A 72,089-nucleotide genomic window follows, 5' to 3' on the forward strand; every position below is an offset into this window, starting at 1 on the left:
CTACTTTGCTGATCATTTGCCTCGATAGCTCAGACATTCACTAGCTTCTCGAGCTAAATAAAAAAAATTATAACCATCAAATCATTTATCAACTAAAATTTAACATGCATGCATGAATTGGTTGTATACCACCCATAATCAAGAAGTTTCCTTCTTTATGAACCAGTTCTAAAAATCTATGCATGCAGCACTACAAAAACGTAAATCCCCTCGATAACAACCTAAGGGTTTTCCAGAAATTACTAGTAAGCTGATACTTAACAATAGAGTCTTGACTAGCTATTGGAAACCTTCCTCGTCTTTCCTAATGAAGAACCTTAAAATTTCCCATAAACTTAGAGAAGAACATGGGGAAAAACAAAGGTGAAAACATGCTAACTATCAGCATCCTTATATAACACAAACAGCGAGAACAAAGCTTAGTGGGAGGGTAAGAAAATCCCACTATCGCCCTTGAAACTCGAGAATAAACTTGCCTAAAATTTGAAGTCTAATCATCTACAATACCCTAGTTTAATTCCAACTAGGTCTCAACTAAACTTTAACAATATTCACCGAGCCATCATTTTCAATCTAAAACACGGAAAACAAGTCTATCGATCTACGAACTAACAAATTCGTCTAAAGTATCTGAGGTTGGTAGATTGTCTCACAAAAGAGTCTGCCAAATGGTGAATTCTAGTGAGGCATTCCGAATTTGGGTGTATTGTCAAATCTACGCAATACGCCACCCATCATTTAATAGATAATTCACTAATCTATCCCTTTTTCTACCCTTGGCTTAATCAACTATACAACAAACAACATATTGATATGGTCTACGTCAGGAAAGCTGTTACATACATAGTTGGTATAATTAATTCGACATCAAGTTACTTTACTACAAAACAAGTTGGTGTGGTTTGATTGGGAGTGTAGTTGGATGACGCCATAAGATTAAGTGATCTAGTATAAATGATCTGCATGGTTGAGATCGTTAATTAGAATCGAGTTCTTCTAGTTTGCAAGGCTGCCAACAAATTAATCATGGAAGCTACTTTCAATGTTATTCATTTGGTAAGGGTTAATCACCGGGTGGTTCTCGCAGTTAATTTACGGTTAAGGAAGAATTGCTGGTTGAGGCATACTTGATCTCTATAATTGGCTTACCAATGAGTTAGAAGACATTCATAGCCTGTGACCAGAAAATGAAGTTGACATTGTACCCAAGGCTGGAACATTCATCAATTTGGTTTATTTATTTAATTTTGGAATCAAATTTTATTTAATATTTTTCAATTTTTGTTTATTTAATTTCATAATATTTTAATCCCCTTTTATTTATTTTACATAGGACTGCAAGAGTCGTGGGCACGAAACTATCCACAAAGGGCCTTAGTTGAGAGAAATTCGAGCACTATCAGACCAATCCCTGTGAGATCGACCTTACTCCCTATATTACGAATTTTATATTATGTTCTTAGGCGTAGGATTTATTTTTGGTGGATTCAACATCCATCAAATGTTGGCGTCGTTGTCAGGGATTGGTGCCTACTAATATTTTTTTTCTCTTTATGAGCAGGTCTAAAAGTTCGAGCATCTTTAAGTGTGATCTAGAAATCGAAAAAACCACGTGCGTTGAGGAAAGAGGCAAAACTGAAAAATGCATTTATCCAACTTCAAATTGGTTTTTAATCTTAAATGATTAGTATAATTGCCTTATTTATTCATTTATCCAACTTCAAGTTGGATTAAAGTTATAGAAATGAAATAGTTAAAATTATATTAATGAGAATGAGTTGTGGCCATAACCGATGCCAATTATTTCCTTGAAAAAGGAAACAATTTAAAAAAGCATGTTATAAAATAGACATTTGGTTAAGTTAGCCTATGAATTGATTATATATTATAGATTTAATCTCTAATTTATGATAATGAACGTTAGAAAATAATTTTCTTTGTTTAGTAGTACTACAATTAGAATGAGTTTCAACCATATTATTTGACACCAATAATGAAAGCCCAACTTGTAATTAGTAACCTCTAATTTTAAAGTTCAATGGGTAAAAACAAGTTATCTTTATGCATCTGTGATGCACTAGTAAAACTCATTCTAAAAAAAAAGTTTAATGGAAACTAGTGCGGTCCATTACATATAGAGGATGAGTTTAAATATTATTAATGGAGTCAACTTCTTATTGTTTAAATTTCTAAAGCAATAGAGATGTTACAGGAACTCTGCCTATATAAACACAAAAAGTCGTGTCACTTCAACAAGTAGAGATAGGGTCTATTGTAACGCCCCAAAGTTTAAACTTTTTCTTGTTAATTCTATGAATAGTTGAGTGTCTACTTCAGTGGTTTAGAGCCTAAATTGTATGTTTGAGTTTAGGGGTTCAACTCCCATTTCTAGAAAAAAAATTCAATTGTTTTGAATCAACCATTACTCTGAGCTTTAGACTTAAGTTAAACTCTGTGTAATTCTGTGTCAAGAATGAGCCTGTTGGTTCAATGGTTAAGCTTTTGCATACCCTTTAGTCTTGTGTTCGTCTCTGCGTAAGCGAAGTGGAGATATGTTTTTACTATTCTGTAGAGTTAGTTATTTGTTTTTTTTAAATTAATTAAATTGTTTTTTTCTTTCTTTTCTCCTTTTACGTTCCTCTCTTTTTTTTCTTTTTCCTTCTATTTTTTTCTTCTTTCTGCTTTTCTTTTTTTATCTCTGAAGTCTGTCGTTAATTTTTTTGCTATTATGTGTTTATGGAAGTTGCACATTTTGTTACCTTTCGACTGAAAGGTAATTATGTGAGTTTTATTTTAGAATTTTTGTTAAACATTTGCTCTTGTTCGTTTTTGTTGAAATTGAGTTTTTTACTTGATTTACTCAAATTCTCTGTTTAAATGCTTGATTGGCTTTCTTTTTAGGAAAAGATACTAAAGGTAACGTTCCTCCAACGCGCTAGTTCCATAAATTGTTGTTACGCGTAAGGTGAGTGTGTGAATTTTCGGGTTGTGGGTTTTGTGTCAAAACTTTTCGACACAAATTTGGTATGGTAAGATAATTCTTGCGATTCGTTTGAGAATAATTATTTAATTGGTCATCTAATTTTTTTTTTAGGTTTCAGATTCACCTCTGTTGCTTCTATGTCAAACTCGTACCAGGTGTGGGGCAAAATTCCTGAATTCTGCGATCGAAGAAAGCCAAAAACTATAGTTATCAATGCCACACGGCCGTGTGTCAAGCTGTGTGGTAGGTCGTGTAACTCACTATTTTGGAATTAGAGTCATATGGGCCAGAGACACGGGCGTGTGTCCAGGCCATATAACTCACTATTTTGGAATCAAAATCATACGGGCCAAAGACACGGGCGTGTGTCTAAGCCATGTTAGAGGATTTTTTGGTCTTGAGCCATACGAATGTGTGCTTGGCCATGTGCTAGGCCTGTGATAGGCCGTGTAGACCACACGGGCTAGCCATCCAGGCTGTGTGAATCCACACGGGCGTGCGAGCTAAAGATCAAGATTTTTTCCTAGGGCCAAAATGTCGTTCTAATCAAATGTGGGCCTATTGTAAAGTCCGTGGGATCTAAATTAGGCTTTATAACTTTTCATATGATGATCTAATGATGAATAAACTATAATATGTGCTTACATTTATTGAGATATCTGTTAATTGAGTATGATTTGTTTAATTCAAATATGATTTGAATCTAAATAACGGCATGTGCATTTCTAATTTCTGATAATTTTGTAACTGCATTGGGTTTTGATTTGTGATAAAGGAGGAAGTGTGAGCAGTTATTTATCTATTGATTATAGTGGCTAAGCCACATATAAATTCGATTCTAGCAAAATATCATACTCTGGTCTGGCAGCTAGTGCGCAGACACTCTAATTCGTGACATACAATCATTATACAGTGTGCAGGGATAGATAGGTACTTGATACCCTATTTGGTGTATAGGGATAGATTGGGATAGTGTGTAACAGATGGGGGTAGGAAATATACATCGATATCTAATGTGATCTACAGTTTGTAACTGATATATTCTATTATTGTATCCAAATCTGATAATTGACGGTAATTGTTGATCTGAAGACATATTTGTTATACTTCCACTTACTTTAAAAATATAATTTATACACTGAGTTGTAAGCCCATTTAGTTTGTTTGTTTATTTGGATTTCAGGAAACCCACAGACTTAGGTGGGTCGGTGTAGTTGGAGCTCGGTTATCTCTGTTTTAATTATTTTACCATTTTTAATTGAATTTATACTATCGCATATTTTATTTTGTGTTGTTGTTATAAGTTTAGATTTCTCTATTTGGTTTAATCGTTTAAAAGATTTCTGATTGTTGAATTTTAAATAATTTAAATTTTATTTTTTGAAGATGATTGTTGTAACTAGACCGGGTTTGGGGTGTTACATATTTCTTGTATATGTTTATTATAAACATGATAAGCACATGGCCATATTAGTGCTAAAAGTGAACAACCTCTGCCAAAAATATAAATGAATATTATGTGCGGTGTATTTCAACTTCTAATACAAAAAGTTGTGGTTCAATCTTCAGACACCAACAACTTCATTAGAACTCTGAAATACATCCACTAATTGACGGTTCAAATTGAGAGATATCATATTGTATTCATAGTATTTGTTTGTGTGAAAGACTATAAAGTATGGTACAACATTTTAAACTAAGGGGAAATTGTTAGTTGTTTGTTATATTGGTAGTAAAAATATTTTATTATGTAGAAAAGTCTAATAAATTAGAATTATTGATCAAATAGTAATGTTGTAAAAACATAACTTTTGTACATAAAGCTTTCTTATAAAGATATAATTTTATGTAAAGTTGCATTGTAAAAAAAACACAATCATATGAATGTATCGTATTAAAAGATACATCTGTATGAAAGGCTATCTTATGAAAAGATACATCTATTGGATATATAAAGGACTTTTCCGTTAGTCATTTTACTATTATATCTCGAGTGTTGGCTTTGTTGTATCTTGGAGGAAATTTCGGACAAATTAGTACAACAATTAAATGAATGATATTCTAGGATCTTTAGCTATATTAGTGCGATTAAAGTAATGATATTCTAGGATTTTAGCTATATTAGTAGATGTATTTTTGGTAGTTACTCTGTATAGGAAATCTTGATTTGTACATATATAGAAGTTTATTTCTAGTAGGAATCTTGGATCTGTATATATATGTTTGAGGTCAATGAGAATAATGGACATCTTTTTTATCCTAATATTTTTTTCTTCATGGTGTTAGAACCATGGCTCCCAAAGATAAAGAGATTTCTAGTTCTGATAAGAAAACTCCTAGTCCTTACACTCTGAACCCCAACAACAATCTAGGCAACATAATTACTCAAGTGCAGTTGTAGGGAGAAAATTATAAAGAGTGGGAACGGGTAGTGCAGACAGCATTGAGGGTGAAAAAGAAGCATGGTTTCATTGATGGAATTGTGAAACAACCGAAAAATGATTCGTCGAAAATTGAAAACTAGTGGATAGTCAATTCCATGCTTGTTACATAGGTATTTAACACTATTGAACCCTCTTTACGTTCAACTATTTCTCTTGTGGAGAATGTAAGAGATCTTTGGGACAATATAAGACAACATTTCTCTAATAGGAATGGACTGATAGTGTAGTAATTGAGGTCGGATTTGACGAATTATAAGCTGGATGGACAGACCATAGTCAATTACTATGGACAACTTAGAACTATATGGGGCGAACTAAATAATTATGACAAAATACCATTGTGTAGTTGTGGTGGATGCATATGCAATCTCACTGCTGAGTTGGAAAAGACAAAAGAGGAAGAAAGAGTTCATCTATTTCTGATAGGCTTGGATGAAGAACACTATGGTACTGTGCACACTAATATATTGAGTACAGACTCATTATCCAATCTGAATAGGGTATATGCAATGGTTGTTCAATAAGAACGAGTAAGGGCAATGTCATGAACAGAAGAAGAGAAAGGCAACCCGATGAGCTTTGCGGTTCAAGCTACCGGAAAAAATTTAGTGGGGATAAAACTGCTGTTTGCTCGCATTGTAATCATGAGGGACATGACTCTGGTACTTGCTTTCAGTTGATAGGGTATCCAGATTGGTGGGGAAATAGACCTCCCTCTAGTGCTATAGGACGTGGGCGTAAGCGCAATAGTAGTGGAGGACGTAACAAGGGTGGTGTACCACGAGCAAATGTCACTCAAACATTTGCAACATAGAGTAGCCACAGAGGCATTATAGAATCTGACAAGAAAGCGCTTAGTGGTTTGAATGATGAAAACTGAAGCACTTTGCTGGGAATTTTGAGTTCAAAGAAGATTGTATCTAATAAAAGGTTGATTGGTAAGCAATGAATTTTGTCTTGGATAATAGATTCAAGAGCTTCCCATCATATGATTGGCACAAGGGGTTATTTGAGAGATATGTCTAACATTGTCCCATGTTCATTCGAATTGCCAAATCATGAAGCAATTGTAACACTAAAAGAAGGAGCAATACATCTTGGAGGAGGATTGAAGTTGAAACATATTCTTTTTGTGTCTAATTTAAAATAAATTTTGATTTCTATTTCACAATTTCTTAATGACTCAAATCTAGCGTTGCAAACGACTAACAAAATATGTGTTATACAGGACCAAAATACGATGAGGTTGATTGGAGCGAGTGAATAATGTATGGGGTTGTATTTTCTTAAGGAGGTGGTTTCAACAAATGCTTGTAAAGCTTTTAGAGTTGCAAACTTCGATCTTTGGCATAGGAGAATAGGTCATCCATCGAATAAGGTGCTAGAGCTGATTTCTGCAGTAAATAAATCTTGTAAAAGTAGTGATAACTTAAGTTGTGATGTTTGTTTTAGAGCAAAGCAAACTAGAGAGATGTTTTATTCTAATGACAATAAGGCTAAAGATTATTTCAATTTAATGTATTATGATTTATGGGGACCTTATAGAGTTTTAGCTTCTTATGGAGTTAATTATTTTTTTACTATTGTTGATGATTGTTCTCGTGCTGTGTGGATTTATTTGCTGAAAGGAAAACATGAAGTTGCTTACGTTCTTAAGAATTTCATTGTTATGATTAAAAAACTGTTTGAAAAGGATGTGAAAACTATTATGAGTGATAATGGCAACGAATTTGTGTGTCTGAGAGAATATTTTGGTGATCATGACATATTGCACCAAACTTCTTGTGTAGGAACTCCTCAACAGAATGGACATGTCAAGAGAAAGCATCGTCACATACTTAATATGGAGAGAGCTTTGATATTTCAGGCACACTTGCCAATTGATTTTTGGGGTGAATGCATTCTTACCACTGAATACTTAATCAATCGAATGCCATTTGCAATTTTAAAGGGAAAACCTCCTTATGAAATTCTCTTTGGACAGCCCCCTTCCTATAATTATATTAGGACTTTCGGGTGTCTTTGTTATGTGCATAAACAACTTAGAGATAAGGTAAATTTGCCAGTAGAAATCATAAATGTGTTTTTGTGGGGTACCCTTTCGACAAGAAAGGATGGAAAATATATGATTTAGAAACTTCTAAGTATCTAGTCTCAAGGGATGTGTTGTTTGTCAAAACAAATTTTTCATATGCTACACAAGTGTTTGCAAGTGGTAATTCCACTAGAATTATAAATGGGCCTAACATTCATAAGGATTGGGAAACTGTCGAAGCAGAGCGGGAGGATTAGACAACGAGAAACCTCTTGAAGATAGTCTTACTACTAAGGTAAATTCTAGAGTCATAGCTGTCTAAAATAGGGAAAAAAATTAAAATGAGAAGGTGTGATTGTAGAACACTAGCTGGGTCGAAGACATAAGATTAAATAGTCATACACTCGTTTAAAGGATTATGTGAAATAATGTGAGATTCAATTCCTCACAGAGTTCATCTCTCTAATCGCCTTCCTTAGGTATGTCTTATCCCATAGCCAATTTTGTCAATTATGATAAGTTTTCTTCGTAGCATTGATCCTTCATGGAAAGCATCACTGCAGGTTCAGAACCAACTTCTAATAATGAAGTAATGAGAGGCAAACTATAACAACCCAATTTTAGTGGTACCAAAAATAGTGGTTTCGAAACCACGACTCCGATAAGTGAGTTATTATTTTAATATTTATTTAATGCCTATAAGGTTAATTCAAGGTAGTATTAAATTTTCGTTAAGAAACTTTGAGGTTTAAATAGCTAATTAGGTAAAAATGACTAAATTAAAAAAAGTGCAAAAGTTGAGTTCTATTAGTTAAGTGGACTAAATAGCTTTAAAAAGGTAAATCTATGGGCTTGGGTAGCAATTATGCCATAATTGAGTTAGTGGATGATATTGGATTGGTTTTGGTGTAATTAAGTGATTTTTAAAAGGTTAATTAAGTAAATAAATTAAGACAAAAATTTAAACAAAAGAAAATTAAAGTGGCCATCTTCAACCTTTATTTTTCTTGTTTCAACCGAAAACCATAGCAAAGGAGGAGCTAGGTTCGGCCAAGCTAAATTACTAGTGATGGTATGTATTCAAGCCCCATTTTTAGTGATTTTTATATTTTTGAGCTCGTTTTAGCTTAAACTACTTAGCTCGGGGTTAATTTGTAAAACTATTAAAGGTTGAGGGCTATGATAGGAATGAAATTGATGAATTTGTGATGTTAATTGATAGATTGAACTTGGTTATTAAATAAACTTGTTTTGTTAAGTGATTTTTTTATGAATTTAGGGTTAAGGATTAAATTGTTGAAAGTGTAAAAACCCCTTAGTTTTAATGTGAAATGATGGTAATTATGGGTTGTTCAAGACCCTTAGTAAAATTGCCTAACATGTTTTAGTTAGAAAAATGGTGAAATTGCAAGTTAAGAATTTAGGGACTAAATTGTAAAAAAGTTAAAGTATTGAGGGTAAATTTGCAATTTGGTGATGAAGGGTTTAATTGCATAAAACTACTTATTTGAATGCTGGAATTATAATAATTGAGTAAAATTATTATTTATATCAAGAAAGGAACCAACCGGACTTAAATCGAGGAAAGGCAAAAGCTTTGGATTAGTCTCCAACTCTACTTTGATGATTATGGTTATCGAGGTAAGTTCGTATAGAGATTAACATTGTCATGTGATGTTTTAAATGAGTCATTATAAATAATTATGTGAAATTAATCTTTATTTGTAGTTCATTTGGTAATTGATATAATGAATTAAATTGTATCATTGGTATATTTTACGTTGGTACTTGAGAAATGTATATTTCATGAAACATGTGTGGAATGGTACAATATAATGATATTAAAGGATTCAAATATATGCAAAGGTCCCGTTTGAACCTTAAGAATTCTTAGGATACAAATGACATGTCATTAGGGATTTCATGTTTCGGGTGTTGGTCTTGAATGTCCTACCGATGGCTGAGGTCTTGCATTTGTAGTGGATTCTCCATAGCTAGTGTGAGCAGCATCGTGCAGCTAAACTTCTGACCCACAGCTCGTGTAAGCAGGCCCATTTCACAGCTTGTGTGAGCACTATTGAAAAGGAAAGGTTATGGTTATATGGAAAGGCACACTATGTGTGAGCATTCCTGAGTATCCAATGTAATTCTAGATGGTTCAACGAGTAAGCAAAGGTTAATGGAAAGTTATGTATACAATTGGATAATGGTTCATAATCTTATGAAAAGGTTAATGTGATAAATTATGTGTACATGAAAATCTACTTCTGATATAGTTGAACTTTTATGTATCATGTATGAACTTACTAACTTGTGAGTTTGGTGATGCTTATATAGGATTTTACTAAGCTTATGAACATGGTAATGATATGAATAATTTATAAATTGAGCTTAAGAATGGTAAGTTATGTTTGAGTTATACGAGCTTACTAAGCACTAGTTGCTTACGTAGTTATTTTCCTTTGTTTCATAGATTATCGAAAGCTCAATCGATTGGAAGCTTGTCAGAGATCTATCACACTATCCAGCAAATCATTACGATAGTTTTTAAGTTAGTTTGGCCAATGTTATAAATGGAATGTATAGGACTTTATATAATGGTAGTTCGAATGTGTTAATGATCAATTTGGTATGAATATGCTTTTAGAGTATATATTTTGTTTGATAGACTTATAATGTTTTGGCAAGTTAATAGCCTTTAGTCATTTTTAAGTACTTTGTATATATGGTCCTTTTTGGTATGCTTATTATGAAAATTGAATGGTTATAATTTGTGTCATTAAGTACCTAAATTGATTAGGTTTTGTGCTTGAGATGTGGCATTATAGCCTTGTTTTGAGTAAAGTTGTTTTGGTATAAATGTGGTGCCTATTAATGGCATATTGGTTAGGTGAAATAGCTTGATTGAATTGGTATGTTTATGTGTGTTTGAAAGGTATTTTGGTCTATTGAATTTATGCTTAAATGGAGTGGATGATTGGGTAAGATTTGGTCTTAAAATGGCATGTTTTTAAGCTCAAATTATGGAGCACACGACTTGGGACACGGGTTGTCACACGGCCACACATGGCCGTGTGTCACTTATTATTTTAACTCAGTGAGTTACAAGGTCTAGCACACGGCCTGTGACACAACCATGTGTAACAAGTCAGAGAGTTACACGGTCTGGCATACGGTCGTGTGTCACAAGTCATAGAGTTACACAGTCTGTGACACGGCCATGTGACCTAACTCAGTGAGTTGCACGGTTTAAGATACGAGCTGAGACACGGCCATGTGTACCTTTGTTCGAACACCACACGGTCTGGGCTATGTCACGCGACTGTGTGACCCCTGTTTCCAAAGTTTTCAACTTTTTCCTAAATTTTCTGAATTGTTTTCGAACTGTTTTTAGGGCCTCGAAAGCTCGATTTAATGCCCAAAATTATATGTTTGCTAAGTTTATAATGAGTTTTATGTAATTATCATTAAATGACATTATTGTTCTAATTGTACGATAATGCTTTGTAACCCTAATTCGACAATAGAGACGTGTTAGGGGTTTTACACGAACAATGGCGAGAAGCTATGAGAAAATATATTCAAGCTTTGGAAGAGAATGAGACTTGGACGGTGGAAGACTTGCCCATTGGGAAGAAGGCTATTGCCAGTAAGTAGGTGTAAAAAATAAAACATAATTTAGATGGAAGCGTTGAATGGTGCAAGGGCTCGATTGATAATTCTTGGCAATAATCAAAAAGAGGGTATCGACTTCCATGAAACTTTTTCTCCCACTGCAAAGATGGCCACTATACGTACTTTTATTGCAATGATTACTGCAAATAACTGGGAATTGCATCAAATGGATATGCATAATGCTTTCTTGCACGAAGATTTGAATGAGAAAGTTTACATGAAAATGCCCCCAGGTTTTTCCTCTGAAAGTCCTAGAAAAGTGTGTAGACTTCGCAAGTCTTTGTATGGCTTGTGCCATGCACCACCTGTTGGTTTGCCAAGCTAGTAGATTCTTTAAAAGAGTATGCTTTTCATCAATCTTGTCTGTATGGATGATCTCATTATTTCAGGTAATAATTTCAAGGTTGTGCAACAATTTAAGGATTGTTTGAGCAGTTGTTTCCATATGAATGATTTGGGATGGTTGAAATATTTTTTGGTCATAGAGGTGGTGAGAAATGCTGAAAGGTTCTCTTTCAATGAAAGTATGCCTTCGATATCATCTCTGAGGTTGGTTTACTGGGAGCTAAGCCAACAAAAACTCCACTTAGTTAGAATCATAAACTTGCTCTTGTAAAAGGGGAGGATGCTCATGACCCCGCTCAATATCGTCGGCTTGTAGGAGATTGATCTATTTAACTATTACATGACTTGAATTGAGTTACTGTATCCATATTCTTGCTCAATATATGCAACAACCAAAGAAGGCTCACTGGGAAGAAGCATTACAAGTAGTAGAATATTTGAAGGATAATCTTGGACAAGGAATTCTGTAACACCACTAACCCGTCCCCGTAACTGGATTAGGGTTACGAAGCATTATCGATCAATCAAAAATCATTTAACATCTTAACAGTAAATAGATTAACCTTATTAAAAACCAACCAATCATATGTATTTTGTCACTAAATCGAGCCTTCGAAGCCCTAAAAATAGCTTAGAAGTAATTTGGGACTAATTTGAAACAAATCAAAAAATTTTAGGAAAATAAGAAAAAATTCAAAAATAGGGGACACACGGCCATGTGGCCAAGCCGTGTGGAATTCCCCAGGCCATGTAACTTTCAAAATTGGGACACACGGCCGTGTCCCAGCCTGTGTAACTCACTGAGTTGGGCCACATGGTCGTGTCGCAGGCCGTATGCTAGACCGTGTAACACTCTGACTAGTGACACACGACCATGTCGTAGGTCGTGTGCTAGGTCGTGTAACACACTGACTTAATACACACGGCCATGTCGCAAGCCATCTTTGGCACATGGCCAAGCGGCACAGGCGTGTCCCAGGCCGTGTGCACCTATATGAACCTTAAATGACAAGTTTACCATTTCAAGATTTCTTGGACACTAAGTAACCCATTTACTAGCCATTAGACCTATTCAAAATGACATTAAACAAGCTCAAATCATGCTATTTCAACCATCTTAAGTGCCTAACCAATGTACCCTCATTGGTACCACAATTATACACACTTATACAACAATATAAATCATCAACCAAAACATGTCAATACACAAAACTTAACTTCTAACCAATATGCCTATCATAGGCACCTCAAATCACAATAATTCTAGATAACATATTAATCTAATATATGCTATAAACTTGAACCAAAAACATCTTCCTTCATTCACATATATCACAATAAGTTGTCTACTTGCACTTAGGCTCATTCTTTATAGATTTACACATCAAAACAAAATTAATGACAAAACAAGCCTATTACATGCCATATAATCCAAAATAAAAGTTCATAATCTACCAAAATTAGATGGATAGTGTGACTTGAGTGCTGATCCGGTCGTCCAACCTTTAAAAGTATCTACAAGAAACATAAATTTACACAAGTAAGCTCATTGAAGCTTAGTAAGTTCGATGTACAAAAACAATAAATCTTACCGAAGTAAATATAAAATTTCAGTCAACAATAATTCAACAAAAAGTGTTTCCTGCCATCCATAATGTCAAACTGGTGAATTGAATAATTCAAGTCAAAGCTCAAATGGAAATTTTCTGGGAAAACATATATATCCATAATAGAGTCAAGTCAGGATATCAAGTACATGTCATGCCATTCAAGTCATTAAACATGTTATAGTATAATAATTTACGACCTGATGAACAACTTACAAATACGAGTATACAAGTAATACAACCGAAACACGCCAAACGCTCATAAGAGTTAATCCAACTGATAACATGCCAAACACTCATAATAGCTAATCCCACTGATAACACGCCACGACACTAAGTGCCTATCCCGCAGGCTATACATCCGCCCCCATAACACGCCAACTCAAGGTAGTATAAAATGAGAGTTCGCAACAAATGTTGAACTTCTGTATACTCAGCAAAAATATATAAATCTCTCTACATCAATCTCCATTCCAAATTCGTATAATACTCCATCATTAGGTTATACTCTATCTTGCGTTCATCCGGCCCAATCATTGATATCAATAACATTTTCAAAACAACTTACATCATCAATCGTATAATTTATACTCACTATTTCATGTCAAATAATCATAAAATTCATATAAATATTAAATTACAATCCATACAAACTTACCTGGACTAAGTTGTAATAGTTGCAAAAGTTCAGAGACTATTCTGTAAATTTTTTTCCACAAAATCACCAGGATCTTGATCTAAAATGTAAAATTTCTCAATTATTAGCTTACAATTCATATTCCAATTTATTCTACATTTTATACCCTTTCATTTTTTAAATTTATACAACTGCCCCAAACTTTTACAATTTATGCAATTTAGTCCCTTAACACGAAAATCATCAAATTGAGCATTTTATAGAAATCACATTACAGTCAAATACTTAGGCCCTTACATAGTCCACAAAACACCTCTTATTCACCAATAAACCATGTAATTTTAACATTTTAACAATTTAATCATTTAACCAAAAACTAACTAAAATCACTTTACAAAACAACCAAAAATCACAATCAAAACTTCAAACACATAATTATCATCACAAACAACCAAGATTCATCAATGGTAACTTCCCAAAATTTTTAACAAATTCAAAAATGAAGGTACGGGCTAGCTGGACCTAGTTGCAACAATCACAAAAACATAAAAATTACAAGAAACGAGCATCAATTTCACTTACATGAAATGAAAACCACACAACCAAAGCTTCTTCTCCCTAGCTATGGCGTTTGGCCACTTGAAGAAGAAATTGTTTTATTCTTCCTTTAATTTTGTTTAGATTTTGATTTAAATATAAAATTGCCATTTAACATAATTTTCTTTAAATTTTCACTCCAAAAACGTCCACTATCAAACAAGAAGGTTTAATTTCCTTATTGGCCCTCCCACATTTATTAGTTAAGCCATTAAATCATCTAAATGTAATAATTAACAAGTTTTGCACCTTTTACAATTTAGTCCTTTTTATTTAATTAGCTATATAAACGTTAAAATTTCTTAATCAAATTTTAATACAACCCTAATGACTCTATAAATATTCTATAAATAATATTTATAGGTTGACACGACAGAAATTTTTGGTCCCGAAACCACTATTCTATCACCACTGAAAAACGAGTTGTTACAAATTCTTTTGCGAGCAAATTCTAATCTTAATCTGTATGCTTATTGTGACTCAGGTTGGGCGAGTGGTCCCTAGACAAGACACTTCTTAATAGGTTATTTTATTAGTTTGGGAAAATATTTTGTTTCATGGAAAACCAAGAAATAACAGTCAGTTTCTCGCTCCTCTACCAAAGTAGAATATCGGTCAATAACTATTGCAGCTTGTGAACTTAAATGGTTGAAGGGTTTGTTGCTATTTCTTGGTGTCGTTCATTCTGGTTCCATACATTTGTACTATGGCAATCAAACTGCTTTACATATTACAGCAAATCCTTTATATCATAAGCGTACAGAACACATCGAAGTTGATTGCCATTTTATTCGTAAGGAGATATAAAACGATAATATTGAAACAACTCACGTGCATTCTTCTCTCCAACTTGCTGATATTTTCACTAAATCTTTGTGTAACACCCCAAACTCGGCCTAGACGTTATGACCGAATCCAGTAATGTTACAATAGAGGGTTTTGAAAACAGTGCGAATTCATTGAAGCTTTGTAACCCATTTTCGTTATTACAACTTTTATTGAAAACGTTATTTAATTAATTTAGTTGCCAAATCATAATTTACAGCGAAAGTCTTAAAATCATTATATTTTGGAAATCCAGCTCGTATTTTTAGAAAAATATTTGTTTTCGTAAAACTGAGATTTGTAGTCAGATATCGTAAACACAGAATAAAAAATGCATCCAAAACCAAATTAAAAACCAACAGTCCGATGAGTCCAATAAATACAAAACTCCTAGAAATAGTCCTTAATTTAATTAAAACCAATATTTAAGGTCAGTTTACGATGTCGTGGTCACCGTGAGACTCCGTCGCACTAATCCGCCTAAGTTTGTGGATTAACTGTACAGAACAGACAAACAGACGTGAGTTTTCGTAAACTTAGTGTGTAACCCAACAAAAATAGACATGCATTATAAACAGATATCACATACACAATCAGATTCAGATTCAGACTTGGACTAAAGTCATTTACAGATACAGATACAGATAACAGATAAATAGAAAAGATGCAGTGAGTCCTACCCCCATCCTCTACACACCATCTCCGTCCATCCCATCACACCATGTGGGGTTAAAAATACCCACCACCCTTACACACCATATAGTATCGATGCGACACATTACAGATAATAAGCAGTCGAGCTGACAGAATATAGGTGAAATGTCGCCAATACAGACCACTTCCTCCACATATTCAAATCCCACCCCAAATACAGATACAGAATACAGGTACAGAATACAGATACAGAAATTATAGACTTAACGTGCTTGCTTAAACAGTACAGTCAGACATACTATCCTACTCAAATCAATCTATCAAAATATCATAGCACAACAAATAGGGTTTGGTTAGCCCTTACCGACCCAACAGTAAGCCCACAGTCGATCAGAATGACTCGTGCGGCCCTAGAAAAAATTTCAGAATTATGGGCACACACAGCCAACTTGGCCTAGCCCGTGTGGCCTACACAACCACACTCACACCACCATACGACGGTGTCTTGCGCACCCTTATGCCTTTGTCAATCACATGGCCGTGTCTCGCACACGGCCAACCACACGGCCAAGCACACGCCCATGTGGCATCAACAGAATACACTTTCGACTTTTGTCGAAGCTCAATTTTTCATGTTTCGGGTACACATCTGGTACGTTTTCGACACGAAACCACTTTCGATACCACCAACACCTAAAAACAGAGTACCCAAAACCTTCAGCAACCAATTTACGAGTCTAACACGATTAACCAAAAACACAAAAACTGACTCACCGCTAACAAAAATAATCACGACCTCAAATTAAGCCGCTGCAGTGCAACCTTCCACCTCACAACCTTCACCTAAACATAAAAATTATTGATTAAACACCAAATAAAGGTTGACAAAACACCGCTATCATCTCAGAACCAACTGAAGCGATAAATAGAGTTCTACTTACCGAATCAGAAGGAGAACCCGATAATTCCGACAACACGATTGAACAACAGATTGACGAATCGAAACGAAGAAGAACAAAACAAATGTTTGCAGAGGAGAAAAGAAAATATTAGAAACGGGAAAAACAGAAGAAATTAACGTCAGTTTTTTTTAGAGAGAGAAAAACAAATTTTGAAAAAATAAAAATACAAACAAACCCTGATAACTCCCAATATCCTAACTCCCCACTATCCTCTCATCCTCAACCACCCCCACTCACACAAACTCTCAATCCCATCCAAACTTTCTCACTCAATCGAGGCAAAAATTAACCTCCACACTTGTACAAAGAATCGAACATAAGACCCCCAACACACTAACTTCTTACCACTCAAACCAACAGGCTCATTCTAATATAAATTAACAGACAATTTTATACAAGCCCGCTTAACAAGGGTAAGGCTAGGATTAGAAAAAAATAACAAAATTTTCCAAAGGTGAGACTTGAACCCAAAACCTCACACATACACCCAAAACACTTAACCACTAAAGTAGATTCACATTTGTGTTAAATATTTATAGAAACAAAAATAAATTATTTAGGGCGTTACACTTAAGGCACAGACCAATTTCAGTTTCTTCTTGGCAAGTTGGGCATTTCAAATCTTCATGCTCCAACTTGAGGGGGTGTTGAAGAAATTTTAGACAAACCAGTGCAACAATTAAAGGAATGATAATCTAGGATCTATGGCTTTATCAGCGTGATTAAAGGAATGGTATTCTATGATCTTTAGCTGTATTAGTGAATGTATTTTTGGTAGTTACTCTGTATAGGAAATCTTGTTTTGTACAGATATAGAAGTTTATTTCTAGTAGGAATCTCGGATCCATATATACATGTTTGAGGTCAATGAGAATAATGAACATCTTTTTTATCCTAATATTTTTTTCTTCATACACGCCTCAAAGCCATTATATTTTAATAAAATTATTTTATTTTTTTGTTTCAGTTTTCCTATTTAATATTTCTAATAGGGTTATTATGCTTTACCTTCTTGGTGATTCTCAGTAATTGTGCTTTATCCTCCAGCAAGAGATTCGATTACTGATTGCTTATATTTTTTCCCTCTTACATTTTTTAGTCTAAATTCAATATCCAAAAAAGCTTTTAAACTTTTGGGATGAGAATTGAAACATGAAACAGATCTTATGGACCTATACTATGTTCTAACTTTGGTCTTTCAACTTTTCAATGATCCAAGAACCCATTACTGGAAATACACTCAACAGTGTCGATGTTATTACAAATATAATTATTTGGTTATTGCTTTGTTGATGCATCAATGTTTATTTTTCCCTAAGCTTCTAAAAAAATATGAGTAATGAGCAAAGGACAATAAAATTCAATCCATTTCACGAATTTTGCCTACATTTGTTTTGAATTTCTTTTAAATGTGGATGTAGATAGTTTTGATAAATACTTAATCTATCTTAAACAATTCTATTTATGATAAAAATTATATTATAAATTATATAATACTAAATTTAAAATAACTAAGAATTGTTTTTATGAATAAACTACCTTATAAATTTTTTAATATTAAATTAAGAATAAATAATGCAAAATGAGATAAAGCTTCATAGAGTTGTGTACGGTGATTAAAAATAAAATCAACATCTAAGGAAATGTATGTTTTCAACATCTATAGAAGATGTAACACCCCAAATCCGGTCTAAACGTTATGACCGAATCTGGTGATGTCACATTGTAACACTCCTTACCCGTATTCGACGCCGGAATAGGGTACGAGGCATTACCAGAACACATACACTTATAAACATGTTAAACTGAGTTATAAATTTTCATTCAAATTTAAACTCTTCAAATTTTTAACATGCTTTTATAAATCTTCACGTTATAACTTCAAAATACTATATTTGTAATAAATAGGGCTTCTGAGACCCAATACATACTCATGCAATTCAATACTTCATTTCCATTTCATTTAATTCACGATTCTCATTTTCACGATTCAATTCAATTTCTCAATCCAATATACATTTCAATACCACAATAATTCATTTAATTCAAATCATATCATTTGCAATTTCCATTTAATTCACGTACAATTTAATTTCATTAAGTTCAATACTAATACATATTTATCATTTAACTTAACGTCCCCCTTTTGCATCATTTTACACTTCAAGCATGAACCTAGTATTTCATTTCATTTCCACTCTCGCTTCCTATGCATATCACACAAGATATAAACATTACACTAAACCGTAGTCGCAAGCTAGCCTTTTTGAAGACTAACCACATGATAAACCATTTTAATAAAGATTACAAACTTTAAACCTTACCACCCTTTTATGATCACAAGCATATTTTTATCTAGACATTTACCATCTCAATGCATAATTTTATAAATTTAATGTGGCGTAATTCAGCCACAACTTGGCCAAAGCCTAAGCATACACACCAAACATGCTAGCCAAATAAACATATAGTATATGCATTATAAGCATGGATAAGCACCACATTTATTTATGTATCAAACTTATCAACATGAGTTAATTCATAAACCATTTTTGGCATTGCTACATACCAAATTATATACCAAGTATACCACATACACATACTATGAAACTTTATTTTCTCACATGAACTTTAACTATAACTAATAATGCACAATTATAAACATCATTTCTTTTTAATCGTTTATCGATTATAATCGAGCATATGGCCAATTATACACAAATCATTCATATGTTCTTCCAATTTTCCTCCTCCTCCTCTCCATTCCACATCCTTAATGTGTATAACACACTTAAACAACATTAACTGCAATTTCACTATTCACTCACATGTATATTCAAAGCTGTCTATTCGAGTTAGAGTCACTAAATTATTTTTAACTGGAGATACAGAACTCCAAATTAAGATCCGTTAATTTTACCTAAAACTAGATTCACATATCCTCTTACCATAAAATTTTTAGAATTTTTTGTTTATCCAAATAGTACATTTTATTCTTTAAAGTTCCCCTATTTCACTGCTCGATAGTTCTGACCTCTCTTCACTAAAAATTAATTATCTCATTGTACAGAATTCGGATATTGTTTTTGTTTCTTTGTCTTGAAAATAGATTCACTGATGACTTTAAAAATATAAAATTTATCCCATAATTATTTTTTACAATTTTTACAATTTTCCAAAGTCGAATAGGGATTTCGAACTCATTCGACTCTTTCTAACTAAACTTCAAATATCTCAAAATATATAACTCTTTTGCTTTATTTGTTTTTTTATGTGAAAATAGACTCATTCAGCTTCAATTTCATATATTATTCAGCCTCTAATTCAATCTCTACCATTTTTTTATGATTTTTTAAAGTCACACAACTGTTGCTGTCTAAATTGTTTTATTGCTAAATGTACTCTTTCATAATTTCACATTTTCACTTTCAATCACAATTCAATTCAAAATTCACTTTTGCATTTCTAAGTCGATATTCAATTCAATTCCACACCTATATTCATTATTCAATTACACTTAGTCAATTTCCCGATGAACACTTCGGAATAATAATAGATACTCGGTGGATTCAGCACATAGCAACCACCTTATTAATCAATGATGTCCGGTGGAATCAGCACATAGCAACCACCTTACTAATCAATAATGTTCATTTCACATAGTAGCCTGCGCATAGTACTGCACATGTGACCATTACCATCCGATACACGTAGTAGCCTGCACATAGTACTACACACGTGATCGAAACTATCCGGTACACATAGTAGCCTGCACATACTACTACACATGCGACCTATCATTCCGGTACACGTAGTAGCCTGCACATAGTACTACACACGTGACCATCACTTTCACTTTTACATAGTGGCCTACACACAATCCGTGCCACACATGTGATTATTTCTGTCACTTTATTCGTATCCCTTTTTATTCCAAAGGTTCATTCGGGAATTTTTCACTTTTTCTCACTTTTCTTTTTATCGATTAATTTCAATTTCTCGTCTTTCTTGATTTATAACAATGCATTTAACTTAAATAACCGTCACACTATTCATTCCAGTCCAAAAATCATACTTGGGAAAAATTACGTTTTTGCCCTTAAAGTTTCACAAAATTATGATTTTGCCCCTAGGCTCGTAAAATAATTTTTATTCAATTTCCTTGCATTTTAGGCCTAGCTAAACTATTTTCATAACTATAGCAGTCCACAATACTCACTTATTCACACACTTGTGACATATTTTATAACTTTTACAAATTAATCCTTTTAGGCATTTTCATCGAAAATTACTTAGAACAAATCGTTTATCACACTCCAAACATTCATATTCTTCCATAAAACATCAAAATACAAGCATATCATTCATGGGTAAAATTTTAAACACAAACCCTAGTTCAAAATAATGGTAAAAATAGGTAAATCTTGTTACGAGGATTTCAAAAATGTAAAAATCATTAAAAACGCGGATAGAACGGACTTACAATCGAGCTTGGAAGCTTGAAAAATCCTATCCATGGTTTCTCCATGTAATTTTTGGCCTAGGGGTTGAATATGGACAAAATTTGGCTTTTAATTATGTTTTTAATTCATTTTAATAACTAAATGACCAAAATGCCCTTAATGAAAAACTTTGGAAACATGCCTAACCATACCCATTTTTGTCCACTAACTTAACCAATGGTCTAATTACCATATAAAGACCTCCAATTTAGAATTTCATAACAATTGGACACCTCTAATGTATAGAACTTAACTTTTTCACTTTTTACAATTTAGTTCTTTTGACTAAATTGAGTGCCCAAACGTCAAAATTTTCGAACGAAATTTTCAAAAAATCATTTTGTGAAATTGTAGACCATAAAAATATAATTAAAATAATTTTTTTTCTCATCGAATTTGTGATCCTGAAACCACTATTTCGGCTAGCCCCAAATTCGGGTTGTTACAGAAGAACCACGAAATAATTAGTTCTAGTAACTCTTGCTTTTTTTATCCAATATTTCTAATGGAGTTAAGTAATAATGTATCTACTTTGTATCAAATAATTATTCATTTACAAATATGAGTATAGAAGTGGCTTTTAATACATTGATTGTGGATTAAGTTCATAAATAATGTCAAGTCTTGTTTGAAGTAATGGTTAAATTTTTTTTCTAACTTCTAGATGTTACAGGTTCAAATCATATCATCCTTCTTTCACCAATATTGTAATAATGGAAAAAAATCATAAATAACGTTAATGTTAGGCGTGAAAATACCAAAGGGGTGAATTGGTATTTTTAAAATCTTTACAAATTATTCCAAATTAAAAGAGAAAAGGAGAAATGCTTGGACAAATCAATTTATAGTAGTTTGACTCCAATTGCCTACATTCACTACCTTGGTAACCAATGATTTCTCAATCCACTATAAGAATTGATATCTTTCAAGGAGAAGGTATAACATTTACAATTCTATATTTTTCTCAAAGCTTAGATAGAACATTTCCCCTAACTTTTATGGCTAAACTAGAACCCTCTTTAGTTTTTATGACTTAACTAAATTCATCCTAATTTACAATTGGAGACAAGATGAATAAAGAATAATGACAGCCACTATGAAGGTAGATGTTTACAAGTATGAGCTATACATACAAATATATGTGAATGATAAAAGGTTTGACACTAAGCTCCTAAAGAATATTTACAAGAGAAAATGAAAGAATGAAGATTTGAAGACTTTTCTCTTCATCGTTTAGCTTTAATGTTGCTCTCTATAGTCTTCAAGTGTTCTTGACCTGAATATATATCCTATAACCAATTTTTAACGTTTGAAGCCATTGGAAGGAGTTTCTAACCGTTAGAAGAATTAATCTTGAGCATTTAATACAAATTGTAGAGTCAAGTCTCAATACTTAAAGGACATGTATCAAGACTTGGTTGAAAAATAGTCGTTAGAAATCCTGAGGTCTCAAGACTTGAAGAGTAAGTCTCGATACTTAAGCCAATAAGTTTCAAGACTATATTGCTCTCAAAAGGCCTATGCTTATTGTTTTATAAGTCTTGATACTCGCAGTGCTAAGTCTCGAGACTTGGCACATAAGTATCACACTATACCTTTTTCAAAATGTTTGTTTGAAATTGGTTGAGAGATATCGAGAAGTTGAGGACTAAGTCTCAATACTTGACCTGAGAAATGCATTTTAATGCTTAGAAACAATTTTGAAAGGTGGTGGAGTTGTTCAAAAATATTTGTGAATTATTTAAGTCATTAGAAAATATTATTTTTAAGTTTGAAACACTTGAAAATAAATTATACATATTTAATTAAAGAATTTTGAAATTGTTTTTGAAAATCGAAGCTAACATATAAGAACTTATCATATGTTTCAAATTAAAATGAAGATCCATTACTATTTGAATGATGTTGATAATTTTATCGAGATAAACTTTTAAATTACACAATAAATTCAATGTGCAATGCGATACTAAAATTTTGGTTTGTTTTAATTATATATATGAAATTTTAATTCATTTTCACCGACTAGTGACATTAAGCAAAAAGATTAATTCATTTTCATCTTTGGCTAAATATTATTTTGTGCCTTAAATAATGAGAGGCGTTTGGTTCAAGGAAAGTAAGATTAGTTTTGTAATACGATTATAATGCAAAATTTATAGAGCGGAATGTCAAATATGTTACATTATCTTATTTGGATCATTTAGCTAAAATGTAGGATTCAAGTATTTGTTTGACAAAGTGTAAGATTATCTAAAACACATATTACTAAATAGTCCTTGGTATAGAATTTGTTTTTTAACAAGTTTAGTTTTTAATATTTTTAGTCTCAATTCTCATAAAATTATGAATCATTATAATTCTTATTTTGTATTACAATTTATATATTAATGAGTAACTATATGATGTTAAAGTAAATATATAAATGTTACTTATAATAATTCATAAAAAGTGATTGTATCATCAATCATATTATAATAATTAGTATACTAAGAAATAAATCATCATAATAATTATAATAATTATAATTTTAAAGTATAACATCTCTTGTTCCATTATTAAGAAAAAGAGGAATTTTATTTTAATTAGATTTATTTTTTTCAAGAAAAAGGACTAAACGGATTAAAACAATAAAATAAAGGATACATTGATCTAAAATTTAAGATTACGCTCATAATCTAAAATTATTTTTAAAAAAGAGTTTTAATGAAATTGCATCTTATATGAGGATATCTTTATACTAATTGAGTATTACGAAGGAATGAAGCTAGTAGCATACAAGTATACAATAGTTGATACAAATCAAAGTTAAACATGAATAATTACACGAAATCAAAACATATGTATTTGAATAAGATAATGTACAAACTTCAAAATTATTCCAACTACTATCCGCTTTAGTTAATTAATCTATTTTAAAAAACAAATATTACTTATTGGAAAATAAACATCCAGGCCGTCTTAGCTCAGCCGGTAGAGCGCATGGCTTTTAACCATGTGGTCGTGGGTTCGATTCCCACAGACGGCGTTTACTTTTTTGTTATTCCACTGTTCATTTTCGGCTGGTTATTTGGGCTTACATTATTTTTGTTCTCAAAAACGGGAAAAGAATGTCTTTACGTCCAACCAACTTGGGCCATAATTTTGGATTGGATCATGAAATCAAGCCCAAACCCCAAAGTCAGTTGGAAACTGAATTCACCATAAAAAACCCTAATCACTTGGAGTCAATGAATGCATCGTTTAGACGCCTCGCTGAACATCAGCATCAGAGCGTAAGGGTTTAGAGAAGAATATGGCGGCCAAAAGGAAGACCCCCGTCAAGTCCCGAAACCCAGATCTCATTCGTGGCGTCGGAAAGTATTCCAGGTCTAAGATGTACCACAAGCGTGGGCTTTGGGCAATCAAGGCCAAAAACGGCGGAGTTTTCCCCCGCCATGACCCCAAACCTAAGGCCCCCGCCGCCGCCGCCGAGAAACCCCCCAAGTTTTACCCTGCTGAGGATGTCAAGAAGCCCCTTCTCAACAAGCGCAAGCCTAAGCCCACCAAGCTCAGGTTCTTCTCTCTAATCATTATTTATTTGTTTTGTAGATATTTTAGAAGTTGCTACTTTCTTAATGTTGGATCATTTTCTTTGGGGTTTAATTTGTTTAGAGCAAGCATTACGCCTGGGACGGTGCTGATTTTGTTGGCTGGTAGATTTATGGGGAAGAGAGTTGTTTTCTTAAAGCAACTTCCTTCTGGGCTTCTTTTGGTTACTGGTAACCTTTTTTTTCCTCTAACTTTTGTTTCATTTGCTGAATGTTTATTTGGGATTTGTTTTATGGAATGATATTATAGATACTAGACCCATATCTGAAAATTTTATTTTAACAAATTTCATAAAATAATATAACAACCAAGTATGCCAAAGTTGAATTATTAAAAGTTATCATGTTTTGGCTTCAAATTTCTTTATGTGCAAATATGTTTCTAGAATCTATATGAAAAAGACAAGATTTGTCCTCAAAATAATCTCTATTCTTCTTAAAAATAAGAGAGTTGAGACCCGGTTGAAGAGTGCCGCAGACTCGGTAAAAATGTACAACCTAGTGTTTAAGAAAGTTGCAAATCATGCTTAACTCTACTATTTTTTTTAATAATGTCAATATCTGTAGTATGGACCATGAATGCTTGAACTGATGTTTTTTCTATTGCTGTATTTTGGCTTTGGTTCTACTTCTACTTATATGTTAGATTCTATCATAATATATCCTGTTTAACATTCAATGGTCTGGTGTTTAAGTGCTGCGATCGTGAAATCATAACCTGAGATTTACTTGTATGCTAACTGTTTTGGTATCTATGTTTGCCTCTCGTGGTTTAAGGAGGAGGCTTGGTTATCATTACTTGTTGGTTGTCTGAATTTCATGCTTTGCTCATATTATGGGGAACTTGTTTTCATTGTAGGACCGTTCAAGATTAATGGCGTTCCTTTAAGGCGTGTGAACCAGTCCTATGTCATTGCGACTTCCACTAAGGTTGACATCTCCGGAGTTAACGTAGAGAAGTTCGATGACAAGTACTTTGCCAAGGAAGTAGACAAGAAAAAGAAGAAGAGCGAAGGGGAGTTTTTCGAAGCTGAAAAAGAGGTTGGTTATATTGCATTTACTATTATTTAAGCTTGTCATAATTAAGCAAATCTGATTTGAGTTCCTTTAATTTTGGTGGAAATGGTATAGGATAAGAAGAAACTGCCAGAAGACAAGAAAGAAGATCAGAAATCCGTCGATGCCTCTTTAATAAAGTCCATCGAGGGAGTCCCAGACTTGAAGGCCTACCTTGCCGCAAGATTTTCGCTAAAGTCTGGCATGAAACCACATGAACTTGTCTTCTAGAAGTAAGTTGTTAGCTAAGTGCTTTTACATTGGTGTTGTTTTGGTTTTTGAGTATCATTGATCCTATTTTCGGATGCTATATAGGTAAACCTAAATCATTTTGTGAGGCAAGAACCCCAAATTTCCATTTTTGTGTTTTCTTCTAATCTCTACTGGATTTTGTTTTTATTTTTTTATTGAAGTTATAGTATGGAATTTTGCCCACTAGAGACTAGAGTTCTGTAAGGGAAAACCATTACGATTTTGCCAGCTAAAAGAAAAATAATAAAAAATAAATTTACAAAAGAGTATAGTTAGATGGGTAATATAATATTTATATATAAAAAACCTTAAAGCCCACTCTCCTATAGTTTTTATCTAGTTATAATTTCCCAGCTTTGACTGGAAATTTCTTTTATAATTATTTTCGTAAAATTTCATAAATAATAGTCAACCAAAAGTTATTAGTATGAATAATGAAATATGAGTAAATTTTATTCAAACATATTTTCTTATCACTTGTAAAGCATATATATATATATAATTTTTTATTATCTTAAGTAAATATAAACTTGCTATCTTCTGTAAATATATGATCACTTATATCATTTAAATTAAAATTAAACGACATTATAGTGTTGGGCTTGTTGAAATAGTTGATATTCAAAATGTTGAAATTGAGATTTTCTTAAGGATATCCATTCCAATTCCATGTGAATATATATATATGGTGTTAGAAGCATATTTTTAAGAGATTCACGTAATCATTTCAATTATTTAAAGATAATAACAATTTGTTAAATTAAAATATAAAAATTAAATCTCAAATGCGAGCATGGTAACAATGACTTTGAAAAGAAAGTAGCAATTAATTAGTTCAAATAAATAGCACCTTCAATATTTTTGGTAGCTGACATGGTGTTTTTTAGTAACACTTATTTTAATTCATCATGCCACTAAAATAAATGTTTTTGATGAAATAGTATTTCACTAAAAATATTGACTCTAACAAAATTAATTAGAATAGCTAAAAATGTTAACTATTTAGACTGCTGGTCATTGTAAAAGTAAATAATTAAATTATGTCAAATTAAAATGTAAAGATTAAATAACCACGAGAGTTAGTGAGATAACAAGAGTTTTTTTTACTTAACCAGTGGTCGAGGGTTTGATTTTTACACTGGTATAAAGTAATTTTAACTCGTGGTTAGCATTTATCCCTTAATGTTCTTACAGAATGCGGATGATTAGTTATTGAGTACACTGATAAATACATTGAGAAACTAAAAATATGTAAAGACTAAAATATGAAATGTGAGCATAATAGAGGACCAAAATTCAAGTTTTTACCAATATACTTGCAATGAGAAAACGTAAACATATAGATCTGAATCAGGTGAAACTAAATCTAAAACTTAAGTCATTAGTCTTTATATGATTTGGTTATTTTACTAATATTAACAATTTAAATTAGTCCAATCACGAATATAGCTATACTCGTTGGTTTATGTAAGTTTTTTTCCCCAAATCGTGAACCTAAGTTGAAGTTTTTGTTGCATGATAAATTAATAAAAAAAATATTTTAATACGAGAAATTTCAGTTTTTGGATTTGTTAAGAAATGTACAATTATTAATACCAATTTTGTAAAGAGTAATTTATAAAATGGTAAAAGTTAATAGCTGTTGGAATATTAACGGAAATGTTCATGTGTGCTTTTTATTGATTTGCATCATCTTAACCTTGGTTTATGGCTTTCCCTCGGTCCTCCCTGCCTTCCCACTGTTGGGATTCTCGAATGGAGACTCAGATATTCAAGAACCCGATAGCCCGGATTTCTTCTTTCACGTCTCGTCTCTTTTCTCCGTTGTGCCAAATTATGTTTTTTTCCTTGTCTTGAGTGTTTCTCTTTGTATTGCTGCTATGTATTGTTGATTTGTATGTTGTTGCTTTGAGTACTTGCTTGACTGCTGTTGTTTCGACTAGTCTTGAGTGTTTCTTTGTCGACTGTTGCTCTATTTTTTTTTCTTGATATTGAGTGTTTGGTCTTGTGGTTATTGTTATATTGTAATAAAATTAGCACCTTTTAGAAAATACAAATAAAGAGAAAAAAAATTCTTGCATTCTTGAATGGGTTCAATGATGGTGGTGGTGGTGCAGTGTGAAGAAGTAGACGACGACGATGGTGGTGAACTTGGATGTGTTTTGAAAATATTAAAAAGAGCTTGGAAAATGACAACGGTAGAGGTCTGTGAACGACGGTGGGGTTAGGTGTTGGGTCGGAGCTTGAGCGACCGAGCAAGGCGGGCGATGGTGTGGTCAACAAGGATGGTGCTGGGAGAAGAAAGAAAAAAATTGAAAATTTGAATTAACTAAAGGTTTTTATTTATAGTTTATTTCTAACTAATAAAAATTAAAAGAAAATTGATAAAAAGAATTTCAATTAAATTATTTTTCTTTTTAGTACACGTGGCACAATATTTTTTGTTCGTTAATACACATGACATGACACAATATAATTAGATGATAAAAAGTAAGGACAATTAAAGTTCATATTTCTTTGTATATATTAAACCTTTTAAAATGAAAATTTATTATTTATTTTGAAGGTTAAATTTATTAATGCATGAATTTTAGAAGTCTAAATTTGTCGATAAAAAAAATCCATCTCAGTAGTTTCGTTAAAATTCAAACGGCTGTTAATCTTTAGAGACAAAAATATTTGATTTTATATAATTCAATGAATAAAATAAAAAATAAAAATTCACCGAGACAAGAGCGGAGTAAAGAGGTGAATATAGAAATGAAGCCCCGGAGAATAAAATAATTAATATTAATTGATCAGCACCTCGTTCTGTGGAACAAGGGTATTAACGAATGACCTTTTCCTATAAAATGTTGATATACTTTTTATAAGAATTACACAACAAACAAACCTAAATTAACAAATCATAAAAGCTTGGCAAAGATATATAAGAAAGAAAACAAAGGTATTGTTATTAGAATTAGGATCCTCCACAGCAGCCACCTTGATTTTGGATTTGCGGCTCTTGATTGGGAACAATAATCCTGGTTCCCTTAAGAAGACCCGAATTACCATTGGCGTCTAACTCATCATTTGCAGAAAGGGTTTTCTTGCTGATTATTCGGTATATCTCGGTTAGAATTGTCAAAAATGCAGTTTCAACATTGGTTGATTCTAGAGCTGATGTCTCCATGAAGAACAGGTTCTCTCTTTGAGCAAACTCTTGTGCATCTTCAGTTGGGACTGCTCTCAGGCTCCCCAAGTCACATTTGTTGCCGATGAGCATTACAACAATGTTCTTATCGGCATGCCCCCTCAATTCCTCTAGCCACCTTGCCATGTTGTCAAACGATTGACGCTTGGTCATGTCGTAAACTAACATTGCTCCTACGGCTCCTCGGTAGTATGCGCTCGTCACAGCCCTATACCTGACAGGAGAACAAATAAACTGATCAGTTTCAGCATACCATACAGCATGAAAGGAACAAGATACAGTAGATTGATGAGAAATTACACAGCTCCAGGAGATCTTAGTCTATCAGGCATTGTCATGTTACTTTCAGGCCCTAATCTATGAGTTAAAAGATATAAAGATTGAAAATACCAAAGCCATTAAGCATATCCCAAAGAAGGTCCAATTTTATATTGTTTCATCTTGAGTAAGCCAGCACTAAGACTACCATTTCAAAGACAAAGATTAGCAGCATCCGATTATTGCTGTAGCAGGATATGTGACTAGTATTTTAAAGCAAAGCAATTGTCATCATCAGTCATTTCTTGCTTTCAGCTAAAGGTTGCACTAATGAGGTGTGTTAAATACTTGGATTGGATGATATGTCCATGACCAATAATGACCATTTAACATGCATGCTGCATAAGTTAATTAATGAGGGTTTATGTTACAGCTTCATTCCCGTTGCAGCAGAAGTTATGGATTTTTGAGGTAAGAGCTCACTACCCTTCCATTTTTATAGTCATGAATTTATTACTCAAAAATCATTGATCTGCTAGAACTGCTCTAAAAATCTCAAGAGAGGAACTAATTGTGTTTTTCAGTGTAGCATTAATCTGCTCGAGTAAAGATAAATAGATAAGAACTCACTATCCTTCACTTTATATAGTCATGAACCTATTAGACAGATTCATTGATCTGCAAGAACAGCTCTAGAAATTCTCAAAAGATGAACCATGTATTTTTGTCAATGTAGCATTAATCTGCTTATGTAAAGATGATTTGATTAGATTCGGAAAATTTGCTGAACACTAAAACTCTCTAACAACACTGAGCGCAGTTTTTCTATTACCTGAGTTCCATATGAGCAAATGTTTGTTTGTGATTGTTATTCTTCTATCAGTTTCCAAGACCCCTATAGTATCAAAAACTTACAAATTTCACTATCTCCCATCAGTTGCCTATTACTTTCAGCACAAGTCCAGCCCAAGAATAAAGCATAAAGTTCCGAAGAAATTATCCATCAACTCAGAAAATACTCGAGCCTAACATTGCCGTGCTCTTGAGAAAACTATAATACAACTCTGTCACAAATGAAAAGACAAAAAGCCTATTAACAGCATAACCTACATGAAAATGCTTTACTAAAATGCTTGACGGCATTGTGACATATAAGAGTTGGAAAAGATAGAATAATGTGTTTATAAAAAGTCTTTGAAATTGTGCTTCACTTTTTTTCTTTTTGCTTTCTAATTTTAATAGGAAGGGAAGTGTAAGGAAAAAGAAGCTTATACCAACATCAGAATCAGAAAAACTCTCCTCATTTGAAAAATTTTAGAATCTGTAACCGGAAAAAGATGAGTGTGTATCTTCTACAACAATGACACCAAAAAGCAGAAGTCTTAATTGGAGGACTAAGAATTATCCATTGAATATCATCTAAAACAGTTCCTAGAAGTACTGGCCTGGCCAAGCAGCTCAACAGCTATGGCTATGGCATTGCCTTCCACTCTGAACAGCCTTTTACTGACAAATATAATTGAATTGAAAAGAAGCATCATAAAGATCTGCTCAGAACAACCCAATCAGAAAATCTCAAGCCACCAAATCCCTTGGGTTTAAGTAGTCTATAAGCAACCAATGCATCAACACCTCCAGAAATTAACCATAAGCCAAGTAAACATGAAGTTTTCATATCATCATTAAAAGAATATAAAAAAAGGTATTACTTTCTTATCAGATTCCTGTTTCTTTCATGTCATTTGGGCCTCAATTCCATTGTATATCATTTGCCTATTACAAGTATTACACTGTTCCTTGGATAGGTAATATGTATATATAATTGTTACCTGACATTTTCTACTCTAAATTCTTCCATTTCCTCGAACCTAGCAACTATGTCATTATGAAAATAAACTAATTGTAAATTTCAGGCAATAACAAGTAAAAATCTAACCTTTCTTGGCCAGCAGTATCCCAAATTTGCGCTTTAACAGTTTTATTATCAATAACAAGGGTTTTAGTCTGGAATTCAACACCAATTGTGGCTTTCGAATCCAAACTAAATTGGTTCCGGGAGAAACGAGCCAGCAGCTGAGATTTCCCAACTGCTGAATCCCCAATCAAAACCACTTTGAATACATAATCAATCTTTTGATTGAAATCCCCGCCGCGGATGTTTGACATTATAACCACCCAATCAAAAAATTCCCACCTTCAAATCGATCCACGGCTCAAAATCCAGAAATTAATTCGATCATAAAAAAAACACACGCACAAAATAATCAAATCATATAAAAAAATAGTGGTTGCGTTTAATCATGTGCATCTGGTGGGTTATACAAGAGAAAAGATGCTACGGTTGGCATAATTATAGATCAGAGAGAGACATTTGAAGGATGGCGAATGGAAAGAGGTGAATATGGGAATTGGAAATTAGGGTTAGGGTTAGGGTTAGAGGAAGAAGAAGAAGATCAGAGAATTTTGGGATTTTTTGGAAGGCATTTTTGTTAAGACGTGAAAACACCAACGGTCTGTGCGGGACCCCATTAACGGTTTTTGTCTTATTGCTGCTTTAGAAGAAAAAAGCTTTGGTGTATTGCATGGACACCGAATTTTGGTGTATCTTCTCTAATTTTATTTTATTTCATTTTTAATGCATAGCAACAAATACTAGAATTTTTCTTTATTTAAATTTTTTTTATTTATTTCTCCAAATAGGGATATTTTGCCATTAATTTTTGAAATATATATCTCTAATATTAAATAATTTAGTGGCGGATTCATTAAGAGGTCCACAGGGTTATGGCTCCCAAGGTCTAAAATTTTTGTAATTTCCCCCTTTGTATATATACAATGACCCTCCCAAAAATATAAGTAGGCCCCTTCAATATTTTTATAGTATTAAAAATAATATTAAAAAAATTGTTCTTGATTGTTGCGTGTAAATATGTAATGCAAATGTGCAAGTGTACACGTCGATTCAAGTAATATAATGATGAGTGAGTATCGTCTCCACAGGGATCGGAAATTTATTAGAATTGGTAAGTATTACTGTAAATTTAGCTAATGAAATGTGCAAAAGAAACAAAGTATAAATTGATGAAGGAAATTAATGAATGAACTAATAATATCAATTATAACAAAAAAATGACAAAGTAATCTAAATGTCGTGGCAATTCACAAAGAATAAGTAGAGAGTATTTCTGTTGTTGAATGATAAATGTTGGAATTACTCAGGGAATATTTTCATAACATAATAATGCCATGGCATAATTTTGACTAAACTACTACCCAGAGAATTACTATTGCAGTTTACTACTTTTGAGAGTTAGACTTTCATTATTATTCTGAGTTTGTGTACAAGACTCACGAATGATAACCACACTAACGTTCTTCACTTGTACAGATCGTAACTTCTATATTAAGACTTTAGTATCGTCTCCACAATAACGTTATTCAACTGTACATATCGAAACTTCTATTCTAGAGTGGCGTTCCTTCCATTTATCGAGATTGTTTTGTCGTGACATTTTTATTGGTAATACAAGTTGCATCTGCTTCAGCATTTTTATGGTTACTCTTTTCCTTTGTAGCTTGCTCTCCTACTGATTCTAAATTCTTTTCATTTGCAAAAGTTGAAATTCCTTCTTCAGTAATTGTGTTATTCACAACTTCTGGTAGTTGAGTACCACTTCGCAGTATAATGGCTTTACACTGTTCCTTCCCTTAAGATCAACAATTCTCAATGTCACTCGGTAATGCTCCTTGTTGTCTGAAATTCAATGCAATGGCAATTTGCCTTACTTGATTTTCCAAAGCTCTTAAAGATACAGCCTAGCTCTGAATGATAGCATCATTCTTGGCTATGTACTCTTTCAATAAAGCTTCCATAGATGAACTTGAAGCTGAATTTTGCTAGGCAGTTTGTCGTGGCAAAGATTGATTGTACCTAGGTGGTACACTCGCGACATTTGATCGAATGACATTACTGGCATTTCCCCCATTGATTACTCCAACTGAAATTAGGATGTTGTTTCCACCTCGGATTGTATATGTTGGAGTATGGGTTGTTGTTGTTGCGATTAAAATTCCCCATGTAGTAAACTGAGGTTGGATTTGATGGGCATTCATAAAAAAACATGATTTTCTCCACAGTAAACACATGCTAACTCTGCTACTTTCATTTCCTGCACTGCAAATGACATTTTCAATGTTTTAATCATATTTGTTAAAGATGATACCTGGGATATTAGAGATGTAATTGCCTCAAGCTCCATCGCTCCTACAACTCTTCTGTCAGTTCCAACTCTGGTGTGGGGTATTGATAATCATTATTTGCTATCCTTTCCAAAATTTCATAAGCCTCATTGTATGATTTATCAAGTAAAGTCCCATTGGCAAATGCATTGACAACCATTCTTGTATGAGCATTCAATGCATTGTAAAACATTTCCATTTGCGTCCAATACTGGAAACCATGCATCGGGTATATTCTTAATGTCGTTCCTCAACTTGGCATTCATGTTAGGAGGAATATATCTTAGCAAAAACCTCTGACACAGTTCATTCCATGACACCGTCGTACCTGATGGAAATGCATTTAACCATGCTCTAGCACGATCTCGCAATGAGTAAGGGAATAACTTCAGTCGTAGGGAATCTTCAAGAACACCTTGCTGCCTGAATGGATCGCAGACTTCCAAAAAAAGTTGTAAGTGCAACCTCGGATCCTCAGTAGGCAACCCACTAAATTGCCCCACTGTTTGCAGCATTTGAAACATGACTGGCTTTAATTCAAAATGCTGAGCCTGAATATGCGGCCTGACAATTCTTAGATTTAAATCATCAAAGATCGGCACTACATGTTCTTTGATGGGTGTGCCTCTGTTATCTAAAATTCGAGGAATATTAGCATCCCTTCTTTCCTAATGTAGTGGCTCTTCTCTAACCTGATCGTTTGTAATTATTTCCATTTCTCGCAACTCTTTTCTCCTTCGCCTTAAGATTCTCTCGATCTCTGGATCAAAATAGTACTCTGTATTCTCCAAAATATTTCTATGCATGCACTAAGCACAAATCTAAAAAAGAAAAATCAAAAAAACTAATTAAACTAATAGAAATTAAATAGATGATAAGAAACCAATTTTCACCAATGTTGTTGATCCCCGGCAATGGCGCTAAAAATTTGTTGCGTGTAAATATGTAATGCAAATGTGCAAGCGTACACGTCGATTCAAGTAATATAATGATGAGTGAGTATCGTTTCCACAAGGATCGTAAATTGATTAGAATTGGTAAGTACTACTGTAGATTTAACTAATGAAACTGTGCAAAAGAAATAGAGTATAAATTGATGAAGAGAATTAATGAATGAACTAATAATATCAATTATAAAAGAAAAATGACAAAGCAATCTAAATGCCGTGGCAATTCACAAAGAATACGTGGAGAGTATTTCTATTGTTGAATGAAAAAGGTTGGAATTACTCAGGGAATATTTTCATAACATAATAATGTCATGGCATAATTTTGACTAAACTACTGCCCAGAGAATTACTATTGCAGTTTACTGCTTTCGAGAGTTAGACTTTAGTTATTATTCTGAGTTTGTGTATGTCTACAAGACTCATGAATGATAACCATACTAACATTCTTCACCTATACATATCACAACTTCTGTGTCTAGAGTGTTGTGAATATTCTTTCGAGTACTCGCCTGTATTAATCGATTAATAATCTGATGTATTTAATCCTTTCAGATTCAAATCCATCTAAGAACATAACATGCAATCAACTATGTCTAGAGCTTGCATGCACGCATTCAAAATAAACATGAATAGAATGAAACAATGATTTTAATCAAAATCATATCATAGGCATTACAGATAATTCATTATTCACATAAATAATTCCAACCCAAAGATAATTAGCTCATGGGTTGGGCAATGAAATCCAAAATTAAATCATTCATCAACATTCTTCAAGTTTTACGAATCATAGAAATTAAAACCAAGAAAAACAGAATAAAGGCAGAATTGCAAAAAGTTTTTACTACACTCTAGCTTCTTCTTAAGATTTTACGCAAAACCCAAGGCAGATTTCTCTTCCCCTTCTTTGCATCTGTGGTCTCTTCTTTTTAGTTGCTACCCTCTTATTCTCTTTTAAATTTCTTATGCAATTACTCCACATGATTTTGTTGCAGAGAGAGTAACTGCTCTATTTCTTTTCTTTTTTCCTCACAATCCGTGTGCGTTTCTTCTTTTCCCTCTCCTCTTTTTATAGGGTAGATCCGTCCCTCTCAGCACACATATTTTGCTCCTATTTTTTTGGGTGATTTATCTAGTACATGTACCGCTAGCTGAGAATGATGTGGATTGAGTGCTGCTTCATCTTCCTGGAATTGCCATGGCATTTCTGTTGGCAGTCTATCCCACCATTTTCCATGGTAGTGTTTCACCTCCTTTGTTCACTTTTCCTCTTTCTCTTTTCCTTCTTCTTGCCTCTTTCATCCTACCTGCACCTACTACCAAAAACCACCAAACCTCTTCCAACAATTAAAAGTAACATAAATTTATAGTTAAAACACAATCCAAGTTTTAGTATGTAATGCTCTAGTAATAAGTCTAAAATGCAAACATATTTTATTAATTACAAGAAAATAATTCAGTTTAGAGGCCTGAAATATAACTTTTTTCAAGTTCAAAAAGATGGATGGAGCAAACAACTACCTCCTTAGCTACTCAGCTTAATACTTCAGTGGAGTGTCCCTAAATTATTATTAAATTGTTTTTTTTAATCACTCTTATTTGAACTCATTTTTCTGATCAATAATACGATGGAGCAAACAGAGCATTACTGACCTACTCAATAGTTTCAAACATTGGAGTGTAAAACTATTGCTAAGGTATTCCTTTGAATATATACTATGACCCTCCAAAAAATATAAGTAGGTCCCTCCAATATTTTTATAGTATTAAAAATAATATTAAAAATTGTTCTTGATAAAAACAAAGGGAAATATTCTTGAAGAAGTTAAATTATTCATGATAACTTTTGAATGATATTTTGTTAAATAATAAATTAATATTTATTTAGTATTTTACTTAAAATAATAATATTTTATAAGTAATATAATATATATATATATATAAAGAAAAGAAAATATGAACATATTTTCATGATTTTCTTCTTCATATTTTTACCTAGCAAGAAAAGAAGAAAACAAAATTTCTTCATAATTTTCCTTCAAATTTTAAGTATAAGGCATGTTTTTCTTCAAATTTTAATAGATTTTGAATTTTAAAGCTTGTTTTGCATATATGTACCAATAGTTTTTATTTTATTTTATCAAGTGTATTAAAAGTTGTCATTAAAGGGTATTGATCAAAGCTTAGAAAATTTAAGTGAAATGTGTATGTTTTGGATGGAAAATGATTAGAGACGATTTCTAACTTATTAAAAGTGTAAAACAAAACAAAAATAGCTAGATAATGTTATAGTAAGTTTTTCTTCCATGAGACCTTTACAATGGCATATCATATGTTCAAAATAGTTGAGTAATGAATGAGAAATTGATGCTCAAAGTAAGCTACTTGGAAATATTTGTTGAGGAAAAGAAATGCTTAGATCACACATTGGTTAAATAACAAGTGTGAGATGTGTTTATATATGAGAACCCTCTTAAAAGATGATTAAATGACTAAGCTTGGAACCTTGTCTTGCATGTAGGAGGGTGCAGGTCCAAACCCGTTGGGGTTAAGGTGCACCCGTACGACACGGGCGGCGTGAAATGTCTAGATTGGTTGGGCTCAAAATGGGCCTGCGGATGTTTTAGCCCAACACGAAATTATTTTTTTCTCAGCAGACATAATCTGTTTATATAAGGACATTTATCTTATTTATTTGATTCCAATCAATTTGAGCTCAAGTAGTTACACCAAAAAAAGATAAAAAAAAAAAAGAGTTATTGCTTTCAAATTTTAGAACCCCCAAAAAAAGGTCTACTCTTTACTCAAGTCACAAGAAACATTTCATTGATTGATTCTTCTTTTATTGATTTAAATTTTCTTTTAATTCTTTATTCAATTCAAAATTAGGACATAAATGAAATGTGAAATTCTTGAGTAGTCTACTTCCCCTCGAATGCTAGATCCTCTTAAATTAAAATTAAAAGAGTGCCATAAGGGATTTACTTTTCTATGTATCTTAAAAAGAAACAGTTTGAGAAGGTTCAAGTGTCCGAAATGAATTTCTAGGTCCGTGGATTTATCAACATCAAATTTGTAAAAAAGAACAAATTCTACCTGGCAATTAAGTTAGGTATAATGAAAAAAAAGGATGAAAAGTCTTTTGCTTGTTTCTATTCTTTCTCTAGGAATTGCTTTTACCGCATTCAAAACAAAATATGTATATCGTGAAGAAGACTATTTGTCTTTACCTCTTTTTTTTCTTTCTTTTTTTAATCTAAATTGGACTAAAAATCAAATTGATTTGTTGGCTTCTTTAATGGCAGGTTTTGTGGGTATTTCCAAAATTTCACCATACTAAATGCCTATAAAAGGCTATGAATTTTGTAGAAATTTTCCTACACACATACTCTCTCACACCGAATTTCTTTTGCTATCAAAACTCTTCTTTTCTTCTCCATATTTTCCAACGTTTTGATGATAGAAAAAAGGCAACGTCTGTTCGTTGATCGTTGCAGAGGTGCCACTGCTTTGATCATTGTGTTGTTGTATCCTGGGAGATATTTGACCAACGTTTCTCCAAATATCGTAGAAGCGGCTGAATCTGTCTTAAAGAAACTGTGTTACATAGGCCTCAACGTTTAGTAAATCTCTGTTCTTATTTTCAAATTCAATCTTTTTGTTATGATTTTTATTGGTTTACGTATTTAATAATTTAAATATAAATTATTCTATTTATATTTTATTTACATATAAATATGTGTTTATTCATATTTAAATATTTTGTTCGCTAATGTGTTTTTATCCAACAATTCTTTCTCCCATTAACATGCCGCTTCAAGCAACCGGATCGGTTGATTTGGCACTTTTTGAGTAATGGTTGTTACACTGTGAAAACGGGGTATAGAGTGGCTTTGAGCATAATGAATGATTTGAGCCAACATTTTGTTGAAGGTCCTTGGTCTCGGCTATGGAGTGCAAAGTTAGCACCAAGGTAAAAAAAATTATTTAGCGTTGTCTTCGTCGTTTTCTTCCAACAAAACCTTAACTGATTGAGAAGGGATTGGACCTTGACCCTTCTTCTCCACGCTACAGCAATTTAGAGGACTTGGATCATGTCCTTTCATTTTGTCCTTTTGCATTAGATGCTTGGCGTGTTGCAGTTATTCATGTTACCCCACCTAGAAGTAGAACTCGTGAGTTCATCATCTCGTTACTACTCTCAGCTGATGAGAAAATTAGAGGGAGAAGCCTGATGATCATGTGGAGCCTTTGGTTCCACTGGAATTTAGACTGTTGGAAAAATACTGTTGTAACCTATCTCAATTGTCACCTTTGCAGACTCTTTTCTATAGACTTACATTGATTTGCAACATCTCTTTAGTAGACTTCAGTCGAGTTCTAAGCCAACAGCACCTAGGAATGTGCCGTGGGTTGCTCTTTCTTGGAGGTGGCTTAAATGCAATGTCGACGCCACTATATAGGAAGAAAAGAACGCAGTCAGTTTTGTTGCAATTCTCAAGGACTCTCATACACAAGTAGTGAAAAGCTTCACTGGTTTCTTTTCCTTTCTACCAAACACGAGCATGGCTGAAGTTATTGCCATCCGGAAGGCCTTGTCCTGGTTGAAGGTGATGCATGTTCATAATGTGCTTCTTGAGTCTGATTGCTAAATTGCTTTTTCTACCAAACACTTTGTAAATTTGGGGTGCTTGTTCATGACCGTTTGACTGTCAAAATGCATTTCAACATTTGCCCATCTTGCGGACGTGTAGGAGAGCTAATAAGATTCCCCATTTACTATGAAAAGTGCCCTATTTTGTATTAGAGCGAGTTCAATAATTAATTTTTTACATTTTATAGACTCATTAAAAATATATATGTTGGTCATAAATTTTAAAGTTACTTCACATTCTGTAAATTCATTAAAATGATAGATCCTGAACACAAATTTTAAAGTTGTTAAATTTACTTTTAAAATTGCCCTTATTGAATGCAAGTGAGATTCTCCTCGTTCTATTCTCAATTTAAATACTACCCATTATATTTTTTATTGGTATAATGATATATTTACCCCTATACTTCAGTAAAATTTTCGATATAATACTTTGCTCCCGTTAGGGGTGTGCATAATTCGGGTAAAACCGAAAAATTGTTAACCGACCAATTGATTAATCGGTCGATTAACGAATTTTTTTGATCGGGGTCGGTTAATTTTTTATGATTTTTCGGTTAACGGTTAATTCGGTTCGAAACCGGTCGGTTAACCGAAAAAATTAATAAATAAAATTATCCAACCCAGCCCAAACTCAATTACCCAACCCAATTACCCAACCCAATAAAACTAAAACTAAAGTTTACCCAATTACCCAATCCAATAAAACTAAAACTAAAAGACAACCCAATTTACTAAAGTCTAAAACCCAATTTACTTTAATAATTTATAATTTTTAAAATTTTAAAAAATAAAAAAAAATTCGGGTAATTCGGGTATTTTTCGGTAATTCGGTTAATTCGGGTAATTCGGGTAATTCGGGTAATTTTTAACCAAAAATAAAAAATACATAATTTTCGGTTAATTCGGTTAACCGACCTTATTAACCGAAAAAATTTCGGTTCGGTTAATTTTTTTAAAAAAAATCGGTTCGGTTAACGGTTAAAATTTTTAGAAGGTCGATTAATTCGGTTATAGTAATTTCGGGTCGATTAACCGGTCGGTTAACCGAATGAAAACCCCTAGCTCCCGTCTTCCAAAATGGTACATGAGTCTAACAGCATTAAAACATGATCAGGTATACCGCTAAAATATCAACACCTGACACTTTTGTGCAAGAAAAAAAGTCAGCCAAGTCAAATCTAGGGGCACAGTAACAAATTTACCATTTTATTTCTGAAACCAAAAAATAAAATAAAAAATAAAACGCTAGAAGAAGCGAGGGGGTGTTGCAGGGAAGGCAAACGTCCAGGGAAGTAAAAGTTGAGGGAAGAATCGGCGAGAGGGAAAGCTGAAAATGGGCCGTGGATGGCGGTGGAGGATGCAGTGTTGGCGAAGTACGTGAGGGCTTATGGAGAAGGGAACTGGAATTTAATGTTGCAGGGTTGGCTCGTTGTGGCAAAAGTTGGGTAAGATGAGTTAACCCTTTAAGGCCTAACTTGAAGAAAGGAGCTTTTTTGCCTGAAGAAGAAAGGATTATTGTGAGTTGCATGCTATCATGGGAAATAAATGAGCTCATATGGCTGCTCCACCAAATTTTGTTCTTTTATGATTTAAAGAAAAAATAAAACTCCATTTTTAATCTTGCATTTTTTTATTTCTTTCCTTTGATGATGTTTTTTTCTGAGAAATCATTTTGAATTTGTCTTTGTTCATAAAGTTTAAAATTTTTAGAAATTTATTCATAATTTTACTTTATTAGAATATGATATGATGGGTGGTTGGAACTTGGAACCGATGCACTGTTTTTAACTTATTTATTTAAATCTACATATATAGCATTGTTTTGTCCACTTTGTCAGAAACCTTGAATTTAAAGAAATTGATACAACAATTTGATCATAAATTCTTATTTTCCGCCATTGATGATAGCCTCAATGGAACAACGGAATGAAAGAACTATCGAAACACTAGAGTAAAAAGAAGGCAAAGCCAAGGCCTCTCCCACTTCCCCCTTTTGAAATCCAAGCCTTGTATTCTCAACCTCACCTGCACGAATGTTGTGAAGTGACCATCCATGCATTGGTGAACCTTGATCACAAGTATGCGAACTCATCAAATAGTGCAAGCTCACTAAACTTACGAAGTCACTAAAGGTGTGAGCTCTGTCAGGCAAACTCATACCTCTGAGCTCCTTACTCTGCAAGTTGTCAACTTACACTGAAACAATGATGATTTCTGAAAAGATGTTATGATTGTTGATTAGACTGAAATCAACCAATGAATAAGCAAGTTGTAATTATTTTATTATTATCAGCTTATATAAGCACAATTGTTCTTGTAAACTCGTATCAGTTTTTCAAGTAATGAAATAGTTTATCAAAAGTTGGGTTTTTCCTTTTTTTTGCTTTTGTTTCAATCTTTTCTTCATCAAATATTCAACAATTGGTATCTAGAGTCACTTATCTTTGAGGGACTGTTTTTTCATAAAAATGTCTTCAGCAAGCTTTGCACCACCATCACCCCCTGTTTTCACAAGAGAAAACTACCATATTTGAGTAGTAAAAATGAAATCTTATCTTCAAGCCTTTGATCTTTGGGAGGTTGTAAATGTTGAAATAGAACCACCAGTGTTGAGACCAAATCCTACACTTGCTCAAATGAAACAACATAGTGAGGAATGTGCCAAAAAACACAATGCGGTGTCTTGCCTACAAAATGATGTTTCAGATGTGATCTTTACAAAAATCATGGCTTGTGATACTCCTAAACAAGCTTGGGATAAGCTCAAGGAGGAGTTCCAGGGTTTGTAGAAGATAAGACACCAGCAGATGATAAATCTCAGATGAGATTTGGAAAACCTCAATACGAAGGAAATTGAGACTGTGAAGCAATATTCAGATCGAATCATGGCAGTGGTGAGCCAAATAAGACTACTAGGGGACCAGTTCGCGGATAGTCAAGTGGTTGAGAAGGTGATTACCACATTTCCTAAGAGATATGAATCAAAGATATCCTTACTAGAAGATTTAAGGGATATATCAGCCATCTCACTCTCAGAACTAGTCAATGCTCTGTGTGCTCTAGAACAAAGAAAGGCAAGTAGAGAAGAAGGGCATACCGAATGAGCTTTTCAAGCCAGAAACAGAGAAGTTGTGAGCTCCTCAAGTCAGAAAAGAAAAAGAGATGGTCAAATAAGAAGGAGAAATCAAAGAAAGATAATGGAAAGAAAAAATACCCACTGTGTTCGCACTGCAATAAGTTAGGTCATCTTGAGAAATTTTGTTGGTTCAGGCCTAATGCCTAATGCAAAAACTACAAGTAGTATGGTCATGAAGAAATGGTGTGCAAGAAAAAGGGGCACACATAACAACAAAACACTCAGGCACAGACTACAGAAGCAAGTCAAGAAGAACTAATGTTCGCAGCCTCATTCAAAGCACAGCTTGCGGAATCCTACGAACCCCTTGCAAAGTCTAGTTTGCGGCACCATGCGAACCCTCCAACAAAGAAAGAAAAAATTGGTTGGTTGACAGTGGTTGTACAAGTCATATGAATGTAGTTGCGAACATCTTTAAAAACATTGACAAAAGGTTCTACTCCAAGGTGAAAGTTGGAAATGGCTAGTATATCGAAGCAATAGGAAAATGAGATGTTTTGATTAAAACTTCATCAGGTACTAAACTTTTCACAAATGTTCTTTTAGTTCCTGACATAGATCAAAATCTGTTAAGTGTGAGACAGTTGCTTGAGAAAAAATATCTTGTGTTATTCAAAGACAACATATGCTTAATCTCTGATACTAGTGGATGCGAGCTCATTTCAATAAAAATGGCTGATAGAAGCTTTACTGTCAACTGGAACTTAGCAACTTTAGTAGCATATACCAGCTCGCTGGATGAAACCAAGGTATGGCATAGAAGAATGGGACATGCCAACTACAAATCTTTAAGCCAAATGTCCAAGAATAACCTGGTTGAAAATTTATCAAATATGGTTGATCCTGAAGATGTATACGAGGTGTGCCAGCTTGGGAAACAAGTGAGGTCTCCATTTCCTGCAAACACAGCATGATGAGCCATTGAGAAGTTACACTTAATGCATACTGACATTTGTGGATCCATGAAAACAACTTTTCCAAATGGAAGTAGGTACTTTATGTTGTTTATATATGTTAGTACAAGTTTCTATTGGGTGTATTTCATGAAGAACAAGTTCGAGGCAGCTGGAATCTTCTTCAAATTTAAAGTCATGGTTGAGAACCAAAGTGTCTGCAAGCTCAAGAAGGTAAAATCAGACAATGGGGAAAATACACCTCAGAGAAGTTTGAAAATTTCTGTAAAGAGTTTGGTGACCATCATCAATTGAGCAATGTTTATACTCCACAATAGAATGGAGTAAGTGAAAGAAAAAATAGAACTATAATGAACATGGCTCATTGCTTGTTGTTTGAAAGTAAACTACTAAATCATTTTTGGGCAGAGGTAGTAAACACTATTTTTTACTTACTAAATAGACTACCTATTAAAGTTGGTGAAGGGAAGTCATCATTTGAGGCCTGGTATAGTTTTAAACCCTTTGTTTCACACTTAAGAGTATTTGGTTGCAGTTGTTTTGTTCATGTTCCAGGAGAGAAAAGAAGCAATTTAGACAGTAGATAGCAGCCAAGATATTTGTTGGATATTCTGATGTTAAGAAAGGATATAGAATCTATAATCTTTTCACCAAGAAAGTGATCAAAAGTATAGGTGTAAAGTTTAAAGAAGGAAAAATCTGGAATTGGACTGCAACAGAGGAGGAAATGTGCGAACAAGAGGGTCCAAAACTTGATCTACGAGCCACTAAATACCAAACTAAAAATGATGTAGTTGATGAACAACCAATACGACAAATCAGGTCCATCATTGAAATCTATCAACGATGTAATCTGGTGAAGCTAAAACCAGCCACTTTTGAAGAAGCTGCTCAAGAAGCTGAATGGTGAACAACCATGAAAGATAAAATCACCATGATAAACAAAAATGAAACATAGGAGCTTGTAGATAAACTCGTTCACAAAAAGTGGTTGGAGTAAAGTGGGTATTTAGAACCAAGATGAACCCTGATGGATCAGTTAATAGATATAAAGCCAGGTTGGTTACAAAAAGGTTTAGCCAACAACATGGAGTGGACTTCACTAAAACCTTTACCCTTGTTGCGGGGTTAGACACCATAAGGCTGCTACTGACTCTTACACCTCAAAAGGGTTGGAGGATACATCAAACAGATGTAAAGTCAGCCTTTCTAAATGGCTTTTTGAAGGAAGAAATTTATGTTGAGTAACTCAAGGGTCCGCAATACCTTGGTGAGAGGCCAAGGTTTACAAACTAAACAAAGCATTCTATGGCTTGAAGCAAGCACCAAAAGCTTGGTATGAAAGAATTGAAAGTCATCTTACAGAGATGGATTTTGAAAGAAGCATTAGCGAACCCACCTTATATGTGATGAAAACTAGTAACGGAATACTCATTATTTCATTATATGTTAATGATTTACTTGTGAGTGGCAGCAACAGCGAACTGGTGATTGTATTTAAAAACCAAATGCAAGCGAAGTTTGAAATGTCAAACTTTGGTGAAATGACATACTTCCTCGATCTTGAGGTGAACCAAGCTCGCGATACAATTTTCATAAACCAAAAGTGGTTCACGATAAAAATTCTGTGAAGATATAGCATAAAGAATTGTAAACCGGTGAGAACCCTTATCGCGCAAGGTGAAAAGCTCACCAGTAATGAAGATGTTGAGAGGGTTGATTAAACAAGCTATAGAAGCTTGGTTGGATGCCTACTGTATTTGACTGTATCCAGACTTGACATAATGTTTGCTGTAAGTCTGCTGTCAAGATGCATGCATTACTGTAATGTGAACCATTATAGAGCAAAAAAAAAAAGGTTCTACGATACATAAGAGGAACTCTAAACCATGGAGTAAAGTTTGTGAAGACTGGAAAGGTCAAACTACTTGGGTATTCAAACAGTGATTGGGTTGGGTCTACTAAAGAAATGAAGAGTACCTCAGGTTATCGTGTTCTATTGGAGCTCGAAGAAGCAAGAAACAGTGGCGCAATCAACTACTAAAGTTGAGTATGTTGCAACCGTAGCAGATGTAAATCAAGCTATCTAGTTAAGAAAACTGTTGAATGATTTAGAATTTCAAACAAGAAGAAGCAATAAATATTAAGTATGATAATCAATCTGCTGTTGCAATTACAAAAAATCCAGTATTTCATGGAAGAAAAAAACATTTCAAAATCAAATATCATTTTGTGAGAGAAGTGAAACAAGCGAAGGAAGTAACCTAGGTTCACTGCAGTTCGTAAGATCAGTTGGCTGACATTCTAACAAAACCCATTGGGAAAATAAAGTTTGAAAAGCTACGTTATGATATTAGGGTTTGCAGCATGGAGGCCAATGAGAAGTGTTGCGAAGAGATCATGCATGCATTAGTGAACCCTGATCACAAGTTTACGAGCTCACCAAATGTACGATCTCTACAAAACATCGAGCTCACCAAACCTACAAAGTCACTAAAGGTGCGAGCTCTGACAAGCAAATTCATACCTACGAGCTCCTTACTCTGCAAGTTGCCAACTTGCACTGAAAGAGTGATGATTTCTGAAAAGATGTTTTAGTTGATGATTAGAATGAAATTAGCTAATGAAAAAGCAAGTTGAATTAATCAAGTTGTAATTATTTTATTATTATCAACTTATTTAAGCACAATTGTTCTTGTAAACTCATATCAGTTTTTCAAGTAAAGAAATAGTTTATCAAAAGTTGATTTTCTCTATTTTTTGCTTATGTTTCAATCTTTTCTTCATTAAATATCCAAAAACTAAGACCACTTTCAACCTCTTCTTTCTCCTTTCAAAATTCCACCACCTATCCTTTGCAAACCTCCATGCGAACATCATCATCACCATCCCTACCACCACAACTTCTTGCCGATGATCCACATTCAGCCGCAACACGATTGCCTATCCTTAGTCCAAGTCCAGCCTCAATGCTGCCACCTCTTTCAAGCCCTTCTCATGTCTCTCCACTTCAATCTCCCCATAAGCCTCCATTTTCAACTCTCCCTCTCACCAATTCTTCTCCTTGTAAACACCCCCTCAATTCTTCTAGCGTTTTATTTTTATTATTTTTTTACTTCACAAATAAAATGGTAAATTTGTTACCATGCACCTAAATTTGACCTGGCTGATTTTTCTATTACATAAAAGTGCCACGTGCTGATATTTTAATGGTTCAAATACACTATCATATCATGCTTTAATGTGGTTAAAGTCGAATGTTGTTTCAAATTTTTTCAAATGCATTTATTAAAAAATGAAAAGACTAAACAATGCCTTAAAGCCTTTCATCTCTTCCAGCTGTCAAATAAGTAGCAGACCAGATGGGTGGTGCCTAGAGGTGATCATGCCCGGCCCGGCCCGACGGCCCGCCCAAAATATGAGAGGGTTTGGGTAAAAATATAGGCCCGAAATATGGGCTTGGGTAAAAAAGTAGGCCCTTTTAGAAAACGGGTCGGGCCTTAGGCAAGATTTTTTTGGCCCGGGCCCGGGCCCGGCCCAGCCCGGCCCTAAAATAATATTTTTATTTTTTTATTTTTTTAAAACATTTCTTTTTAGTTTGCTTCCCCACTCCCCAGGCCATTTCCCCCCATTTCCCCACAAATCCCTACTGCCCAACTGAAAAGAAATTTTTTTCTCAACCTTCACCTCCGGTCCGGCACCAATCCAGTGAATCCACCTCCAGTCCTCTACCGATCCACCTCCGATCGTCCACGGACCACGGCTCCACCCATTTCCTCCATTTCCTGTTTCCCCTCTTCCACAAATCCCTAACCCATGGCTCCACCCATTTCCAAAATCAAGGGTTAGTTTTTTTTATTATTTTTTCTTTCTCATGACTATGTTAAATTTCCTGGGGTTTTGCCATTTTGTGAATAGTTGAAATTTTTAGGGAAAGCGGTCGATGTCGGATCAATGAACGAAGCAGTGAATTATATAAAACATTTGGAGAAGAAAGTCAAGGACCTTGATGCTAAAAGACATGAACTGAAGAGAGTGTCTGACTTAGCAAGTGTTGGTTCAAGAACCAAACCAATTCTTTGCTTCAATTTCACATCATTGTTTCATAATCCGACCATGTTTGATAGGTATTGAGATCATGTTCCGTTGTGGCGTTGAATACCAAGATTTGTCTTCATCAAGAGTGTTGGTTATTCTTGTTGATGAAGGACTTCATGTTGTTAGTTATTTTTCTACCAAATCAGAAGAATTTTTGTTTCATAGTACCATCCAAACCGAGGTGGGTTTTGTTTTATTTTTTGTAGAAAATAATGTAAGGGTTTTGTTTTACTCATGGAATTTCATTTCATACAGGTTAATGATCCGACAAGTGTTAACATATCAAGGCTGCAACAGAAATTACCCCAATCTAGTGAAGTAACTAAAAATTAACCATTTATGTATCATTTAGGTTTCGTAGGGATTTGATCTTTTCACCATTGGCTTATATATATATATATATATATATATATATATAACTTACTGCAGTGTTTGAGTTTTAATGAACATCAATGGAAGGAGAAATTGTTTTTATTTGGAAAATATGTGTATAATAATTTTTTTTCTAACTAAGCTTCTTTGCAGGATTGTACTGCTTCATCTTATAAGACCCAAAATGAAAGTGCCAAAGATAGCAACTTGGTTGGTAAGGTCAATGGTAAGTTAATATATAGATATTGCATTATTTTGTTTAAAAGTATATATGCATAAAAGTTTCTGTTTGTTGGTTTTTGATAACGATATTGCTGGGAGGGACAATTATAAATCATGAAAAGATTAGTACCCATGGATCGCATAGTGGTCATGGAAGATAACTTGTGATTACACCGAAAAATTTCTCTTTAGTTGATTTGAACCTCGAAAGGATTAATCCCCTAAAAGAACATAAAACGGTTATAAGAGATACTTTGTGGTTGTCCCCAAAAAGTTTCTCTTGATTTGGAGCAATACTTAGAAGCTTCCATAGGAACTTAATAGAAATATGAGCTGTGAAGTGCTTTTGTTGATAGTGTTTTAGTGAATGAACTCAATGCTCCTGCTAGTTTTATACGTATGTTTTCAATTAATTTAACTTTGCTGGCGACATGTCACATTTTACCCCATCATGAAAGGTTATTCAGTGAGTTTCAAGATGTTATTTGTTATATTTGTGTTTTTTTTATAGACCATCACTTACATTATAGTAATTATGTATATGCAGGTGTACATAGATATATATATATATATATATATTTCATCAGTAACTTGAATAATGGGTTAATGTGTGGTGCCGCCAGCCAAGCTAATTAATTGAATACGCACTTACTGTACATACGTACCTATATATAAATATATAGTATATGTATAGGAGCCATAAGGATCTTGTGTTGTTTTGATATTCCTCATCTATGATCTGTTTATTCATGAAAATTAAAAGAAGGTTCCAAGTACATGCTTTGTTGTTATAACAGTGTAAATATAAGTTTGATCTATTGTAGTTAAATAACTAGTTTATTATACTGTTTTAATATATTGTTTTAATATACTGTTTTAGTATACTGTTATAAATATATTGTTTTAATATAATGTTTTAATATATTGTTATAAATATACTGTTTTAATATAATGTTTTAGTATACTGTTATAAATACTACACCTTAATTATTAATGTAACATACTGGTTTAATATACTGTTATAAAATTTGTAATATACTATTTTAATATACTGTTATAAAATTACTCAATGTTTGAGTTTGTTCTTCAAATAAGTAATCTTATTTTATTTTTTGTTCATTATATACAAAGAAAATATAAATTGATATTTGATATAATTTTAATAACAATTAATTTTAAGTAAAAAAACGGGCTGGGCCGGGCCGGGCTCGGGCATTATATTTTTTTCCCGGGCCGGGCCTAGACAAAATCTCAGGCCCATATTTCGGGCCGGGCCGGGCCCGAGCCTAGTATATAGGCTGAAATTTTTTTTCTGGGCCCAGCCTGAACCCGACCCTGCCCATGAACACCTCTAGTGGTGCCTTGAGCTCCTAAAATAATAATCAACTTCCTAAAAAATAACAATTGAAAGGGGAAACTAAAACATCCTAAACACTACTAAGCAAACAAACCCTAATAGCAGTTTAGCCTTCTCCAGAACTCATTTCTCCTCTCCGCATAAGATAATGACTAGTGTGAGAATTGGCAATTCTCAGCCTACATCATTAACAAATCTTACCCTCCATCCTCACTACCCATCAAGATTCTTCGAAGTTTCAACCAGCCCTGCAATCTTCCGGTCTCAGTGGACAACTACCTACTAGACATCCTCTAGCCTCTACCACTGTCTTCGATTAATAAATGCTCCAGTTCTGAGGGGATTTCTTCCACCTAATACCTCGGTGAGTCGAGTCGTCGCCCCCAAACCGCCAGCCTGTGCGCCACCCTGTTATGTTGTTTCAAAAATTTAAAATAACGTATAAGAGAACATTAGACATTTAAAAACTTTAAGTAACACGTTAAAATTTTTATTAAAATATAAGAGCAAATATGTCATTGTTTTATTTCGGTTTATATATTTCTCATTCTACTCTTGCTTATGAAGTTGATGTTAGAATTGAGTATTTACTCTTGCTAAGTCCTGCTAACTAGGGTTTAGTTTTGTGATCTTCATTAGTTATCTTGTTCTCCTTTGCTATTATTTTGAGTTTTGTTTTATATAATTTTCACTAAAAATATACTTTAGGAGATCAAAATACTTTTTTTGTTAAATTAATGTGGATGGTATAAATTTTTATTACAAGATTTATTAATTTTATTAAGGTAAGATGTAATAAATTTTAAATAATATATTATTTAGTTTATAAATTATTTTAATTATTTTTATTTTTATTAAAGATACTTTTAATTAAATTAAAATTAAATGATTTTTATATAATTAAAATCATTAAATATATACTTAAAACACAAGATTTTAACGATTTAAAAGTTTCTAGAAAAATTATATAATAAAGCATGTGTAATTTTTTCCGATGCCAAGAGCACAAATAAAGCATATGTACTGAGACACAAATGTATTATATATATATGGATTATATAATCAATAGAGGTTCACATTATGTAAAATTAAATAGATATTTATTAAATTATTTAAAAACTTGTAGTTTTTGTTTAATTTTTAGATTTAATATTATATCATGAATAATGATTTATTTCTTAAGAAAAAACGTTTTGTTCGATTTTAGGAAATAGATGTCATATTCGTTTTCTTCGAGAATGGAAAACATTTAGATAATATGTTTTGTTAAAATATTGAAAAATAATTTTGAAAAATAGAAATAAAATTATGTAAAAGTTAGAGAATAATAAATAATTATTTTCACTAAAATGCTTTGTAAATTTTGTAACACCCTGAAATTAATGTATTATAAAATAGTATTAAAATAAATAGTGTTTAAAGATGATAAAAGAGAAGATTGAAAAGTATGTTGCGGGATGCTAAATTAAAGTAATGATTAAATCGTAAAAGTGTCAAAAGTTTTGAGGTTCAAATACGATTAATCAAAATTTGAAGGGTTGAACTGTAAATATTAGAAAAATTGAAGGATCGAATGTGAAAATAACCCAATTTCTTATGACATGAAATTAGTGTGCAGGGACTAACTTGAATAAGTAGAGAAATATGAAGGACTAAATCACAATTTTACCAAAAGTAAGTAGTGACTCAAAAGTGGAATTTTGAAGAAACATGAGGGGTAAAATGGTCATTACCCGAATTAGATAATTATATGATGTAATAATTAAGGAAGAAAAGTGTAAAATTATGATTGGTTGAATATTTTATTATTATAAGATATTTTCATATTTTAATTAAAATATTAAAGAGATATTTGCATGGAAGTGTGAAGAAAATTCTCCACACTTTCCATGCACTTAATGTGACACCATTATAAATAGGGGAGGAGTTCTCGTTTTCTTACAAAATGGTCCTTATCATTAAATCTCACTTTTTCTTATAAATTCCTTGATAGTTTCCATAGCCACCTAAAAGGAGAAGTGAAGTATAGATACTAGAGAGTTATAATATCATCTTGGAAGCAAGAAATTGGATTTGGAAGTGAAGAAAGTTGAGAAGAAAGTGAAGAGATTAAAGAGATAAGGTAAGTATTTCAAGAATTCTACTTTGTTTTCTAAGTGTAGGAATATAAAATAATTGAATTAATTATAAATATGCAAGTATCATGTGTGAGATTAAGTTAGTATATTAAAGTAGTAGAAAAAGGGACTAAATTGTAAAGTAAGAAAAATAAGTTATATGAAGTGGAATACTAAAGTAAGAATACAAATGATGTATATTGAAATAGTGATGACATAAAAAGTGATTGGTGATAAAAATTTACCAAGATACATCAAATTTATGATAAAGGGACTAAATTATAAAGTGTATAGAATTTTATGATTTAAATAAAAGTATTAGGATACAAATGATGTATATTGAAATAGTGATGACATAAAAAGTGATTGGTGATAAAAAATTACCAAGATACATCAAATTTATGATAAAGAGGACTAAATTGTAAAGTGTATAGAAGTTTATGATTTAAATAAAAGTATTAGGATAAAGAGTTTAAATAAAGTGTTAAGTGTTAGTGAATTTATTACAAGGTAATGTTAAGATGAAAATATAGTAAATAATGAATTTTCATGATGCTAAGGACTAATTGTAAACTTGTGAAATTTATAATTAAAATAAGTGAAGTTATGACAAACCTATATGTTGATGATAAGTGAATTTTAAGAATTAAATTGAATAATAATCAAAATTATAATTACTATGTATGTCTAAATGGAAGTTAATGCAAAGAACCATGAAAAAGTAAACATTAACACTAAAAATAGTTTCGGACAAAAAAGGTGGCTTAAATTTGAAAATTCACCAAATAATTTAGAAATTGAGTTAAAGGTTAAATCAAATATGTAATTAAAGCCTATTTAGTCTATTTTTGCATAGAAGAAATAGTGTAAGAATGGAATTGTAGATTATGAGATATAATAATTTTGTGAGACAATGTCGAATGATTTCGGGATCCCCGTTCTAACTGTGAAAAATCATTATAAATTTTAAAAAAAATGTTTAGTAGACAAAATTTATATGAATAAATTCATAATGAGCCTATTTTCAAGAAAAACAAACAAGAACTTAATACGAGACTTGTCTTGAAAGATATTTATTTTTAGTGAAGAAGGAGCACGATTGTCTAGTAGTAGAACATGGGAAGTTTTGAAGAAAAATGTATTAATTGGCTTAAGTTGATATTATTAAATTTTTATGGTAAAAATTTCAACGAGACTAATTTTAAAACAAAAAGTAGATCCTAATTTGAATTCGGTAGGTCAATATATAAATAATTTAGTAATTGTTACTCAAGAAGGCAACTTGGTTAAAAATATATGTGTAAATAGTGGAAGACTAGTTAAAGTTACATATAAATATGTCATACTAAAGGTCAAAGATTCTTATATAAGTAAATGTACATAAGGATGTGGAATGGGAAGGAGGAGGAGGCAAAATAATAAGAGAGTTATAATATTAAGAAATTGTTGTAAACAATAGATTTGCTAACACATAACTTCAAATTTACTATTGAAATATCAAGTGAGTGAATGTCTTAAAATGAATTAAGGAATTCTTAATTGGTGAATTGACTGATAAATGTTGCCAATAGTGATGGTATGTAGAAAAATAAACTATTTTTTCCAATACAAGTCCTCCAAAGGACTTATTTGTAAAACTTCGATAATTGTGTTAACTCTATAAATTTTGGTACAAAATGTATGAACATAGAGTTCATCAATTAAGAAAATATCATATATATTAAAGAAATGGGTTGTTGGATAATGATTTTGGATGATAAACCGTATATTTTGAACATATTGGGCTAATTTGAAATAACTTAGAGAAGTTAGGGAAAAAGGTGTAAATTGTTCCATAATGAGTTTCTCTTATTTCCGAACATCGAATCAAGATTTGGTATTGATACTAGGGGTAAAATACTGATACCTTAAGGAAGGTATCAATACTTCAGTCAAAGTATCAATATTATGGTAAGGATATAGGTACTTCAGTATAGGTATTGATACATGTTGAATTTTGTTTAAATTTTCTGAACTTCGAAGCTCAAATTGGTATCGATACCAGAATAGGGATATTAATACCTAAGCTAGGGTATCGATACCTTATATTCAGTATCGGTACTTGAGCCTTACTTTGTATGGAGAAAATGTTGAAACAAATTTTACCCAATAATTTTATAAGATTTATTTAAGACATACTTAATATGGGAATATTACATTGATAATACTAAAATATTTACTGCGAGAAACCCAACTGATTAGAATATAGTCATGGTTGTTCTGGCAACAAATGTAGCATTCTTATATCTTGACCCGATAGTCGAGATAGGTATAGGGGTGTTACAAATTTGTTAATATAATGATACATTGGACTGGACCCATGATGAATTAATTTTGAATCCGTTAGTGAATTAATTCACTTGTGACGTTGATTGTGTGATTTCCCTAAATCCTAAGTTAGTCACTGACCATGCGTATGCAACTCATGTGCTTTGATATAAGTGGAGGCTTATGCTCTAAAGATGATCGAGCCCATAGCCGGTATGTTGGGTATATGACTTGTGTATGGCATGGCTTTACTAGCAACAGGGGAATTTATAGCTCAATTAAAGAGTTAATGATATCCTCTCATCGGCAACGTGGCCACGGGCATGATAAAGTAATTGCGAATTATCGAAACAATGCTTCTGGACATAGTTGCAATCACTAGAGCCTAATTGTATATGTCCGATTGGTCCCTTCGCTAGCTCAATAAAAGCTTGATCAGACTGCATTTGAATCATAAGAAAATTCTATAACTTTGAGAATAATTTAATTGAGTCGGTTTATTCGATGTGGAATTAACTTAAATGGTCGTAAGACTTGTTCAACTAGAGAATTTGATTAAAGGATTTTCTTGAAAAATTAATTTGGAAAATCTAAGTGATTTTTGGAAAAAATAAATTTGATCAAGTAAAATAAAATTAATAAAATTAATTAAAATTAATATGATATTTTTGGAAGTTAATTTCAAGTCAGACAATTGGCCTAATGGGTAATTAAACTTGAAAATTGGACCTGAGATCGTAAATTGGGCTTGAGAGACCAAGACCCAAAAACTAGTCTAAACGGGCCCGATATGTGAAACCGGGCCAATGGTCCAACAGGTGGATAGTGTAACAACCCGATTTTGAGCCTAGTCGGAACAGTGGCTTCGAGACTACAAATCTGACGAGGGAAAATATAATTGTTATTATATTTTTATGGTCTACAATTTCATGAAAGAATTTGAAAATTTCGTTCGAAAATTTCGACGTTTGGGCACTCAATTTAGTCAAAAGGACTAAATTGTAAAAAGTGTAAAAGTTGGATTCTATATGTTAGAGGTGTCCAATTCCTATGAAACTTTAAATTGGAAGTCCTTATGTGGTAATTAGACCATTAGTTAATTGATGGATAAAAATGGGCATAGAATTAGTTAAATAGATTTTTTTAAGTAAGGGAATTTTAGTCATTTGGTAATAAAAAGAAATAAAATGGGAAAAAGATGGAAAAATAGTGTCATCTTCTCCATAGTTGCTGCCGAATTTTAAGGGACACCATAGCTAGGGTTTATTTGCTTTTTCAAGCTTATAGTAAGTGCATCCTATCCCCGTTTTTAATGTTCTTCGCATTTTTGAGATCCTCGTAGCTCGGTTTAGCTATTTCTACCATTAATTCATGTTAGGGTTCATATTTGGAAAAATACCCATAGGTGAAATGTGTTTATTTTGCTGTTTTATGGTAGAGTATGAATCTAGAAATTATGTTAAACAACTTTTGCTAAGCGATTTTAAGTGAAAATGGGTAAATCGACATAATCGGTAAAAATATTTAATGTTCATAAGTACATGTTAGAGTGAGAATTTGATATTGCCATAGAAAGAAAAAGTTTTCATCATGTTGAAAAACATAAGAATAAGGAGTGAAATTTAATTTTCGAGCTTGGGGACAAAAATGTAACTATGCAAAAGTTTAGGGACAAAATCATAATTTTGACAAAAGTTGAGTCGAAGCTTGTTTTAATAAATGTGAATGTTAAACAAGCTCAATTTGCTGTTATAGATCAAGAAAGACGAGAAGTCAACCTTATCGGGGAAAAGAGAAGATTGGGGATTAAATTCCAAAATCTTTACATTTTGTATCGAGGTAAGTTGTATGCAATTAATACATTGTTATAATTTTTTTTTATATTTCGTGACTATATATGCGAAAGGGTTGGATATGAAATAGTTATATTAAAGTTAGAAATTTGAAATTGATAGTTGATTTGTTTAAAATCAGCTTGGTTTATGGATATACCAACTGCAAGTAATGGTTGAAGTGATTTAAATCGAATTATTAAATTGGTTATGGAGTTGAGTGGAAAGATTGATATTATAATGTGCTATGGAGAAATTGTAAATTATTGGAAAGTAAGAATCTTTATGGAACTTGTCGGAATGGTAAAGATTTGAATAAGGTATCGATGAACACGTGTGTAGTACTGTGTGAAGGCTACTACGTGTATCGATAAATGATGGTCACATGTGTAGTACTAAATGAAGGCTACAATGTGCACCGAGAAGCTCTGGTCATGTGTGTAGTACTGTGTGAATGCTACTACATGAATCGATAAATGATGGTCACATGTGTAGTACTAAGTGAAGGCTACTATGTATACCGAAAAGCTTTGGTCACGTGTGTAGTACTATGTGAAGGCTACTACATGAACCGTAAAACTTGATCACGTGTGTAGTACTATGTGAAGGCTACTACGTGAACCGTAAAACTTGATCACGTGTGTAGTACTATGTGAAGGCTACTACGTGTATCGAATGATAAAAGTAACATGGGTAATACTGTGTGAAAAACCCCAAATATTTGTTGTTATACCAACATGTTCAATGAGATATGAGTATGTGATTGGAATGTGATAAGTTGCGAAAGAGTGATTGAAGTGATGAAGTCTTGTATTGTGTTATAAAATAAATGGTTATAGTGCTATGTGAATGAGGGATGTTGGAATAGAATAGATTTGGACAGTGACAGTGATGTTAGTTTGAAAAATCACCAAAAATTATAGAAATTGAGTTAGTGGTTGAATAACACATGAAATTAAATATTAATGAGTGTACTTTCACATAAAATAGAAAGAATGCCAAAGGAGTTATATATTTTGAGATATTGGAATTTTAGTGAGACAAGATTTGAATGATTTCGAAATCCTCTGTTCTGAATTTAGAAAATAACTAAAATTGTAAAAAAAATAATTATATTTTGAAATTTACATTATTAAATTTCTTATTGAATCTATTTTCAAAAGAAATAAGTGGGAACATCATTTGAACTTTGTACTAAGAGATAACTGACTTTTAGTGAAGAGAGGTCAGAAGTGTTAAGCAGTGAAACAGGGGAATTTTTAGAGAATAAACTGTACTAATTGGCTTAACCAAAAATTCTGAAAATTTTATGGTAAGAAGATACATGAGTCTAGTTTCAGGGAAAATTTACGGATCTTAATTTGGAGTTCTGTAGCTCTGGATAAAAATAATTTAGTGACTATGACGCAGAGAAACAGTTTGCTGGAAATTGAATAGATAATAGATTTATGTGTGATAAAAATTATTTTATATATGATATCATGCTAGAAATTTATTTATCAATTACATACATACTGACTAAGCTATAAGCTTACTCTTCTTTATTTTTCCCTTGTTTTATAGTGATATTAATCAGCTCGGGAATTGGACGGGGTCAGAACATCATCCACACTATCATCATCATCTTTTAGGTATTTTGCAACCAATACTTTAAAAAATGGCATGTATAGATGACTTAATGTAATGTGGTATAAATTTATATATATATGTATAAAATATTGTTTGGTTTACAATGTTGGTGTATATTAATTGATAAATTGTTTCCTTAAACTATTAACAAAGTAATTAGAATGTTGTGGATGGATAAATTGTGTCTGAACATATAATTGTATTTGGTTGAAATATTGAAGTTGTTTGAAATTGTGTTTCGAGAATTTGCAGGAGGAATTGAATGTTTATGAAAAGGAATTATGTCAAAATTTTTGTAAAAAATATATATATATATATATATTTCAGATTATTTGATAACACTTCTTACTTTGTTTCGATGATGAATACGGGTAAGAGGTGTTACAGCTAAACCTGACCGATCGGGTCGTCACTGACCCGGATTGAACTGGTAGCAACCAAATCGGCTTGGGGTGTTGTAAGGGTGTCGCACCTACATCACCGGACATAGCGGTGCTAGCGACTACGACGGTGGCATTCCAGTGGCTAGCGACGATTGGTCATCGGTGGTTGAGAAGTGGAAGAGTTACACTCCTACTGGGGCTCTATCAAAGAATTTGATTTCAGATTAATTATTCAAAAAATAATATTATTTTAATTATTTAATATTAAATTTAATTTAATACTTATCATAATAGTATTTTATTAATTTAATATTAAAGTGATTAAGTTTAATCATAATTGAACTCTCTAAACTCTCGCCATATAAACAGAGCCTTAGGTAATTATTTACACACACTTAAATTCAAAAGAAAATTGTAGAGAGAAAATTCACTAAAGAGATTATTCTAGAAAATTTCTAGAGATATTTTTCTAATTTACAACTTGACTTAAAAGTTTAGAGAAATTGCAAAATTACCCCACTGGTAATTTTTGTGAATTTTTTTGATTCAAAGCGAGCCTACACTCGGAAGATGTGAGCTTGATGATAGCTGAAAAGACTACTCGGTCAAAGCGCTCATCCTATACGAATCGAAAAGGTACAATTTTGATTAAGTGCTTATTACTTTAGATATCACAACCAAGATCTTGTTTTGGAAAAATTTTAAACTCTGGTTTTTCCCTAAATTTATTTTTCGATACGTTTTCCAAACCCATTTTTCCAACAAGTAACACATTGGTGAGTCATGGCAATAAGATACGAGGATCAACTAGTCGTGAAAAAATTGGTGATAATCACGAGATAGGGGGAGTGGTGTGCTACTATTGTCATGAGTCTGACTCCACTAAGCTTTATTGTTAAATGCTTCAAAATAATGCTAAGAGAGTACAATCAACAAATGTTGTAGCAATGAGTATTAAGACCATTTCATCTAAAATACTCACTCATCATATCACTCCTATCGTCGAGTCAGGTAACTCCACTAAGTGCCTCTTTTCCTTATCCTTCAACTATGTCATTGACTCTAGTGCTATAGCTAGCAAGTAATCCACTCTCTTTTCAACCTCTAAGGCCCAAACACATACTTCTAAAGTTGTTTTAGTTGATGGGTCCACCTATTGTATTCTTGGATTTGGTACCGCTAATCCTACACCACCTATTTCCCTAAATTATATGTTATGTGTCGCATGTAAAATGATATGCAATTTGTGCAAGTATACACGTCGAATCAAGTAATAAAGTGATGAGTGAGTATTGTTCCCATGAGGATCAGATTGAGGCACAAAATTGGTCAAATTATTATAATAAAATACGATTAATGCTATGGTAAAGCCATGGTAAGTATGTAGTGGCAATTAAAAGGAATAATGATGTACGCAATATGTGGAATTAATGAATACTTGGAAATGCTTTGGCAATGAAAAATTAAAAAATGCAATGGAAATTACTAAAATGATTATATGAATAATACGTAACTGAACAAATGAACAACTAAGGATGCGATGGCAAAGATACTACGGTAAGGATAAGGATATACGATATTGATATGGAAGGTTGGAATTACTAAAAATCTACCCTTACTGTCAAAAATGCCTCGCCAAAATCGTAATTAATCTACTGTTCAGAAGAGTTTTAAAGAGGTCTGCTTCTTTCGAGAGCAAAAAGCTCAAGTTACCTTGCCTGTGTCTATAGGCTTTTAATACGGTACCCTGCACTGTTTCCTTTTATATGAACGTTGCTCTATGTCTAGAGTCTACTACAAGCATCTGTCGAGTACTTGCTCATATCGTTCAATTTGGTCCAACTACTCCAACCTTTTCAAAATAAGATTTAGTTTATGGGCATGCCTAACAGTCATCTATGTTTAGGGATTGGACCTATACAATTTAGAAATAAAAACAATTGAATGAAACAGTAAATTGATTCGGATCTATGCTTCAACCATTAAAGAAAATAAAAGTTTCATCATGTAATCCCAACCCTATGAGATTTAGCTCATGGGTTGGCACATAAAATTCAAAACTAAAATAACATCCAACACATTTTCATCATTCAATTCATGGAAGAACAAAGCAAGAAATACGGAAGACTTCGAGAAGACAACTTTCACGTGTCTAGTTCGCACTCCAGCAGCATAATGTCACGCGATGGCTTAGAGAGACTGCTTTCGTCTTCCTCTTTTCGTCTTTACTCAACCGCTACCCTCTATTTTTGCCTAAGGGTCTCTTCCTTTTTGTCCATCTTTTTGGGTTTCCTCTTTTTACTTTTTATAGGCTTTTTCCCTAGGGTAAATCCAACAACCCATGTTTATCTTTTCATCTTTTTAAATTCTTTTTTCAACAACCAAAGATTATCTTGTCCTATTTTTAAATTCTTTTTTCTAGGATAAAACCCAACATCCTAAGATTATTTTCTCCTCTTTTTTAGGTAGATTTTTCTGGTACGAGTACAGTTGGGTAAAACTGGTATGCGTTGAGTGTTGACTCGGTATTCTTGGAATTGCCACGCCATCTATGTTGACAAACTGTCCAACCTTTTGCCCCGACAAACCTTCACTCCTTTATTTCTCGTTCCTCAACCTGCACCTGCCAAACCACCAAACACAGCCCTACTAGATGCAATTAAAAGTAAAATATAGTAAGATTTAAGCACATTCTAATCTTCTTAATGTAATGCAATGAAATTTATGAATGGAATGTCCTAAAATGAAACTAAATTTACTTAAGTACAGGTAATTAGTTAGGTCTAAAGGCATGAAATATAACTCTTTTCAAGAGTTATCACACCCCCAAACTTGAGTTATTGCTTATCCTTAAGCAAAATATGCATGAATGCATTAATTTAAGAATTGCCATAGCAATATAATCACATTCGCATTGTGAGACCCTTAAGAGAGCATTTTGTACTTAAGTTCTTAACAATCTTCTATGTCTAAAAATTTTATCAAGTTTCATAAGTTTATTTAGCAAAAGACATGTAGAAAATATTGCCTTAAAGGAGAGAAAAATCTTAAGTATTCATGCAATTTTCAGTATAGCAAGTACCTCCTAATTTACTTAGTTCATCTTTTAACTAAATCAGTTTTCTTTGTTCTTTTTTCGCTCTGTCCTTATACATGCTCAAATACATATATATCCATTTATTATGCCTATTTTTTTCACTAGGGGATTCAGCTTGTCCATGATTCTTTGACTCGACAATCACAATAGAGCATACACTAAACTGTCAAATACTCAATCATGTCACGATTTGAATACTCAATTGTGAAGCTAAGGCTTTTGACTAAAAAGATAGATGGAGCAAACAATACATTCTTAGGTACTCAGCTCGTTACTATAGTGAAGTGCCCCTAATTTTCTTTATTACACACTCTTACTCAAACTCACCATTCTAGTCAATAGCACGATGGAGCAAACAAAGTAGTGCTGACGTACTCGGTAATTCTAAGCATTGGAGTATTTGATGGCTTTTTTATTTTTAAAGAATTTTCTTAGACATTGCCACTTTATTCATTATTGAGTATTACCATGTTACCAAATATAATTTCAAGAGTCTCTAAGTTTATCAAAAGAAACTTACTATGGATAAATTGTAATTGGAAGAAACTTACTATGGATAAATTGTAATTGGAATTAGGACATCCTAATTCTAGGGATCCATTTACAAGCAAACTATCCTAAGCTAATGTCACCTAATCCACTGTCATAACTTTCTAAGTTTATAGAAGAATTAAGATCCTCATCAAACATCACAGAAAAAAATACACTCATTACAATCTAAACAATTCTTGGCAGTCATACGTGCTTTGGCAAAATGAATGGCAAATGAACAAAAATATTAAAACATGAATCCTCAACTAAATATCTAATGTAGTCTAGATGCACAATACACCCCCAAACCTAATGGACGCATTGTCCTCAATGTATGTACAGATATGAATCATGAATGCAAGAACATATATGTGTACATAATGAGATGTAATAAAGGGAGAAAAACTTCTCGAGCTTGGAACTGAATGGTGGTACTTTAATTGGGGCAAGTGGTCTTTCGTGCACTCATCTTATAACGCATCAGCCTTTTAAGTAAATTGAGTGGTACATCTTCATTTTCATTACCAAATCTGGCTAGTTCATCAATAATCCGATTGATCTCATGATCCTGTTCAATCATTGGTTCAGTAGAAGTAGATGGAACAGCCGCAGTGTTGTCCACTGGTGGTACAACGAAGGGATTTGCTTCCTCTCTGTCCTCACGGTCAGTCTCAATACTGACAGACTCTGTTTTCTCTAGTTATTCCTCAGGTGCTTTGGGTGCATTCTCTTCATTAGCAAGATTCATCTCAACAGGCTTTACGTCACTAACCTCTTCCCCTCCTGCAGTTTTGTAACACCCCTAACCCGTACCTATCGTTAGATTAGGGTTACAGAGCATTATAATACAATCGAAACATTTAAACTTAATTTCATTCAATAACATAAACATATCATAAAACATACACATACATATCATCTCTAAATCGAGCCCTCGAGTCCCTAAAAATACCTTAGAAATGATCCGGGACCAAATTGGAATCATTTGGAAAGTCTAAGAAAAAGTCACAAAAATTTAGAAACAGGGATCAAACGGCCGTGTCTCACATGGCTGAGACACACGCTCATGTCTTAAACCTTGTAACCTTCAAACTAGGGACACACAACAGTGTCTCAACTCGTGTCCTCACCCGTGTAACTCTTTAAGTAGGGTCACACGGCCATGTCACACGCCCGTGTGCCAAGCCATGTAACTCTCTAAGTAGGGTCTCACGGCCATGTTGCAAGTCCATGTGCCAGGCTGTGCAACTCTCTGAGTTGCCCCACACACTCGTGTGTCAGGTCGTGTGCTAGGCCTTGTAACTCACTAATTTACATACAAAGGAACTCTCAGATGACACACGACCGTGTTGCCAGGCCGTGTGCCCCACACGGCTGAGTCACGCGCCCGTGTCTCAGGCTGTGTGGACCCAATTTTGCCTAAAATCAAGCCATTCCCAATACCATTTCATGCATGAACATTTAGGTTTTTTGTGCACATTTTCAAGGCACCAAAACCCTATATTCCATCCAAAAGTCCTAATTCAACTAACCAATATGCCATCCAAAAGCACCTCAAATGCAATCATCAACACTTACCTAAACATGCCAATCTTACCAAATTTCAAACATCAAATTCTAGTTTAATACTTTCTAAAACATTCCATAACTTGACATAATCATACCAACTCAAAACATACCATATGGACCATTCAAAACATGCATCATAAGATAACCAAAATAACACAATCTAGCAAGGCATCAAATTGAACCAACAAAGTTAACTTATACTTGCCAATTCACCAACTAATCATTCAACAAAATGTCATTACAATTCAACCTATACATGCCATTATAACCTTGGCCAAAACATTCAAAAACTAATGATATTTATGCTGGATAGTGCGATAGATCTCCGACAAGCTTCCAAACCGATCGAGCTTCTGATAATTTATAAAACATAGGAAAGAAACTACGTAAGCAATTAATGCTTAGTAAATTCGTATAGATCAAAACGTAACTTACCATTTCAATTTGCATAATTTAAAGCATAAGTACATTAAATTCCAAACCATAAGCTTGTTATAAGCCTGTTATATATCACCATCAATACACAAGTTATCACATTTATGCATAACTCATTTGAACTAACCATATGATAAGTCATTTTCATATGAAATACATCATTTGATTCATACATCCTTTCCATAAACTTATGCATAATTCCATTTGAAAACTTACCATTTCCATCCCTTTTCTTACTCGTTGAACCATCTAAAATTTCATCGGATACTCAGGAAAGCTCGCACGAAGTGTGCCTTTACATAACCGTTCCTTTCCTTTAAATCATTGCTCACACGAGTTGTGGGTCAGAATGTAAGCTACACGATTCTATTCACATGAGCTATGAGGTATCCGCAACAAATACAGGACCTCAGCCGTCGGTAGGACATTCAAGACCAGCACCCGAAACATGAAATCCCTACTGACATATCATTTGTATCCTACGAATTCCTAAGGTTCAATCGGGACTCGATAACTGTCATAGCATTAATTTATTTATACCTCGGTCAATTAACATTATAAATAACATAATAACATACAGTTTGCAATAGTATCAATATGATAACCATTTATACGAACTTACCTCGACAACTAGGGACGTGAACGTAAATCGACTTAATCTGTAGCTTTTGCTTTTCCTCGATCTAGGTCCGTACGTGGTTTATCTTGATCTAAATAGATAATTATATTCAATTAAGTACTTCAATTAACCTTAAACATTCAATTAAATCCACATTTCATATTTATGCAAAATTACCATTTGCCTCTAACATTTTAACTTTTTTCACAATTTAGTCATTAAGCTTATAACTTAAAATCTAACCATTTTAATCTAAATCCATGTTAATCGAACATGAAAGGGACCTTGAAATAACCCATGTTTATCATCATTTCACATTAAAACCCTAGAATTCATACATTTAATAATTTAGTCCTTAATTTCCAAAATTTATCAAAAATCACTTTGTAAAACTTGTTTATTTATCAAAAAAGATTCATAATCCAAAATTTAACATCAAGAATTATTCAAGAAAATTCATGGCATAACCCTCAACCTTTAACAGTTTTACAAATTAACCTCCGAGCCAGCTAGATTAAGCTAAAACGATCTCAAAAACATAAAAATCATTAAAAATAGGGTTAAAAATCATACCATGCAAACAAGAAATATTGGTCGAATGCCCTAGCTAGCTTCAATGGTGTTTTCTCCTTCAATTTTTTGGTGGTGGGTGAAAAATGAGAAAGATGAAGTGAATCTTTTTCATTTAGTTTAATTTTTATTTATCTAATTACCATTTTAACATTTAAAAACTTTAATAATTTCATCAAAATCATACCATAAACATCCACTAACCATATAAATTGTTTAATTACCATTTAAGTCCATTTGGTTTCATTTTCATAATCTTTTAGCCCTTTTAGCCCTTTTAGCTAATAGAACTCAACTTTTACCCTCTTTACGATTTAATCCTTTTTTTGTTTAATTAACCATGCAAACATAAAATTTCCTAATGTAATTTTTATACGACCTTAATTTAATCCCATAGACATTAAAATAGAAATAAAATAAAAATTTAATCATCAGATTTGTGGTTCCGAAACCACCGTTTCAATTTCACTAAAAAGGGGCTGTTACAAGTTTATTAAACAAAAGAAATGAAATAACTAAGAAATTTAAATCGAGAAAATGAAATAAAAATAAAAAGAATTTTCAAGATGTTGAAGTTAAACATCTCGAAGATCAAAGGACTGTTTGTCTCACTCTACATGAGCACCCCAATAGTATTTCAAGCGTTGTCCATTAACTTTAAATGTGTCCCCCGTTTTCATGTCCTTGCCATCAATAGCTCCATGTATATATACATGAGCTACCAAGCATTGTTCATCAAAATTGAAAGGTCTATTTTGCTCCAGCAAAGTGCACAAGGATCTCCACTCAAATGAATTTTCATCACTATCAGAATTGCTATGGCAAAATCTCGTGAACTCTTCGACTGCTGTTTTATCAATCCAATCGCGTGACATTCTTCATTTTCATTTTCACATTTCAAAGCATCAAAAACATTTTCAAAGCATCAAAAATATTAAAAGTAACATGTTGATCATTTGCCCTCATGGTCAGTTCACATTTTTGCACGTCAATTAGAGTTCTTCCTGTAGCAAGAAAAGGTATTCCAAGAATACTTGACACATTTTGATCAGCTTCAATTTCTAAAATAAGAAAATTAGCAAGAAATATAAATTTATCTACTCTTACCAGCATGTCTTCAATTTTACTTTCCGGATGTGCGTAAGACCAATCAGCTAGTTGCAACATGATTGTTGTGGGTCTTGCCTTCTCAATTCCTAGCTTCTTGAAAATAGACAGAGGCATTAGATTTATAATTGCTCCTAAATCACATAATTCCTTACCAACATAATGATTTCCAATGAAATATGGGATGGTGAAACTCCATGGGTCCTTCAACTTTGGAGGCAACTTATTCATCAACATTGTTGTGCACCCTTCAGTGAGAGCAACAGTTTCAAATTCTCTCAATCTGGGCTTCTTTGATAATATGTCTTTCATAAATTTCACGTAATTGGGCATTTTCTCCAAAGCTTCTACTAGCGGTATGTTGATATGGAGTTGCTTCAAGACCTCTAAAAATCTTTTGAACTGAACATTATGCTTAGAATTATGAAATCGCTAAGGAAAAGGTAGAGGTGGTCGTCCTTCAGGTTGCTGATATTGCTTTACTGTGGCATTTTCGTTGGCAACATGATCTGATTTTGCCACAACATTTCTCTATGTACCCTTTTCAGGTGTTGTCTATCGTTCAGTAGGTTTTGAGATCGTTTCCTAATTGCAGCTGATTTTGTCTTCCTTTGTCGTTGCATCTTGAACAACTTCATCCAACTGAGTCCTACTTCTAAGAGTGATGGCATTGCACTGCTCCTTCCCTTGGGTTCTTGAATTTTCAGTATCACTTGGCAATGCTCCTCGTGGCTTGCATTTAGAGCATTTGTTATTTGCCCTACTTGATTTTCAAGAGCTAAAAGAGACGCAGCCTGACTCTGAATCACAACATCATTTTTGGCCATATACTCATTCAACAAAGATTCAATAGAATTAAAAGATGATACTTGACCTTGTTAAGCATTTTGCCTCGACATAGGATGATTATAACCGAGCAGTGCATTGTGGATATTTTATCTTGCAACATTATGTGGATTCCCCACACTTTGATTATTCCAACTAAATTTCAGATGTTGCTTCCACTCTAGATTGTAGGTGTTGGAATAGGGGTTATTATCCTAGCTAAAACTACCAATGTAGTATATAGATGCTGGATTTGATGGGCATTCATCAAAAACATGGTCTTCACCACAATAAACGCATGATAGTTCGACTGATTCCATCTCCTAGACTGTAGTTGGTCTCTTCATTGTTTTGATCATATTAGTTATAGATGCTACTTGAGCAGTCAATGAAATGATTGTATCAAGTTCCTTGGTGCCAATCGCTCTACCAGTCCAAACTCGAGTGGTGGGATACTAATAATCATTGTTGACAATCTTTTCCAAAATCTCATATGCTTTATTATAAGACTTATCCAATAGAGTACCATTGGTAGAAGCGTCAACTACCATCCTCGTATGCACATTCAACCCATTATAGAATATCTCCATCTGAGTCCAGTGTTGAAATCCATGCATCGCGCATTTTTGAATTAAGTCTTTAAATCGCTCTCAAGCTTCATATAGCGTTTCATCATCCAATTGCCAAAAAGATGTGATGTCATTTCTAAGTTTGGCATTCATATTCGGAGGATTATACTTTAACAAAAATCTCTGGCAAATATCATTCCATGATGCCACTGTTCCCAACGGTAAAGCATTCAACCATGCTCTTACATGATCTCTTAAAGAATATGAAAACAATTTAAGTCACAGAGTGTCTTCAGGAACACCCTATTGTCTAAACGAGTCACAAACCTCTAGAAAAAATGGTAAATGCAGTCCCGGATCTTCAGTAGGTAATCCATTAAACTGTCCTACTATTTGCAACATCTGAAACATTATCAGTTTCAGCTCAAACTACTGAGATTGTATTTATGGTCTAACTATCCCTGGATTCAGATCATCCAAAATTGGAACAACATGCTTTCCAATTGGTCTATCTCGATCATCTATCACCCTACAAACAAGAGGATTAGCGTCCTGACCATTCAAATTATCATTGAGACCAGGATTATTCTCGTTCCTAGCCATTTTTCGCAATTCATTCTGCTTTCTTCGTAAAGTTCTCTCGAGCTTTGTGTCAAAAGGATACTCTTCGTTAGCAGGAATGCCTCTTCTCATACACTGATGGCAAACCTGTAAAAATTAAATTAAACTAAGTTAGATAAAACTGATGGAATTAAGTAAAATAACAAAACCAAATTTCACCAAATTCTCGATCCCCAGAAACGACGCCAAAAATGTGTCGCGTGTGAAATGATATCCGATTTGTGCAAGTATACATGTCGAATTAAGTAATAAAGTGATGAGTGAGTATCGTTCCCACAAGGATCAGATTGAGGCAAAAAAATGGTCAAGTTATTATAATAAAATGAGATTAATGTTATGGTAAAGCTATGGTACGTATACGGTGGCAATTAAAAGGAATAATGATGTATGCAATATGTGGAATTAATGAATACTTGGAAATGCTATGGCAATGCAAGAGTAAAAAATGTAATGGAAATTACGAAAATGATTATATGAATAATATGTAACTGAACAAATTAACAACTAAGGATGTGATGACAAAGATACTACGGCAAGGGATAAGGGATATATGATGTTGATATGGAAGGTTGAAATTACTAAGAATCTACCTTTACTGTCAAAAATGCCTTGGCAAAATCGTAATCACTCTACTGCTCAGAAGAGTTCTAAAGTGGCCTGCTTCTTTCGAAAGCAAAAACCTCAAGTTACCTTGTCTGTGTCTATAGGCCTTTAATATGGTACCCTGCACTGTTTCCTTCTATATGAACACCGCTCTATGTCTAGAGTCTACTACAATTATCTATCGAGTACTTACTCATATCATTCAATTCGGTCTAATTACTCTAACCTTTTCAGAACTAAGGCATGTCGAACAATCATCTATGTTTAGGGATTGCACGCATACAATTTAAAAATAAAAACAATTGAATGAAATAGTAAATTGATTTTGATATATGCTTCAACCATTAAAGAAAATAAAAGTTTCATCATGTAATCCCAACCCTATGAGATTTAGTTCATAGGTTGTCACATAAAATTCAAAACCAAAATAACATCCAACACTATTTTCATTATTCAATTCATGGAAGAACAAAGTAAGAAATATGGAAGACTTTAAGAAGATACCTTTCACGTGTCCAATTCATACTCTAGCAGCACAGTGTCCTGTAATGGCTTAGAAGACTGCTTTCGTCTTCCTCTTTCCGTCTCTACTCAGCCGCTACCCTCTATTTTTGCTTAAGGATCTTTTCCTTTTTTATTTGTCTTTTTAGGTTCCCTCCTTTTACATTTTATATGCTTTTTCCCTAGGGTAAATCCAACAACTCGTGTTTATCTTCTCCCCTTTTTAAATTCTTTTTTCTACAACTCAAGATTATCTTCTCCTCTTTTTTAGGCAGATTTTTTTTGTACGAGTAAGTTGGGCTGAAACTTGCATTCGTTGAATGTTGACTCGGTCTTCGTGGAATTGCCACAACATCCATGCTGACAAACTGTCCAACTTTTTTCCCTGACAAACCTTCACTTCTTTATTTCTTGTTTCTCAACCTGCACCTGCCAAACCACCAAATACAACCCTACCAGATGCAATTAAAAGTAACATATAATAACATTTAAGCACAATTCAATCTTCTTAATGTAATGCAATGAAAATTACGAATGGAATATCCTAAAATGAAACTAAATTTACTGAAGTACAGACAATTAGTTAGGTCTAAAGACATGAAATATAACTCTTTTCAAGAGTTATCATTATGCGTACCTAATTTTTCTTTTAACTTATTATTTATTAGTAAGCTTACATGTGCTCTCAACTATTGTGTCTTATTCTTTCCTGATTGTCGCCACTTTTAGGATCTTACGACGAAGTAAATTATTGGTAGAAGCCGTGAGCTTGGAGGTCTTTATTTTCTTGATACACATGTGCAGAGAGCTGTTGCTTGTTCTAGTATGGATTCTCCCTTTGAGGTATATTGCTAGTTGGGTCATCCTTCATTGTCATCCTAGAACAAGTTGTGTCCTCATTCTCAAAGTTTGTTATGATTGGGTTATGAATCATTTCAATTTGCTAAAGATCACTATTTACCCTTTGTTCGTAGAACTAATGAAAGAGTCATTGTTTCCTTTTGAATTAGTCCATTCTGATGTTTCGGGTCTAAGTCCTATTACTTTAAAGTCTAGTTTTGTTATTTTGTTTCTTTTGTGGACGATTATTTATGCGTAACTTGGTTATATTTAATGAAAAACCATTCTGAGTTATTCTTTATTTCTGTGCCTTTTGTGCTAAAATAAAAACTCAATTTAATGTTAGTGTTCGTATTTTGCAAAGGGATATTTTCCAATACTTTCAACTTATATATGACTTAGAATGGTATTATTCATCAATCATCTTGTGTTAGTACTCCTTTCCAAAATAGTGTAGTTGAAAGAAAAAACAAACACATTCTTAAAGTAGACAAACACTTTCTTAAAGTAGCCAAAGCCCTTCTTTTTCAATTGAGCGTTCCTAAATGTTTTTAGGATGATTCCATCTTATCAGCCTCTTCTCTTATTAATCATATGCCACCTTCTGTACTTCAACGGTGACATTCCTTACTATATCCTCTTTCCTTCAAATTTTTGTTTTCTATTGAGCCTAAAATATTTTGTAGCAGTTGCTTTATTCGTGATGTTCATCCATAAGTAACAAAATTAGACCCAAAGTCTCTTAAACGTGTGTTTCTTGGAAGATAAAAACATTCATTTACTCAAGATTCGTATTCATTTATCTTTTCCCATTTACCACTATTAATTCATTTATATTATATTTTGTAATTTTTATTATTATGTTTGTCGAGTTAAAAAAAATACCTTCGTATTTTTTTCTAAATTTCTTGTCATTTTCTTTTAGTTTGTAACAAAATTATACTCTGTAAATATGTAGTAAGAATAGTTTATAATATGAAAATAATATGAATAACATTTAATAATTTTTATATAATATATTAGGAGTTTTAAAATTATTTATATGCTTAATGTAATATTAATATTTATTTGATAATTTATAAGTAATGTTATTGTGAGTATTTAAAATTGATATGAAACTTTAAATATTATTTTAACTAATTACTTTCTGAAATATTAATATTAAAAGCTAACAGTTTAATGATAAAATTAAAATATTAATAATTAAAATTTATGTCAATGTTTCTATTTAAATAGATATAAATTAAAATTTAAATAAATTATTATATTAATATAAATCATATCATTACAATATTTTTAGATTGAAAATATATTTCATGTAATTAATATTAAAAATAAAATTAATTTTATTCCTAAACTATTAATATTTGAAATAATAATATTACAAATCAATATTTTAATATTGTACTAATAATTTTATTATTTAAAATTCAATAATAATTTAGTATTTATGTCTATATTCTTATATGAAAAGAAATCAAAAGAACAACCAAATGATAAGTTACATTTTTCTTTTATTCATTCAAACATAAAAAAAATGGGCAAATTACACGTAAAACCCTATTTTTTTAAAAATTACCGAAATGGACCCGATATTTTATTATTTATCGGAATGGGCCATTTTTCCTGAAATCGCGTCCACGTCAGCGCGATGTCAGGGGACGTGTCAGCAAATCGCGTCCACGTCAGTGCGATTACTTACGTGGCAACAAATCGTGTCCACGTAAGCGCGATTTGCTGACGTGGAAGCAAATCGTGCTTACGTGGACGCGATTTATGCCGCACGTGAACAGTACCCACCGGTCAAAAAATTAACCGTTTATGTTTTTTAGCTTGGAAAGGTTTGAAAGGCCTTAACTTTTGGCTCCGTTGTCCGATTGAGACGATTTTTTTTTATTTTGAATAACTTTTCGAGATCTACGCGCTGACAAACAGCCAAAGGCGGTTTGCCGTAATTTTCGTCGAAAAAGATCCTTTTTTACCTCTAAATTTTGATTTTTTCGGTTTAAAATTGAATTTTGAAACATTCAAATCATTATTTTTCTTATTTATTTGAAGTAAACATTGGATTTTTTTACAGAATTGTTGTATTATTTTTTCTGATTTGACACGTGTATGGAATAGGTCCGATAAATCGTTAGAACGTAAGTAATATAATTAAGATAATAACAGTATTTTTATAATATGTTAATTAATTAGTTTAGCTTAGTTGGTTAAGATGCTTGCTCTTTTCTCTTAGTACCTTGGTTCAAATTTTGTTGGTAATAATTTTGAATCTTTTTGTACTTGTTGCATTTATTTTTTAATCAATTAACTCTTCAATATTACATTAATATATATTATTAGTACAATAGTATAGACGGATTGATAATTT

At 33.0% G+C, this 72,089-nt stretch overlaps 2 protein-coding genes and 2 non-coding genes across 7 annotated transcripts; 3 read left to right on the forward strand and 1 right to left on the reverse strand.

The window, feature by feature from the left end:
• Positions 1-24,218: 24,218 nt before the first annotated feature.
• TRNAK-UUU (transfer RNA lysine (anticodon UUU)) lies at positions 24,219-24,291 on the forward strand. Its single transcript has one exon. It is a non-coding gene; the product is annotated as a tRNA-Lys (tRNA).
• Positions 24,292-24,487: 196 nt separating this feature from the next.
• On the forward strand, positions 24,488-28,584 carry LOC105785456 (60S ribosomal protein L6-1). Of its 4 annotated transcripts, none has more exons than XM_012611551.2 (5): positions 24,488-24,818; positions 24,918-25,024; positions 25,713-25,894; positions 25,985-26,142; positions 28,279-28,584. In XM_012611551.2, exons 1-4 carry the CDS (start codon positions 24,559-24,561, stop codon positions 26,138-26,140), a joined length of 705 nt encoding a protein of 234 aa, XP_012467005.1. In that variant the 5' UTR covers positions 24,488-24,558; the 3' UTR covers positions 26,141-26,142; positions 28,279-28,584. The 4 variants fall into 4 exon arrangements, with proteins under 4 accessions (XP_012467005.1, XP_052488975.1, XP_052488976.1 ...); XM_052633015.1 differs by lacking the exon at positions 28,279-28,584 and adding an exon at positions 27,923-28,245; XM_052633016.1 differs by lacking the exon at positions 28,279-28,584 and adding an exon at positions 27,929-28,245.
• A 350-nt stretch (positions 28,585-28,934) lies between these two features.
• LOC105785458 (ras-related protein RABA4d) lies at positions 28,935-32,138 on the reverse strand. Its single transcript, XM_012611553.2, has 2 exons — positions 31,552-32,138; positions 28,935-29,571 (listed from the first exon to the last, which is right to left on the reverse strand). Exons 1-2 carry the CDS (start codon positions 31,779-31,781, stop codon positions 29,124-29,126), a joined length of 678 nt encoding a protein of 225 aa, XP_012467007.1. The 5' UTR covers positions 31,782-32,138; the 3' UTR covers positions 28,935-29,123.
• A 35,049-nt stretch (positions 32,139-67,187) lies between these two features.
• LOC128033316 (small nucleolar RNA R71) lies at positions 67,188-67,294 on the forward strand. The gene has a single exon (XR_008189524.1). It is a non-coding gene; the product is annotated as a small nucleolar RNA R71 (small nucleolar RNA).
• Positions 67,295-72,089: the final 4,795 nt, after the last annotated feature.

Source organism: Gossypium raimondii, chromosome 1 (genome assembly GCF_025698545.1).
Source record: "Gossypium raimondii isolate GPD5lz chromosome 1, ASM2569854v1, whole genome shotgun sequence".
Taxonomy (NCBI): domain Eukaryota; kingdom Viridiplantae; phylum Streptophyta; class Magnoliopsida; order Malvales; family Malvaceae; genus Gossypium; species Gossypium raimondii.

Bases quoted from the DNA above. Each gene is read 5' to 3' on its own strand.
- LOC105785458 (XM_012611553.2), bottom strand. From the start codon at position 31,781: ATGTCAAACATCCGCGGCGGGGATTTCAATCAAAAGATTGATTATGTA. The intron at 29,572-31,551 runs GTTAGATTTTTA...TTCTCCTGTCAG, and splicing joins GATACTGCTGGCCAAGAAAG to GTATAGGGCTGTGACGAGCG.
- LOC105785456 (XM_012611551.2), top strand. From the start codon at position 24,559: ATGGCGGCCAAAAGGAAGACCCCCGTCAAGTCCCGAAACCCAGATCTC. The intron at 24,819-24,917 runs GTTCTTCTCTCT...TAATTTGTTTAG, and splicing joins CCTAAGCCCACCAAGCTCAG to AGCAAGCATTACGCCTGGGA. The intron at 25,025-25,712 runs GTAACCTTTTTT...TTTTCATTGTAG, and splicing joins TGGGCTTCTTTTGGTTACTG to GACCGTTCAAGATTAATGGC.